Source organism: Solanum dulcamara, chromosome 3 (genome assembly GCF_947179165.1).
Source record: "Solanum dulcamara chromosome 3, daSolDulc1.2, whole genome shotgun sequence".
Taxonomy (NCBI): domain Eukaryota; kingdom Viridiplantae; phylum Streptophyta; class Magnoliopsida; order Solanales; family Solanaceae; genus Solanum; species Solanum dulcamara.
Window position 1 is genome coordinate 11,578,648 of NC_077239.1, and position 72,089 is coordinate 11,650,736.

A 72,089-nucleotide genomic window follows, 5' to 3' on the forward strand; every position below is an offset into this window, starting at 1 on the left:
GTTGAGTCTTGTGTGCTAAAAATTCTAAAATCAGTTCCTATCATATAAAAGAATATTGATTACTTCTCTTTGTATTGTGTCGTTGTGACTTCATTGCTAGAGTTAGTTTTGAAGTGGTTAGAAAGGTCTACATTAACCTAAGGGTGGTTGTGTAGTGGGCAATAACCTTATTGCTTGTCATTGCTAGAGTTGGCCTTGATCGGAATGTTCAAAGTCTACGTCAACTAAGAGTTAGTTAGGGTAGTGGGTAATAGAAATATTGATGTCACAACCTAGTCCCGTGGGCCGCGACTGGTGCCCTATTAGGACACCCAAATGAGCTTACATACCAAATTGTCATATTACAAAATAATTCCAATTTAATTTTTGTTTCAATCAGAATAGCAGGCTATCCTTAATTTCAGTAGCTGCGCGTGCAGAAAATAACATATCAAACCAAAAAGGGGCGACGGAGGGCGCGTCACCGAATACGTGCATATATACAAACATATGGGCCGTTTTGGCCATTATAACAATAGGGACCGCATTAAGACACAAGTCATAAATGAAAGAACATACACGATCTATGACCCACACCTATGTCTACAGGTCTCTACAGAACATAACGGAAGTATATGACGGGATAGGACCCCACTGTACTCAAACGATCAAATATACAAGAGCATGTACACAGGAAAGCCATATACTAAAATGCAGGCTCCGAGTCAAAGGAGCTCTCTGTGGTAGTAGAAGGTGTGTAGCCTACGCTGATGGATCCTGAACGTCTGTACCTGCGGGTATAAATGCAGCCCCCAAAGAAAGGAGGTCAGTACAAACTTTGTACTGAGTATGTAAAGCACAACATAAAGCGTATAGATCGTAACTGAAAGGAAAGGTACAAGGAGCACATACCAAACCAAGACATCAAAATCTGTATTGAAAATATATGTACATAATGCAAATAAAAATCATGCATAAGGCTCGAGAACGTGGTCACCACCCTGACGCTGGTACCATAACACATCATACTCCAAAAGGTTTCAAATCTTCGTACAAACCCCGAACACATCATATCATCACAGCATGTCATATCATCAGAACATATCATATGACATATCACATCATAACACCGTAAATGGTACTCGGCCCTATGGCGAGGTCTCGGGACCTATAATACATCATACTGCCAAATACATTATAAAGCGCATGATCACAAAAGCGGCCCGGGTTCCGGCGAACGAAGTCATAGTGGTATGCACGAGCAGAGTAGTGAAAAACTAATGCAACACATATATATCAAGTATTTCTGAAATTATATTTGCAGTCCCAAAATGGGTATTAGAACATAAGGGAACGATTATGACCTTATTCTTTAGTAGGGAAAATCATAGGCAAAAGTTATCCCTTTATATTATACCAGAATAAACTAAGTAGAACAAACTAGGCGAGTTTCGGAGTTAGTGGGCCCACCTTCGGCCAAGCCGAGGTGGCGTACGTAAATTTCAAATATTTGGCTCTACGGATTCATCTATCAAGGTTGTAGGATGATCCAATCTCATAAGTAGAAGTTACGGATATTTGCACATCTCTTTTCAATATACATGAGTTTTAAATTCAATTTTACTGAATGGATTTGTAGGAAATTTAAATTCGAATTTCCATGGACAGAATTTTCCCCGAGGCCCAAATTACAACTTACTACACTTAGGATATGCCAAAAGAAGGAAAGAAAGAACTTTACATACCTTATCCTCTTCTTACGCTCACTCCAACTCAAATTCCGTTTCCTCCAAACTCTACAAATGGTCACAATTGTCAATTGTAAGTTATAAGCCTTTAAGAGTTCAATTTTAATCCTCACTTGTCTACAAAAATTTGGGCAGCACCTCCTCTATAAATTCAACATCCCCGAGAATCTAACTCGGCCAACATATCAACAACAACAACCACAACAATACCGACAACATCAACAATCACTACAAGATACATTGTAACATTAATAGTCTTTCTTCTTCTTCTTCTTTCTTCTTTCTCTTCTTTCTTTTTTTGTTACATAAAGCAATAATTTCTACTCCAACTTCACACCTTGCCATTAATATCAACATTTCATATTCACTCACTAACTAATTGAAACCATTTAGACATAGCTCAAAAGAAATTAACATTATTCCATACAATATACCAAAATTCCACCAAAACCATAATCCATCCAAAACTCCTACGAACACAAGAAAACTACCAAATCGCATTGCCTTCTTCCAAATTCGTTAAAAATGACAATAATTTCCATAATAGAATTCCACTTCCATAATTACATATAAACTATACTAAAATCACATAATTCCCTATAACAACTTATAACCAATTTTTGAGATTGTCTCGAATCATAAAATTATTAATTACATCGTAACCGCCATAACGATCCCACTAACAAGCTAAATAAAGTTCAATTCCTCTTCTCCCAACTATCACACCACACGACCACACACACCCACTTGCACACCACATGGTCACACACACATACATCACAATTACATAATTTTTACTTAATTCTACTAGCTACAACACACCCACTTCTTCCATAACATGAGAAGGTAGAATTCTTACCTTATTCTTCAAATTTTGACTTGCCACAAATGTAGTTTTCTTGCTTAATTAATTATGCCTCATTGAAGAGGGCCTCAAACTTGACAAGAATTCAAGAAGACAAGATTTTTGGATCGAAGTTGAAGAACTTGGAATTTTTTCCTCTTTTTTTTCTAGCTTCGGTCTCTTCTTCTCTTGGAAGATGACTTAGCTCTTTTTCTCTCTTTTGATGACTTTGATTTTTCTTGAATGTTCTAGGAGATAGAAGATATAAGATATATATATTGGACCCTCCTAATTAGTTTTCACATGGACTAATTTTTCCATGGGCTTGGGCTAACCATGGCCTTTGGGCCTCAACTTTCCTTACCATTATTATTATCTTCATTTGAGCCCAACAAAACCATGAGTCTTATTAGTAATTCACAAACCTAGTTTCCAAAATTCTCAATTTTGCCCTCGGCCTTCCTCCGTATTTCCACACCAATTTTTACATGAACATCACACCGATACTAAATAAAATAAATCACAATCCTCATTCCTTGCAAGCCAAAATATTTTTTTTCTCTTTCCGAATGTGCAAAAGTGCGGGGGTATAGCAATTGATTAGGCTCAAAGTCTTGTGATAGAGTTGTTGCAAACTAATGATTGGAGAGGGTTAGTATCTAGTTACAATAGGTTGTAATAGATAACTTTGTTCTTGCACCTTAGTGAAAGTTGGTTGCTAAATCCTGTTAGTCAGGTCGTGATTTTTTTGCCCTTGAGCAAGGAGCCTTTCCACGTAAAATCTTGTCTTGTTCATTACTTGTATTAGCTGTTAGTTTTTTGATTATTCTGTTTAGGGATCTGGTCCTTATGTGACAGTGGACGCACCCATTCCAACAATTGTAAAAGTTGTTGGATGACGCTTAAAAAAATAAAATTAACCTAACATTATTGAAATCGAAGAGACATTGAGGCGATTGAGACAGTTTTGAAAAAGTTTAATTTTTGTCATACATCATAGAGTAAGAAAAATTATATGGTATAATTTTCAAAAATAATCAATTAAATTTTTTGATTATTTTATCCTCATTTATTTCTTAAGATATAGAGTGTTCGGTGGGTAAAAAAATATTTTTTTTGGAGAAATAAGCGATTTTTACTTGTTTTTTCATGTTCTCAGTATCCAAGTAATAAATATGGACTGTTTTGTTTGTTATACTAATAAATAAGATCCATTGCATACTTTCAAAATATAATTTGTTTGTTTACGATAATACCTTCTACCTTATTTAGCTTTTTGTATATAATTTTTTTGATAAATCTTTAATTATTTATTCTTAAAATTATTTAATATTATCCTTCACATTAAAAAAAAAAAAAAAAAAGAAAGTACAAAATTATGGGTGGAGGGCATAGAGTGCATCTTTTAAAATGTTTTAATCCAGCGAAAACGTTGGAAACAACAAATAATGCCTTACTTTGCCAGGCTGCTCCCTCTACTAAATATTTCAATTTACATTTAAGCCTTCCCAATCCCATAATATAAATCAAATAAAATTAAGGAAAAGATCAGTAGATAATCTTTTCTTCCCTTCATATGCATTGGAATACAAAACTTGCGACCATTTATATACATATTTCCTAAATCGACCAAAAAATAATAATATAAATATCGATAAGTTAATAATATTTTTTTTGGGTTAATATAGTTTTGTTTACATACATACCAAACAATTTTTCATAGAAAACATTTTTTGTCATACCAAACACTCCTCAAAAAGCTCTTCAAAATGATTTTGAATATAGAAGAATCAAATTCAAGAACTTATTGCACTTTTACTTAAATATTAGTGTCATTCTTAGGAATTGAAAGTTATCTTCACTTCAATATTAGTGTCTTCATTTTTCTTGGTAAAAATGGTGAATTATCATGAATAAAATCGATTTAGTTCACTTTACTTTGTAAGCACCTTCAATTTTTATGTGGTAAAAAGAACACGTGTATTTATATATAATATGTAATAGTATTAATTTATTTTTAAAGTATTTATTAAATAAGTTATCTTTTTATAATATACATTAATATGAAGAATCTAATATAAAGGAGGACAAACTTGTCAAAATATAATTAATTTATATTTATTTTAAAAATAATTAAAAAAATCAAAATTAAAAAAATAAACATAATATCGTAAATCATAAAAAAAATGAATGTTATAAAACAAAATCTAAACAGAGATCTATTAAATTATCCCAATTTTAAAATATTATAACGCATATTATCTCTTCTTTTTAAGTTTTTACTCCCAAAAAGTAGTTAATGCTGAATAAAATAAAGGCTGCAAGAATGATAATGTTTAAAGGGTACAAAAGGTAAATTAGTAATTTCATATCCCCTCAGCTCAAAGGTAACAAACCGCTACCGGAGCAAATCCGCCCGTCCTCTTTTTCCCTTATTTTCGAAAACCCAGATCTGAAAAAGGGTCTTCTGTTCAACAAATTTCAAACCCAAACCCTAAATTTTTCTCAGTCACACGTTACTCCGATTCGAATCAACCTTCAAAATTGATCCGAATCGAGAAATCCTCACACAACAATGGGGGATTTCAATCTCGCCTTGGTTATCGTAGCCATAGTTGTCTGTATTCTCGTTTTCTTATTCAATGTCTATCTTCTCATCAATTATCAACATCCTGATGATGCTAATCAAGCCTATTTCCCCAAATTCGTCGTTGTTTTTGGTCTCTCAATCGCCGCCATTTCTATTCTCATGTTACCGGCTGATGTTGCTAACCGGCAGGCTTGTCAACACGCGATTTATAATGGAGCGTGTAATCTCACTCTCCCTATGAAACAACTATGGCTTGCTATCTACATTGTTGATGCTGTTCTCGTTTTCTTCGTCATTCCTTTTGCTATGTTCTACTACGAAGGCGATCAGGATAAGTACGTATATTATTCTCGGGGATCAATATTGGATATGATGGGTATGGAATTGCTATTCTGATATTTTCTATTCTGTAGGACAATGGGCAAAAGGATTAAAAGTGCATTATGTTGGGTGGTGGTCACGGCAATCGTCTGTGCTTTGTTGCTTGGAATTTTATATGGTAAGTTTCGAGTAACTTTGTGTTGATCAGACTTGTTGACATGTATAATATGCTGTGCATTTCAAGCTTTTTGATGCTAATGTGATGTAGGGTGAGCTTGGGGTCTAGTTAATTTTGATTGGAAAATGTCATAATTTGGGTATGGAGTTGGGGATTTTAGATGTCAATCAAATGATTAATCAACTATGCTGTAAAGCAAAATTAGTTGGGTTGACTCGATGAATTATATGTAGCCATTAAATGCAAGAGTTAAGGAGTGTCTTTTGTCTACTGCCAGCCTACATTCTCTTTCTTTATTGAGGGTTGAACTGACTATTGCATTGTGAAGCTCTTGTAGGCAGTGTTAAAACCCGAGTCTTGGCTATGGAGTAAAATTGGTATAAAGGTTACATACTTATTACTTTAGTTGTCTAATGGTTCAAATTACTAGCTTATTGAGGGAAGTGGTTGTGTTTCTTATTTGGACTTCACTATCATGTGTCTACCTTTGGAAGTTATTACAGCTTCTTTAGTTATTAGTTTTTTCTCATGGATTTCGTCCCCTATAGATGATAGGACAAATACAAAAAGAAGAATATCTGGATGCTGTTTATAGGAATTATATGCCAAGAGTTAGGAGTTGTATTTTGCCATTCTAGTTTTCTTTTTAGAAGTTAAATACTCCTATATTCAATTGTACAAACACATCAAGATGGTGTCAAGAATGTCTCATCTGGTTTTGTGGCTCAATCACAAGCGTCCCACAGATTTTCCCATCTTTGCCACTCTAGTTGTTGTAGTGCTTCTTGGGTCTAGTTTTGATTCAATGCGGGAGTGTGATTTTTGGGCCAGATTGCCTTATGCATTTTTTACATATGGATACTGAAGAACCAAAAGAGGGGGAGGTGATCATGTCCTCCGCATGTTATCAAGATTTTACTGCCACTGCAAGCAGCTGGATTTTAGTTATGAATTTTTGGGACCCCAAAGCTGCTGCTAATCTGGCACCTTGCTCTTTGCTTAATTATGTAGTGGGGAACATACTTTTACGTATATAGTTACATTCATCCCTTTCTTTAGGGTTTATATAGTTTTCTATTGCAATTTGTTACCTTCATTGCTTCTAACTTTGTGGATCTCCTTGCACATTTTACCACTATTTTTTTCATGATAAGTATACTAAGGTGTCTAGTTATATTTACAACAACAACAAACCCAGTGAAATCCCACAAAGTGGGATCCGAGGAGGGTATAGTGTATGCAAATTTTATCACTACCTCTCCGAGGAAGAGAGGCTGTTTCCAAAAAGACTGTTGACTCAAGCAAAGCAAAGCAGTAATTAAAAGGAAAACATGATAACTAATAACAAAGTAGTACAGAGCATATGTGCTAGGAACCGTAACATCAACAACACAGTGCAGTCATCTAAACACAGTAAACCACATATGATAAACACAATAAACACATTAAACCACATATGATAGTCAGAAACCCAAAACCAAAGACTATCACAGTAGAGTAAATGCTCTCAAACACATTCTCCAAAAACACTCTCTCTCCTACTTCCTAGGGGGTCTTTCTTTTTGGTAGGTTTCTGTCGGAGTTTTCAACCTTCTTTTCTCATCTAACCTGAGTTATCACCTTACGTGATAGCTAGTTCTTTACCTCTTCTTTAGTCCAGTAACTTCATCCAAAAATGGGAGAAAAAAGGATCTATTTCAATGCAGGATTCAAGTCGTTTGATATTACAAGGTGGAATTCTGAGAATGCAGAGTGGTATGAATGGGTAGAAAGAAGCCGTAAGATGATGAGTATATCCTCCATGAGCCACAAAATTATGGAGTGGATCTGTACCATTCTAAGAGAAGCTTCCCACGACCATAAGAAGATGATCAGAAGGTGGAAAAATGCAGAGAAAGGGGCTGACCATTTTTGCACAAGAAAGTACAATGAACATGACAGATTTATAAGCATTGTAACTGTTAATAATGGGGGGAGATTTGTCCTAGTCATCCCAGAGCTAGCCATTAATGGTGGATGGCTAGACATTGCATTTAAGATTGACAATTTCATCAAATCCCTAAAAGGGTGGAGGTTGTAGGCCCACCGAGAGTTACTGATGCAAACTACCCATAAGCGAGAGTCGTACGTGATAGTAAATGGCAGTCCAAAAATCTATGAGATGCAGACATCAAAAACAAGGAGGGATACATTGAAGTTGAAACTCCGAAAGATAGCCAGGATACTGGGCTATTGAAGAGGTGTCTGGTAGTAGGGCAACTGGAAGGAAGGAGTAAAGAAAAACCATCCTTGACAGAGATAAGAAGATGGTCGACTATGCTCTAGAAGAAGGCTTTCGGGGTGAACATTTATGAAATGTATGGTGATAAGTTCCTCTTTGAATTCCCCAACAAGCACATGGATGAGGAAACCTTACAAGGGTAGTGGAGTTGGAAGAATCAAACTTTCAGCCTGGAGTGGTGGAACCCAACGGTAGGGTGTGTACCTAATAGTACAATGTCCATCGGAACTTGGATCAAAATTGTCGGAATTCCTCTGCAATTATGGTCACAAAAAGTCTTCCAAAAAATCGAAAACCTATGTGGGGGATGGGTGGCCACAGAAGACGAAACAAAGCTTAAGAACCACATGAAATGGGCTAGAATCTTGGTTTTCAACGACGGGAGGAATATAAGAAAAGAAGTGGTCATATCTAGAAATGGTGTTAAGTACTATTTTCCGATCTGGTCGGAAAGTGAAATCAGATTCGAAATATCATCGGAAATGGACAAAAGAGTTGCGGGAGAAGAAAGGACAGGCAAGGACCAAGTTAATCCTATTATCTAGAGGATAACAAATTGTTCCTATTGTTATGAAGTACAACAATCCCACTTTTCTAGGGATCTGCTAGCAATAGAATTTGAGGAAGGGGTCAATTCAAAAGCTGTCACAGTTTTTTAAAAAGGAGCACATGAGAAGCATGTGACCAGTTCAAATGAAATTGAAAAATTGGGCCAACTTCTGAAGCCCAATAAAGAGCCCACACTTTCAAGAAGATGTGGTCCAGATTTTTCAAGCCAAGTCATTTTTAATGACTTAGACAACAACAATGCTTTGGAACAGAATAGTGGACATCTCTATGGAAAGTCCAGAAGTTTCAATATCTCCTCGAAACAGTGCCAGCAGCCATACAGATTAGAAATCGATTGATAGTTGAGGAGGTGTGTCGAGAGAAGTAACATTAGAAGTTGAGCAACGATTAATAGAAACAACTGGCAGGGAGTTGGGGTAGAAGGTGACCGACAATATTGAAAATAGATCAATTAAGGCGGGGGAAAGACTCATTTACTACAATAGGGGATTGGGAGATTGAGGAGGCAGAACCATTGCAAGTCCAGCAACAACAATCGATAATATGCAAGGAAAGGGAAACATCATTATGGGTGAAGCAGAATATGATCAAACTGGGCAAAGTGCTGAGAGTAGATATTCAGGGACATGAAGAAGAAGCTCTGGAACTACTTCTACAGGTGGATAGTTCTAGGCAAGCAAAAAGAATGGAGAATGAGAATTTCTGTAAGAAAACAAGATTTAGAGGCTCTCAAGAGTTGAAGAGTCTTGTATCTTTTGATGTCAAATTCAAAAACAATGGGAATAAGAGCAAGGGGAGAAGTGAAACAAGCAGTAATTGATGAAGTTCAAACTTATCTCATGGAATGTTAAGGTGTTAAGGTTTTCTTACAGTAATTGAGAATTTCTGTAAGAAAACAAGATTTAGAGGCTCTCAAGAGTTGAAGAGTCTTGTATCTTTTGATGTCAAATTCAAAAACAATGGGAATAAGAGCAAGGGGAGAAGTGAAACAAGCAGTAATTGATGAAGTTCAAACTTATCTCATGGAATGTTAAGGTGTTAAACAATAGGGATAAAAGGAGATTGGTTAAAAGTATAGTAATAGCATGGAATGCAGATATTATTTCTCTACAAGAAACTAAATTGGAGGGGAATTTATCTGATGAAGTGAAACAAATTTGGGGAGGAAGATGGGTTAGATTTGCTTGCTTAGAAGCTAGTGGCACCAGAGGGAATATACTATTATAATGGGACAATAGGGCATGGAAGGGAGAAATCCTGGAAATCGGCTCTTACTCGTTAACTTGCAAATTTGAGGAACAATTGCAAGACTTCTCTTGTCATATCCTGGGGTATATGCTCCCAATTGTTACATAGAAAGAAGATTAATATGGGACGAGGATTGGGGCAGTAAGGGGTCTGATGGAAGGTCCTTGGGTAGTATATGGGGATTTTAATATGGCCAGATTCATCTCGAAAAAGAGAAATTGTCAAAGAAGATCAAGAGGTATAAGAGAATTCTCTGATGTCATTGAAGACTTGAAGTTGATTGATATACAACTTGAAGACTGCAATTATACTTGGTTCAAAGGGGATAACCAGGAGATAGCCTCCAGGATTGACAAGATCCTGTTTTCAGAAGAATGGCATGACAACTTCAACAATTTAAAACAAATGCCATTGCAGAGGCTAGGATCTGACCACTCACCTATTGTCTTACAAGGGGGAGTGTGGAACAAGAACAAAAACTACTTCACATTTGAAAATTGGTGGCTTGGTAGAAAAGGATTCAATGACAGAATTGAGAAGTGGTGGGGTTCTTTCAACTTCACTGGAAAGCCGGATTTCATCCTTGCATCCAAACATAAAGCTCTAAAAAATAAGCTTAAGGAATGGAGCAAGATTGAGCAAGGAAACCTGGGAACAAGAAGAAGGAATTTACTCAATAAACTAGTAGAGTTTGACAGAATAATGGAAGAAAGAAGGCTGACAGAAGAGGAGACAGAAAGGAGGGCAACAAATCTGCTGGAGTACAAAAAATTGATTAAAAATGAGGAAATATCTTAGAGGCAGAAGTCAGGTCACTGTGGCTAAAGGAGGGTGATAGAAATTCCAAGTTTTTTCACAAAATGGCAAGTGCACACAAAAATTATTACAATATTGACCAACTCATGATTCAGGGGGAATTATCTCAAGATCCAGGAAGAATTGAAGGGGAAATCTGGAATATTACAAAAAGTTATATTCTGAAACCACAAGCTGGAGACCGGCTTATTTGATTCCTAATTGTCCCAGACTAACAGATGAGGAAAAAGAGATGCTACAAGGGAGTTTTGAGGAGAGTGAAGTTTTGAGATGTCTAAAACTCTACGCAACAGACAAAGCACTTGGCCCAGATGGCTTCACAATGGGTTTCTTTTTAAAATGTTGGGAGATACTAAAGCAAGACATCATGCTGGCCTTTCATAATTTCCATGAACATGAAATGTTTGAAAGAAGTCTTAATACCACTTTCATAACTCTCATTCCAAAGAAAAAAGGAGCCAAAGAGTTGAAGGATTTTAGACCGATCAGTCTAATAGGCAGTATATACAAGTTATTTGCCAAAGTACTGACAGAAAGGTTGAAAGTTGTGATAGCCAAGTTGATTGATCCACAACAAATAGCCTTCATCAGAGGTAGACAAATCATGGATGCAGTGGTAATAGCTAATGAAGCTGTTGACTCCAAACTTAAGCAAAAGAAATCTGGAATCTTGTGTAAGCTAGACATGGAGAAGGCATATGACCATGTTAACTGGGAGTACTTATTGGATTCAATGAGAAGAATGGGTTTTGGTGAAAAGTGGATACAGTGGGCCAAATATTGCATCTCAACTGTGAGATTTTCAGTGCTTATCAATGGCTCACTGGTAGGATTTTTCAGTGCACAAAGGGGTTTAAGACAAGGAGATCTTTTGTCACCCTTTCTCTTCTTAATAGCTATGGAGGGTCTTAATAACATGATCAAAACAACAAACATGAATGGGTGGCTCAGAGGATTTGATGTGGCCAGAATTGGAGAAAGGAACCTGGAGATACCTCACTTGCAATATGCTAATGACACTCTCATACTATGTGATGCTGAAGAGGATCAACTCAGGACCCTCAGGGTGATTTTGGTACTTTTTGAAGGGATTTTTGGGTTGCACATTAATTGGAGGAAAAGTTACCCATACCCTATTAATGAGGTGCAAAACATGGAGATTTTGAATGCAATCCTAGGTGGGGAATTGGGGAATCTACCCGCCATCTACCTAGGGATGCCACTGGGAGCAGAATCATAATCAACTGAAATATGGAATAGTGTAATTGAAAGGTGTGAAAAGAAATTGACAAGATGGAAGACTCAGTATCTCTCTAGGAGAGGCAGACTCTCTCATAAACTCAGTCCTTGATTCACTCCCAACCTATATGATGTCTGTTTTCCCCATTCCAACAGGGGTTATAAGAGATTGGACAAGGTGAGGAGGAAGTTTCTCTGACAAGGAAACAATGAAAGGAAGGGTTATAATCTGTTCAAATGGGAATAAGTGATAACTGGGAGAAGACAAGGGGGATTAGGAATCAATAACTTGAAATTCCAAAGCAAGGCCCTTAGAATGAAGTGGTTATGGAAGTATGGCAATGAGAACCATACTCTATGGAGGAGTGTTATTAATGCCAAGTATGATGAGGAAGACCACTGGATGACCAAAGAAATAATGACACCCTACGGAGTTATTTTATGGAGGTCTATTAGAACACTATGGAGTGAATTCAAAACCAACATTAAGATTAAAGTAGTAAACAGGGCTAAGACTGATTTTTGGAAGATGAATGGCATGAGGCAGGAAGACTGGAAAATTTGTTCCCAGATATTTATGCATTAGTTTCTCATCAACAAAAGACTATTGTAGAATTCTGGACACCCCATGGTTAGAGCTTCAACTTTAGAAGGCATTTAAATGATTGGGAGATCCAAAGAGTTGCAGATTTCTTCAGTACCATCGAACAGTTCAACGTACTAGAGGTAGGTCGAGATACCTTATGGTGGAAAGGTAATAAGAAGGGCAGTTCAAAGTAAGTAATGCTTACAGGTGGATGAATCAAACACCTCAGTGCATAAACAACTGGCCATGGAGAGGCATTTGGAAAAACAAAATTCCACACAAAGTGGCCTGCTTTATATGGTTGCTAGCCAAGGAAGCAGCTCTCACCCAAGATAATCTGATGAGGAGAGGGATACCACTTTGGCCTAGGTGTTTTTTTGGGGGGGAAAATGGCGAGACAATTAACCATCTATTTCTTCATTGCAAAGTCACTGGACAGCTATGGAGGATTTTCTTAAATCTCAAAGGCATCTCATGGACTATGCCTAGAAAGATTTATGAAGCAATCCAGAACTGGGAGAAAGCTGGTGTGCAGGCAAAAAATAGAGATAGATGGAGAATTGTCTCTGCTTGTATCTGGTGGACAATTTGGAAGGAAAGAAATGCTAGATGTTTTTGTAGCATAGAGAATAGTATGCAAAAGATTAAGCTAAATTGCCTTTTGTTACTATGTTTTTGGTGTAATCAAATATATTCAAATGACACTATCTCCATAATTGATGTTCTAGATTCAATTTAGGTAGGAGTTAGCAGGATTTTGAAGTAAATTTTGTAAATATGATTTTCAGTACATAGGGATGTACTGTTCGTGAGAAATATACGAAGTTACCAGTTTCAAAAAAAAAACAACCAAAACCAAAGACTACAAGAATATGCTAATACTATGACCGACAAGAAGCTCCACTCAGCCCAAGACTGGAATATGCTAGTAATAAGAACACGTCTAAACATGTCTAGTTTTATTTAATTGCTTAAATTCTGGTTATTTGCTTTGGTTTTGTTGTTCATCACACTTCTTTTCTGATGTTTATCTACCCCTCTTTTGAGTATTTCAGGGCTCGCTGGAAAGGCAGACTTCACTGTAAGACACCTTTCATCAGCCACCACTCCCTTTACGAATTCATTTGATTTTAACAATGGTCAACAATGTATTGGAAATGGAAGTGGTGCCCGTCAGGTTGGTGCAAATTTAAATGTTTCTGTTTCTTAGTTAGTTGAGCTTATGTAAGCATCGATGACTAGTTTAATGTCTGATTCCAGAGCTGCCATTCTTATCCTTGCTTTCAATTGTTACCAGTGTTCTGCATATTCTGCTAGTGCTTCCTCTGAGACAACCTGGACTATGCATGCTACTTTTCCTGAATATGTCGTTGCTCTGGCTACTATTGTTGGATCTGTGCTTTTCACGGTATGGCAATGCTTGATCTTAGACTTTTGAATATTGTTATTGTTTTGATGAAGAGACTGAATGTGCAGTTCTTCAGTCATTTCTGTCTTGGTAGAATGCCTATTAATATGGAGAACTTCTTTGATATCACTTTGCTGGTTTTTGAGTGTAGAACATAGAATCGATTGAGTAATTTTGCTGTCGTTTGAAATTGAATATAAATAAAATTTGTGTAAGGGTGGCCACTTGACTATGAATGTTTGGTTGTGTCTTCTGATTATAGTTGAGGGGGTTAGGGTGATTGGTTCTTGTGAGGTTGAGGAGCAGCATTAGAGGACAAAGAAGAGAACCCGTCACCTTAATATGCATGTTTGGTACTGACTTTTTTGCTTCACATTATATCTCCAGATTTTTGGTGGGGTTGGCATTGCCTGTCTCCCTTTGGGACTTATATTTTCGTTCATCAGGCGTCCAAAGGCTGTTATTACACGGTCACAGTATATCAAGGTATTTTCTTCTGTTAGAAGCTCTTTGCATATTTTCCTGTTGGATGTTTAAAATAAAATAAAGGTATACACGCTTGTGTCATGGTGCTTCATTTTAATTCTGTAGGAAGCTACTGAGCTAGGTAAAAAAGCAAAAGAATTGAAGAAAGCAACTGATGCACTTCATCAAGAAGAAAGAAGCGGTAGTAAGGGAAGAAAATGGCGGAAGAATGTGAAGGCAGTCGAAAAGGTTTATCTTGTTTTCATCATGGTTTTTCTGAATGTTCTTTTCATTTAGCATTATGTGGCACTTAAAAATGGAGTGCTTTAGAGCACTTGAGGGGGTGGCGTAGTAGTCAACGAAATGGGAAGAAAACCATAAGGTCTTAGGTCCAAATTCTAGGCAAAAAGTAGGTGATTGCTTCTCATATGCCTAAGCGTTGGTGGATAGAATTTCCAAGGTTGTTGGGAGGTAAAAGGTACCTGGTGGAATAGTCAAGAATCAAGATGCATGCAAGTTGGCCTAAACATCTTCACTATAGCAGAAGGAACGTTTTAGACAATAAACGAAAATATATAAGCAAATTGCATTGTCATGTTAACTTATGCATTTCATTAAACAATTATTATTGTAGAATATCTAAAAGTAAAATTATATTTGTCTTTGCACCCAAGATTGTGGCCTAGTGGTCAATGAAATCAGTTACAATCATGAGGTCTCAGGTTCAAATTCCAGTGGAGGCGTAAACACTAGGCGATTTCTTTTATCTGTCTAAGTCATGATGGATAGAGGTACCTGCTACCCTGTGGAATTAGTCGAGGTGCCTGCAAGTTGGCCCCGACCACCATGGTCGTGACAAAAAGATACTTGTGTCTGTTTTAGTAAATGAAACATGCTATAACTGTCTTAAAATTAGTTAACTTGGAGAATTCTTTATTTTCTTTTCGTCTTCGGTTTCTATTTCATGTACAAAGAACTCCAACTCCTCTTAGATATGTGAACATTGTTCACTATTAGATGTAGAAAGACTTTGTTTTACCTTAAAAACAATATTAAATGATGGAAGACAAATCAAGTCTTCAATTGGTAACATTGAAGGAATTTACTGTGGATGGAGAAAAATGGGGGATAGATTTGGGAAGTTACCGCAAAGGACATTTTGTACTCCCGATATGAAATGTATGATGAGCTTATATACGAGCGTGAAATCATCTCTTTTTTTAGTTAGACTTTGAACATAAATTCCTAGATATTAGAAATTAAACTTTTTATATTAGAAGCTACAAAAAGCATTTAAGTTACAAACTTCCAAACTTAAAGTTCTATATTAAATGTTTGAATAATTTCTAATTGAAGATCAAGTTGTGTGACTCTGCAAATAGTATCTGTTATGTCGAGTAGGAAAAAGGGGGAGTTATAATCATTGTTCAAGTTGCCAATATACATTTTATGAAATTCTGAAAATATAAATAAATAAAAATAGAACTTTTTATAAGTTGAGCTCGACTCTTGCCCTGCAAAGGCTGAATAAACCATGCTATTCTATTTTAAAATGATTTATTGATGTTCATAATCTGTGTGTGCTGGTGACAGTCCTCTTGATATGCATGATCCATTTGTCCTTGAAATTCTATATTGAAGTTATTTATGATTTTATTTCAGACCTCATGCCAATTTTTATCTCATTTATCTTAGGATGTTGGATGAAGATACTGTTTTCTTGTCAGATTAATATATCAAGAAATGAATAAACTGAAAAATACTGGTTTCTTTTTATGTTAACGTGATAAATAATTTTTTGTTTTACCTTGCAGGAGGTGCTTCTTCTTGAAGATGATGTCAAGGCTCTAGAGGAAATGTATCCTCAAGGTGAAAAGGTAAAGATATGTGCTTTATACTTGGTCGGCTAAGATTCTTATTTTTCACTCCTTCCCAAAGTAACTTTGTTGAGCAAACTAGTTTGATAGCCCCTTTTTTGCAGGCTGAGACTGCATGGGCAATGACGGTTCTAGGCTACTTGGCAAAACTCATCCTAGGCATTTTAGGGTATATGGGAATGTGATAGAATTTTAATTTCCACCAGTTCTTTTGACATAAATTTGACACAAGTAGTGAATCTGTGTTTTTTGGTTCATGTAAACAGGCTGATTGTCTCTGTAGCTTGGGTTGCCCATATCGTGATATATCTTCTGATTGATCCTCCACTTTCTTCTTTCCTTAATGAGGTTTTCATCAAACTAGATGATATTTGGGGTACCTTCAACCTCTCTCCTTTGCCTTATTAACTAGCTGTGTATGGTGACTGATACATGAAATGTGATGATATTTTTTTTCTGTTATTCTCCAGGTCTTTTGGGCACTGCAGCGTTTGCCTTTTTTTGCTTCTACCTTTTGCTTGCGGTGATTGCCGGAGCAATGATGCTTGGCTTGAAATTAGTTTTTGTTACAATTCATCCAATGAAGTAAATGTCTTCTGCTGTTTGAAATAACACTTTATTGAGTCTGTTTGCCACCTGCATTGCTCCTCTGTCTTCCCTGTCTCACTGTTGTGCTGGACCACTATTTACAGGTGGGGAGCTACGCTCATGAACTCTTTTCTTTTCAATGTGGGCCTTATTCTTCTGTGCTCTATCAGGTAGGATTGACGCTGTTCAATTTTTCTTATGTGTTTGTTCCATTTTCAGTGGTCAAACAGTTGATCTTAATGATGAATATCTGAAGGACAAATGCTTAGACCACTGGTATGTGGGACATTTTGGGTTATGTCCATGCAAATAGTAAAGCATTTAATGTACCAGCTAGGATTTAATTTATTGGGGAATTGTGTGGTGATGTTTCGCTGAAGTGATGCATGAAGCAACATGCTAACCCAGGTCCTCCAAGTTATGGCTAGATCTTACAAAAGAAGCAGCCTGCATCTTATATGGTCTTGATCTCACCGGGGAATTATAGTTGTAGCCTTGATCCAACTTGGGGTTATGGTGGTTCTAGACCATTTACTAGTTACACCATATGTCGGCAACTACGGAACGGAAAGCAAGAACTCCTCTGATAGGAGGATATCCTGAAATTTCTGTTATGAATTTTTTATGAGACACTTGTTAAAAGGATGGACCTTATTTCTAAATAAAAAACAGATAGCTTCATCTACCTTGTTGGATAATGGTTTCATCTGTTAAATACTTTGCTGAGTTGATAGGTGGTATATAGAAGACATGAAATCTGAGGATGCTAAATATATGTTCATTTAGTATTCTGGTTTTTTTGAAAGGGTATTAGCCAATCTGCAGTTTTCGATTGATAATCACCTTTCTCCTGCCTCCACTTGGTGTGAAAGTTTGATAGTATGATCCTTTTGTTTTCTGTGTTTGCAGTGTCATTCAGTTCTGCGCCACAGCCTTTGCATACTATGCTCAAGCCACTGCAGCTCAAGAAATATTTGGTCACAATCTACAATCTCTTCGTGGAATTAAGTATCTATACAAGTAAGGTGCTGTTGTTTCTAGATTTTCCCCTAGAACTGGTTTTCTGGCTGCATCATGTTGTTATGAATGGGAAAATATGTCTATGCAGGTACAACGTGTTTCAAATTGGATTCATTGTTTTAGCTGGTCTGACATTTGTTTACTATGTTGCCTTTGTAAGTCTCTCCGTTACAGTCTGACATCTCAAATCTTTGCTCTTAAGATGGAGGAGAAATTAACCAATTTTCAACTTTGCAGGGGTGGAGAAGGAAAAAGCCGAGTGGGAGGTTCCAGCTCTCCAGTTAAAGGTTTTGATTGGATAGCAGTGCACGCATCTGACTGTATTTGAGATCTCTCTGGTCTATCACTAATGTTGAGGCTTTGAACTCTGGTGTATGTTGCCTAGTTTTGTTTAATATTATTCTTGGAGGAGGCAAACACCATTAAATTTGATTTCTGCAGTGGACGTTGGCTGTTGGTGACTCTGTTCTGCTGCTGCTGCCACTGTTCTTGCCGCTGTTGCTTTAGTTTCTTCCTTTTTAATTCCACCTTCTGTATGTATCATTTGTTTGGTAGTGTTATCATTTGTTTGGGCATGTCGTCATCTAAGTGCTTTGTCTATTGGTTTGAGATTTGTCCTTGATGTATCATATAGTCATTATATACAAAAATTCTTGGATGCTTGTATATCTACTCTCAACTCTTTTATATTACTTTTGGATCCTAAGAGATTCTTGTTGGCTTCTTCATTTTTCAGTGGAGTTCGTTCAGATTATTTGATGCAGCTGGTTGGAGTTATATTTGGACGTAGTTTACGATTGTCAGCATTTTTACAGTTGAGTGCATCTTTTGTTAATTAGATAGGGTGATTGTTGTGACACAAAGATCCGTTTGGTCATGTAAGATGAAATAATGATATGAAAGTTTGGTCATGTGAGATGAAATAAAGAGATAGAAGTTTTGTTTGAACATGCGATTTAGATTTTTAAGTTGTATTTTTTGCTCATAAACATAAAATATTCATAAGTTGTGAAATCTATTAAAATTGTCTAATTCTTTATACAATTCATAGCAAAAGTACAATTGATGGAATTTTAGTTCAATAAAAAAGTAAAATTGAACATGAGTTGTAATGTACTATTACTCTTCACATTGAGTATGCATTTCTCGATCAGATGACTTGAGAAGACGAACCAACATTGTTACTTTGCGTCGTTTGTTGATCAATATCATTGTAATTATATCATCATGTTCATAAATAAATTTGATTGGTGATAATAAATAAAGTAGGCATTGGTTTGAAGTAATAAATTTGGTTGGTGAGAGTAATAGTTATATTTGATATAAATGGTTTTAAGGTTGGTAAGAGTAATAATATCAACTACTAAATTTTTGTTACATATGAAATAAATGATTAGTTAATATAAAATGGTGATTTTTTCTTTTTACAAAAAATAAATTTGTCAGTCAATTTTTGTATTTTAAAAATGTAAAATCATGATATGAAATTCTCAAATCAAAGCCTTTTGAAGTTTGAGATTTCATCTTGTGATTTAAAATCATGAGATGAAATCACATGTCCAAATGCTGATTTCATCTCATGATTTTAAATCACAAGGTGAAATCACATGTTCAAACGCAGGGCATGTTTGGCCATGTGAGATGAAATCATGATAGAAAATCATGTGTGACGAAGTTGAAGTTTTGTTTGGACATGCAATTTGAATTTTTATGTTGTATTTTTTTTTTCATAATCATAAAAATCCAGTTGTGAAAACTATCAAAATTGCTCCAACTATTTATACAATCTTACTTAATAAGCAAAAGTTCGTAACAAAAGTATATTACACTATCACAAAGTTATTTTAAAAAATACAATATTTATTGATCGAACTTTAGTTCAATAAAAGAACAAAATTGAACATATTTTTGTATCTGATATAAATGGATTAAAGGTAATAATAAATTTGGTTGGCGAAAGTGATAGTTATATCCGATATAAATGGTTTAAAGGTTTGTAAGAGTAATAATATCGACTAATTTTGTTTACATATGAAATGAATGGTTAGTAGATATAAGATGATTTTTTTTTTACAAAATATAAATTTGTGGGTCATTTTTTATATTTGAAAAATATGAAATTCCCAAATCAAGCATTTCTGAGAACTTAGAATTATGAAATGAAATCACATGTCCAAACTCATGACCCATTTAACCATGTAAGATGAAATCATGATTTGAAATCATACTCATTGTATGCACTTGTATGTCTGTGTATCATGTATTTATGTATAATTTAATATGCAGAAAATACAGTAAATATATACAAACATTCACAAGACAGTAGACATACATCAGATATACATTCATTTCACCTTTAAAGCACCGTCACATCATATAGCAAAACCCACGGATCTTTTATTTCTTGAAAAGCATTATTATGTTTAGTAATTCGTTTAAAATATCTTTAAACTTATAATTAAGGATCCCTTCTCATCATATAGCATAAGGATTTTTTATCTTAATAATGACATGTCTTTGAATCTTGTAAATAGAGTACTTATTTTCCAACATGACTCGAATCATGTTCAACCATTGAAATGGCCAAATCCATCGGTGGCCTCCTAAAGTTGGCACCAACTTTCACTTAGATACCTAAACCAGGAGATGTTCATTTTAGACACCTCAAGTAAGGGTCGAATGTGTCATTTTGACACTTTTTTGACAATCACCAAAATATATTACGTGTGTGTAATGCACTCGCCTGACGTGTCAAAAACAACAAATTAAATAAAGACACGTGGCATATATATATCAAAAATAATTATCAAATAATAACTTTTATGACCAATAATTTGATGACACGTGGCATTTTAAAAATCCAAATAATAATTTTAAAAAAAATAAAAATTAACAATTATTAACCCCCACCCACCCCCGCCGTCATCTTCTTCAACCCCACCCACCCCAACCCCAACCCCTCACCCACCCCGCCGTCATCTTCTCCAACCCCACCCACCCCCTTCAGTGTTAACAATTGGAGTAACCTAAGAACCTTCATTTCTTAAATGCCATAGTATTAAAGTAAATACATCGCCATGGTAATCAAAAATCAAAAAATATATCTTCAAAGTCCCATATAAGAATCTTTCAATTATAAGAATATTAACCGTCAGAAACAACCTATCTTCTCCAAACAAATATGCCGGAGAAGTCGTCGGAATCGCAGAGAAGTCGCCGGAAAAGAAGAACAAGAATAAGAAACTAGAAATATAGAGTTGAAACGGATCTGCGAGGAGATCCGATCAGGCGGCAACAATCGCAGAGAAGTCGTCGGAAAATCAGAGTAAAGGATGATATTGTTTACACCTTGGCTTGAATTTACCATTACAACTATAATAAAGTTGCAGTCAAAGCTAAATGAAGAAGAAGAACAAAAAAAATAATTAAAAAAAACAGTTTTTACGCGCCTCAGGTAAGTGACAAACACGCGAGGTGCCAGCTATGTAAAAAATGTCAAAATGACACATCAGACCCTTACATTAGGTGTCTAAAATGAACATCTCCTACTTTAGGTGTCTAAGTGAAAATTGATGCCAACTTTAAGGGGCACCGATGGGTTAGCCCCCATTGAAATTAACCTCACTTGTCATTTCTTTAAAATACTCAAATATGCAATAGAAGGATTTAGAAAGTGGTCTAGACATCGCAGGAAAAAAAAAGATATTTTTCCATGTCATATTTTTTCCTTTTGACGATCAGATAATTAATTAGGTGGTCTAAATCCTCCTATACTCGTGAAGGAAAAGGCTTAATTTTTTCCTAAAAACTATGTCATTCATGTGGAATATCTCCATATGCCTAACACCGAGCATAGGAGATTACAAGTCTGAATAAAGGAGGAGAATTCTTGTTTAAAATTGTGACGCTATAAATAAATAGTGACAGGTAAAAACCATAAGTACTAAATTCATATATACCCAACATTTTCATCACAAAACATAAATATATATTTTTTAAAATAATAGATTATGAACCTATAATTTCAAAAAAAGTATAATGTGTTCAGTGATAAAGCAAGGACCATTTCATAGGGAAGACTTGCATTTTCTTGGAAGAAAAATTCACATACTTAGAGATGGTAGGAAAACACACACTGATTCATGAAGACAAGTTCAAATGAAAAATCAGAGTTGAACTAGTGCCATCGAGTCTGCCATTCAAAATCCATTTGTGAAACTTTTATAGCCGTCTCACCCTTGGGATCAACAAAGATATAAGGAGAGATATCGGGGAATTCAGTAGGCAATGATCTCCAATGAAGGTTAGGTTCCCAGTCTGCCTCTTTGACAACTTTCAAGATTTCCTTAATCACAATTTCGCTGCCTTCACATGATAAATGTATTCCATCCCTTCTGAAAACAAATCAAGAAAGTTGACATGAAGATGGTGATTGCCAACAGGATGTGGTAAAGATGATCCAACATTAGAAGTTACCAGAAAGAAAAAAGCACATAAACATGATGATCGCTAACAGAATAAGCGCCAAAGAAGGTTTAATATAAAAACAGCCAGGATACAAGATATCATTCAGCTAGATCTATGATCAGAACCACTGACAAAACTTAATATGTATCGTGTATTTGACAATGTGGTAAGTTCTACGTAGTGGTGGTTAGATGCTCAGATGGATGTGTGGACACATTAGGAGATATATGATTAGGAACAAAGTTATATGGAGAAAGGTGGGAGGGGCCTCCATGGCCAACAAGATGAGTGAAGCTTTGAAGAGGAGGAGGATGCCCCAGTTGGTATGAGAGGTTGGATGTAGTAGGAGTTAGGAGAGGTAGAGGTAGGCAAAAAAATAACTGTGCAGGTGATTAGGCAGAACTTGGTACAACTTCAGCTTACTGAGGATAAGACCCTAGATAGGAAGATATGAAGATTGAGAATTAGGATAGAAGGTTAGTAGGTAGCCGAGTGTTGTCGTGCTATATGTGGGAGAGGTAGGGGGCTAGTCTCCTCCTTTCTTCTTACTATTCGTAGTAATATTTAGTAATTGTGTAGTTTCTTATTCTTCTATCTGTGTTACTATTTGTTGCTTCATTTGCTTTGTATTTTTCTATTTGGTTGTTATATTTTTCTTGCAAGCCTGCTCGATGACCTTTTTGAGTCGAGGGTCTATCGGAAACAACCTCTCTACCTCACAAAGGTAAGGGCAAGGTCTGGGTGTGTAGTTGTGCTCAACAATGTTAATTGATCAGGTCATGCATATTGGTGCAGCTTTCGATCATGCAGGTGATCTATGATGTGACGAGCAAAAGGAGAGAAAACCTAAGCTACTCTATAGATGCTTTGATTTCTAACTCGTGGAAAACGAGCTCCTACGGACAAATATCCATCACCATTGCCATGAGGCAGTCATAACAACCAAGTAAGTCCATTCCTTTTCACATGTGTACTTCCTTACATAGTTCAAGTAAATTTGATGTCACTTATGTCCATATCTAAGCAAATAAAACATATCACTTATGACAGAAAGACTAGTAGGATCTCCTTGCATTTCAAGTTTTGCAGAAGATTTGACAGAAATACAGTCGTTACTGAGAAGGTATGGTAGCATTTTGGTTTATTACAACAGGTACTAGCCAAAAGGAAAGATCTACCACAAATTTGAACCTGAATCAGTTCACTCTTTAAAGTAAGAGATCTCAAGAGGGGTAGTTCCATATTTAATTGATTGACACATATGTGAAGCTGGATTTCATATCGCCAAAGCCACAATTTTTACATGTTCAACATGACAAAACACAAAAAATGATCTCGTATAAAGAAAACTTACGTAAAGCAAGCAGTCAACCAATCATCCCTCTGCTGAAGTGCTTTCCAAAGATCTATAACCTTCACACCTAACTCTTGGCACAACTGTACACAAGCTTCTGAATATTTCCGACAGGATTCATTTGATCGACCAAGACTATTACTGGTTATGTGCAGTAATGAGAAACATGTGTCACTAATTCAGCATTAAGAACTTCAAGAAATCTTGAAAAAATGTTTAACATTGATTACCCAAATACTTCAATGATTTGTGCCTCATTCACAGCAGGAGCAGTGAGAAAGATTATCCGAGTCTTCTGAGAGAGGCTCTGGTAGTGCAGCAGATATATGTTAGTAATCCACACCAAATTCAGTATTGTTAAAAAAAAGGGTTGATGCTGAAGTGCTACCTAGATTTTTATCAGAATATCTGTGTACATTCGCTTTATTTTAATATTTTGGTAAAACTTCATACTAAAAAAGCAAGTGGATCAAATTTACTGTTTGTACCACCATCAATTTGACCTCTATGATGATTGAGAATTGAGTTATTATAGGATGAATGAAAGTGCCACCAAAATAAAAGGTTGAAACACATATTGTCAAATTTAAAACAAAAACGGATTACAGTTGCCCGTACAGGCTGTTGTGAGGAAAAACAAGAAAATATTCTTATTCTTTAATGTATCCTAACCACATTGGAATATATTGATGGCGTGCAACTCAATTTTAGAAATGTTACCTTCAGATGAATTGCAATCTTCCTCATGTTTTCTACATATTCAGGAAGAGGAACATGGGCAGTAAGGCCACTTGGGTGAGGCTCAAATGAATCATTCCCTCCAAAATAAACTATGACCAGAGAAGGCTGTACAGCTGCATCCTAAGTTTAACAACACATGAGCCAACAATATTAAATATGATCGGACAGAGGAACTTTATGGGCTTAAAATTCCGCAGAAGAACATTATGTTAGATGATTTTCAATAATTTCCATGGAGTTTCCTAGCAAATGTTATATTCTCTTGGAACACAGATAAAGTTATTCGAAATATGGAACTAGGAAAAGGACAGTACACTTTGATCATCAACCATTACCTTGGGGAAAACTTCATCCAAGACTTGAAGAGCGCACCTTGAATTCCAACCTGCATATCCACGCAGCAATATATCTGCCTATTCCATTAGTACGGATGATTAAATAAGCACCAGATTTTTGTATATGCAAGTGACTGAAAATTATGATAAACTCCAGAGTACACACAAAATACAATAAGAGGCATTCAGCTAGCCTTAGAAGTATTATGTTCTTTATCAAGTTTTCGTATCAAAACATGTATCTACACCACTTATTCAAAAAAGTTCAAATTCAAACCAAACGATTATCATTTTAACCCACGAAAGGAAGAGGCACCACTAGCTTGAAAAGCTTTCAATAGTTAATCACATCTGGAAGAATAAAGAAACAACATAATGCACGAAGAAAGAATCAATTACAGCAAAAAAGAAAGAAAGAAAAAAGCGGTGAACTTAAGTCCAACTCAATTAAAGCCATCCTATAATTCTTTAACATAACATCATTTAGCACTTAAAAACTGAAGCTAGACCAATTATTAATGATTCACGACGTAAAAGAAGAATCTCTTAGCTGTTGGAAAACTTGACACAAAAGGAGAGTTTTCAATCAAGTAAACTTTCCTTATCATGTTCTAAGGAATTGTTAACTAAATATAGTTGAAAGAAACATGCAATTTATGCCAACAACAACAATTATCTCACATACTACGTGCTGGTCAATCTCAGCCTCTCTTTCTTACTGTTGAAATCATACACGATCGGCATTGATTTAGATTGATAAGGTTTAATTTTGATTGATAAAATTATGCTTAGATTAGGATATGTGCATTCTCAACCAAGAATGAGGTAATAATCAAATAAGACAACAGGTAGAAGTTCCCTGTTCGAGTCTCACCAACATCTATCGACAGAATATTTCTGTATGCTTTCCCTTAAGGGGTGTTGAAAACTTAAAATGAATATATAAAAGTGTTCCATCTCTAACACCTTATACTTTTAGATGATGCAGTTTACACAATTCAAAATTTACTTTGCACTCAATCCTTTCCTCCTCTTGGCTCTTTTACCATAGGAAAGAGACACTGATAATCTAACGGCCTATTAGTTCTTGTTATGGAGTCAAAAGGTTTTTAAAAGTCTATCATCTCTACTGCTTGTGAATGTCAACAATTTAGCAGATGTATTACATACTGTTTTGATCTTTACACACATCTTTTGTCCAAATTTCCTGATTCTTGAGAAAACAAAAGAAAGAAGTTATTGCAGCCTTAGCATTGACATCATCTTGTGGTATCCTAAGCTTTTTCATAGCACTAAAAAAGAATTAACTTGCTCTAAAATTCATGTTCACTCATCCATTAGTGCTTAACATTTTTTTGTAGTAGACAAGAAAATTTAGAGCCCCTTTGATTGTTTGAGTTGAGTACCACAACCATGTACTTTGGTTTGGCTGCTTGAGTGAGGAGAATTGATCTCCTCGTTAAATTCAATGAAACTTACACTCCATTTGGTTGCAATTTAACATATTCTTATAAATAATACTTGTGTAACTTATGCATTATTTTATGCAGGGTAGAATATGGAGAATAAGAATACGTGTATTAAGCAATGCAGAGATTCCATCCCACAAAAGTAGAAGTAAAGTCTGTGTACACCCACCCTCCCCAGAGCTCACTTGTGGGAATACACGGGCTATGTTATTATTGTTGTTGAGCAATGCTGCGATTAAACTATTTAAAGATAAAAATACCCTATTCTAAGACCAATTGAGTGCGCTACTGACTCATTTATTTCAGAAGGATATAAAAAGTTGCAAAATCAAGTGGTACCCATTACTTCACAATTCACTGCATCAATAACAAAAATTCATGAAATAACACACACGTAACCTACCAGAAAAATCCACTAAAATAATACATTAAAAGTACCCTGCAAGCATAAAGGTCAGAGAGTGTTGCACCCCATCCTTGATGACTATAGCTGAACTGTACTATGGATGACCCAAAAAGCACGAATTGTGGACGAATTGGTCCTACCATTTGCTTGTTATCGATGAGACTCAACAGAAGAAAATGTATATCAAAACTCCACAAAAGATAACTTTGAACAATTGTCTACTTGGTGGGACCAATTTATATCCCAAGGGTGTGTTTGGTATCAAAGGAAAAAAAAATTCAATGGATTTTTATTTGTTTGTTTGTTTGATAGACAATAATTATACAATTATCAAATTTAGTCTTTTAACTATTCAAAAAACTTATCAGATTTAATTTCTTAACTATATATTTACCGATTTTGATTCTTTTAAGTATTTAAAAACTTATCATGTTTGATCTCTATCTATTTTCTGTATAAATAACTTAAGTTTATATTAATGAAATTTATGCCTCAGTAAAATTAAAATCGTAACCCATTTTTTCAGTTGTTTCTTTCTCTTCCACTACTTTTTCTTCAAATTACTCTTACGATAAAAAAAATCTTAACCTCAACGATTCAAAACAAATTTTTTACAAGGAAAAAAATATAAGTCATAACTTTATTCAAGAGATGATAAAATGAAGCATATCATTGCTACTAATGACTTGAAGATGCTAAAATTTATTATGAAAAGAAAAATATTATTATCCGTTATGTGTCGGAAAAGATTTATTTATATTTAATAGAAATAATTTTTTTACAACGAGAATAAAATTAAAAGTTCTTTTCTCACATGTTTTTATTCCAAATCTTGTACTCTAACGACTTTATTGAAGTGAATTTGTTTAATTTTTCAAAAGTTGAAATTTATAAAATGGTAGATTTTCAACTTTTTTTTAATTTTGTTTTAATTTTGGAATAGGTCGATTTTATTATTCTGTTTGTTTAATTTTACCCAGAAAAATTTGAGTAATAAGATCTAATTTTTTAATTTTCTTTTGTATGAAGAATAAAATTAAATAAATTTATGCCGATTGTGAACCGTCAACTGCTAAAGAAGGAAACATAGCATATTCAAGTCATTAGCAATAATAATATGATTCATTTTATCCCCCATTGAATAAAATTAGGACTTAATTATATCTTTTTTATTCATTAATTTTATTTTGAATTTTTGAGGTTATTGTTCTTTTTATAAGAGTAATTTGAAGAAAAAGAAGTTGTGAAAGAGAAACAACTGAAAAATGGATTACAAATTTAATTTTAGGAAGACATAAGTTTCGTTAATATAAACATAAGTTATTTGTATAAAAAAATGGACAAAGACCAAACCTGGTAAGTTTCGGAATACTTAAAGGACTAAAACCAGTAAGTGTATGGTTAAGGGATTAAAACCGGTAAGTTATAGTTAAGGGACCAAATCTGACAAGTTTTTGAATAGTTAAAAGACAAATTCTGTAAATGCATAGTTAAGGGACTATTTATGATATTTTCTCTTTATTTGATACATCAAACATAAAATATTATTTTAAAAATATTTATATGTAATCTAAGTAAATAATATAGTAGGGATGAAAGTGAGTTGTGTTAGAGAATGGAGAAAATTGAAATACTACTTATATCGACATATGAGAGATAGTTCAATTGCATGAGATACCTATTTCTATCATTTTGGATCGGGGTATATAGTTCACATCTCATTTTTAGATTTTTATGAAAAAAGAGTAAGGTACATGTATTGCACTTAGCATAAAATTTCACCCACAAATTAATGATCAATTCGAGAGGACTATTTAGGTCCTTGAGGATATGGTGAGGGTTTGTGTGATTGATTTTGATGGACATTGAGACCAATTCTTACCTTTGGAGGATTTTCTGTATAATAACAATTATCATTCTAACATTCAAATGATAGTGTTTGGGGTATTGTATGATAAGAGATGTCACTCACTAGTTGGCTAGTTTGATGCATTCGCGTTTAGGCTATGGGGTACAAACTTATTGAGGAATTCTTTGGACAAGGTCAAACTGATTCAAGAGATAGTTCTCACAACTCAAAATAGGCAAAAGAGTTATGCAGAGTGAAAGACTTGTAATATGGCGTATGTTTGAGGAGCAAGTTTGTGGAAGGTGTCACCCATAAAGGGTATGATTAGGTTCGAAAAGAAGGGTAAGATGTGTTGAGGGTATATTGGCTCGTTTGTGATTTTACAGGGCATTGAGGAGGTGGCTAATGAATTAGCATTGTCATCTAGCTTATATGGTGTTCATCCAATTTTTCATATCTTGATACTGAGAAAATACCATAAAGGTGGGTCTCCTATGTTACGTGATTGGATTAGATTTGAACTCATTTTATGTTTGTGATTAGACTTGGACTGTAACACTCCAAAAATTTGAATTAGACTTGAACTCATTTTATGGTTGTGATTAAACCTAGATTATTGAAATTTATGAGTTTGGGATGAATTACCTATCCTACTAATGGTGTTCATGTCTAGTTCAGGTATTTTAAATCGTTCGTCAAACCGAGCTTTATACAAAATGTTATGTACATTTTGCTAAGGCGTGCATAGAAGTTTTTAAGTATTTGATGCGATAGACCATGTGACACACGCTCTACCACACCAAATTTTGGTTCATTGGATAGTGTGTCACACGTTCCATAACATCAAATTTGGTGCATTTGATGGCGTGGTGAACAATGGACACATCATTGAATTTAGGTGCAATGGAGAGTGTGGCGCATTGCATGTAAAGACAACATTGAGCATCGTGAAACATGTTTAGGACGTTTTAGGATAATTTGAGGTATGTCTCTTTGAACATACTTTTAATTACAAGGTTTCGAATAGGTCTTTTGCGCATGTGGAACAAACTCAAAGCGAGCCTTCATATTTGGATTTCGTATTATTATATGTGTACATGAACGTATTTTACCTTATGAACATAATTGTTGAACTTGACTTCTAAAGTGATGGTTTTTGAAGTGTTGTTATTTGTCACGATCCAACTATGAGATCGTACAGACACCCACTCTATTCTATTAAGATAGGCAAGTCTTTACCACCCATTTTTATTTTATAGAAAATCGTGAAGCAAAATATATCTGAGTCAACAAAGTAAAACAAAATCAAGAAAAATACATTCATCTTTATATAATCATTTAACAATTTCCAAGAATCTAGACTAAATATGTACAAAAGCTTCTAACAGAGTACAAAGAGAAAGTAAAATAAAATACATAAAAAGGTAGACACAACTTTCACTCGAGGATAGAGTAGGTAGAAATTGATAATGAATAATCATCATTCCCACGCTTTAAACAACTTGAAGTAGACGTACATCAACAAAAGGTGCATTAAGAGTAGTATCATACACCATACATACTGAGTAGACATCATAGACCAACTTGAATTAGATCTACGTAAAAATAACATAATCAACATGAACAACAACATAAATATATCACATTTAACTTCTCATAAATGACCACACTACCCTCTTACCTTATTCCTTCACAGGATATTAGAATTTCATTATTAATTTCTTAGCTCAATCACTATCCTAGTCATTAACATAATTCTCACGAGTATGATACTATACAAATCATCAACACCTATACAATAATCAAATAACATTATTATTCTACACTATCTATTTCCCAAGTTAATACTAGTTTTAATTATCAGATTTAGCCATCTTGAATCCTTTCTAGTCATTAGTATACGTTCCCCACAATTATTACAATTCCTCAAAGTATGAGGACTCACCTATTGAGTGACAAAGCTAAGCAATCCAATCTAGCTACGAGCAAGAGGATGAGCATGATGATCATTGGACCCTACATTATGATACAATGTAGGCAAAAAGTACGCGTTAGTATATGAAATTTACTAAGTATGTGAGAAGCATGCAAGGACAATATTTTGGAAACATGAATAAAAACTTGAAAAAACTTGAAATTATATCGTAAAGTCAATGCATCATAAAACTTCATTAAGACTCGTAGATATAGCATATACATATGTGGGATATTAACCTTAACCGACATGTAAGACCATGTGAGCTATAACATGAAATCTGATGTAACTCCACACCAAGAAGAGAGGAGATACTTGCCAAGGTAGACTCCATATCATAAACATAACATGATATGGATCCACTAGCTAAGCCATAAAGACAACCTACAGTGGCACATAGTTTTAGAACTAAGGGTTGATACTAAAGTTCCCTCGTGGATCCCCACCACAAAGTTCGCTCAGTGCTAAGCTAATTCCAACCGAATACATAAAATACAATCATTAGGAAAGGTAAATCAACCAATATTTCTTTCTATGACTTTATCTTTTATCTTGGGTGAGCTAGGGCTTCTCTTACGCCTCCATCTAGACTAGTAGAGGTATGTTTAGACTATCATGACTATGTAGCTCCATTTATTCAGACACATATCTTTGAGTTTTCTCTTTATTTAAGATTCTATTTTGAGACTTATTTTCCGCATTATGACTTGATTAATATCTTTACTTATCTTAGTATGCGATGTATGCTAGGGCTTGGTTGGAGTTCTTTTGGATTCTAATCATCGTATCAGGTCTAGGGCCTAGCTTGGGTCGTTGTCACGAACAAAAAAATGAGGTCATAATGGCACACATCCCGAACCCAATCCCCATTTGTAATCCTAAAAAGTAAAACTCATACGAGACTCTGAAAGGGAAGTCAAGCCATAATTAATGAAATAAAAAGAACGATAAAAAATTATCTCAAAACTTGGTGTCATAAATATAAAGAGAATCTAATATAGTAGTTGAATCTGAAAATATACATAAGTCTCTTGAAAAGGACTAAAGACTAAAAAATAACGATATACTAGTGACCATCCAAAATCCTGAGATCTCACCACTAATCTGGAGCTATAAGACCGCTAGAGAATCAGCTGCCGCGTGGAATGCGCTGACTAGAATCTGCATCAAAAAGGGATACAGAAGTAGGGGTGAGTATAATACATACGTACTCAGTAGGTTTAGCCGGCTGAGTATAAGTAATTAATCAAATCTATGAAATAAAATAAGGAACGCTTCCACCTGCATATAGAAAAATCTCACTCCGGCTATGGTGCCGTCAATTTATATTGAACGGATCGATTAATGTAAACACATAGGTATAATTTGTATCACAGTTAATCAACTAAGTCAAGTATCACAGATGTCAATCCAGTGCAATGTAATATGATGATATAATAAAATGGTGGTACAGTGGAATCAAGACTGTCGTACAATCTGTCGTATACACCAGTCGAGCTAAGGCTTCCAAATAAGGACCCATAGGGGACTCGCAGTCCAAATACTAAATCATGATCTCAAAAATCTCATCAACTTGCCACCTAACTCGTGGTCAAGATTTAAAAGGTGCCACATTATCTTTTTCAAAAAGACTGTCACAGTTCTCAACTTCCCAATAATAATGCTGTAAATAAATGAGAATGTATGCATCATAACACGTATGGCATGAAAGTAATATACTACTACACAAGTGAAATAGGTTCAAGTTCTCTAAACTCAACCTACACATGATACTTACCCTCAATAGACAACAATAGGAAGGAATCTTACTATAACACATGTTTACCCTCAATTTAACCCCTCAGGCGGGCATTTCAAGTCAATTAGTCCCCTCACACCTCTATCACAGGTACATCATGAATTACACATGCTAAGAGCACATAAGATAGAAAATAAGGCCCCCGCACGGGTTACACAACACAGATAAGCTCCCACACGGGCATCATAATTAATTTCACAGTCTTAGTCTACACTATACCCTCATCCTATAGTCTATAACATAAGATTGACTAATTACCCCATCCCAGTTTCAAGAAGGATAATTAAACCTACCTTAATTATCGAAACTACACTCAAATATTTCACTGGATGAACAACCCTTAAATTTAATATCCGAATTGACAACCCACTTCAAGAATAAAACATACATGTCATAAGGAGTCCAATGACACTCATATTGATAGGTTTCAGAATTGGGAGTATAATAGTCCAAAAATTGATTAGTTTTTGAAAAGAGTAAATCTGGAAATTGACTGTAGAATCAGGTTCTGTGTGTAAAATGGAGCTCATGGCTGAAAAACCCAAAAATGTTGACCAAAATTTGAATTCAAAATCACCACTTCGGGTTTAGGAAATCACTTAACCAACGTTGTTCCTCAAAATCACTTAACTAACGTTGTTTCTCAAAATCACTTAACCAACATTGTTCCTCAAAAATCTCTCTCAAAAATTGCCCCACCAAGCTTAAGAACTTCAAAAATAGTGAAAATGGGGTTTCCCCTGACATTTTACTATTCAAGACAAAATTGTGCAATGCGATCGCGAGCCACTAACTCTGGCAATCGCGAAGCACTGGGAAGTTATGTAGCGCGATCGCAGACCCTCTCTAGCAATTGCAAAGAAAAAAGAACCAACACATCGCTATTGCGTGACCTCGGTCGCGATCGCGAAGAACATTATAGGCTGCACCAGAACTAAGAAACAACAGATGAGACCCAGTTTAAAATTACTCTGATTGGACCCTCGGGATTCATTCGGAATCTCGTACACACAACCTATATATGCACTCCTACTAAAATCAATGTTCCGGACTCAATGAAATTATCAAAATTTAAATTTGAGGTCTCTTTGACCCGAAACTCGATAAGTCACAACTAAATTAACTTGAACCTCAAAAATACCAAAATGTCCTTGGAACTTTCGAAAATATAATGAAGCCTCTACTAGGCCTAAAATCATCCAGTGAAACCCACAGAATTATCAAAAATCCAATCCGAGCCTTCGAACTCGAATCGTTGACCAAGGTTAAACTTGACTCATTTAAAACCAAACTTTCTAACTTAAGACCTTAAATCCACGTGTCAACCCCAAATCTAATTCCGATAATTCTCCTAGACCAATTTCCACATTTTGGAGCTGATGAAACTAATGAAATCCCATTCCGAGACCCATAGCTCGAGTTGATATTAAAAACCACTTTTGAGCAATTTAAACCTCTAAAACTTAAAAACTCACTCAAATTACAACGTTTTACAAATTTACTAAAACCAATCAATTAACACCCGGGGATACTAACGAGAGGGTAAAATGGTAATTTCTTGAGAATTTTCAAAAATGACCCTCAAGGTCATTACATCATCCACCACTAAAAATAATATTCATCCTCGAACATAAGATAAAGGAAATACCTAGAGTCTCAAATAGCTGAGGGTACCGAGTCCGCATGTCAGACTCTATCTCCCAAGTTGCCTCCTAAACAGGTTGATGTCGCCACTGCATCTTAATTGAAGCAATTTCTTTGCTTCTGAGCCTACGAAGCTGCCTGTCTAGAATAGCGATCGGCTCCTCCTCATAATTCAAATTCAGACCCAACTCCACTGAATCATAAGAAATCACATAGGACTCATCCGGGATATACTTGCGAAGCATGGAGACATGAAACACCGGATGGAAAGCTAATAATCTAGGGGGCAAGGACAACTTATAAGCCGCCTCACCTACTTTTCTTAGAATCTTAAACGGGCCAACAAAGCTTGGGCTAAGCCTTTCCTTCTTTTCGTATCTCATTACACCCTTTATGGGCGATATCTTAAGCTACACACGGTCATCCACCATGAACTCTAAGGAACGAACCCTCTTGTCAACATAGCTCTTTTGACAACCTTGTGCTGTCAATAGTCGACTATGAATCAAGTTTACTTACTCCATAGCATCCCTGAGTAAATCAGTATCCAATGCATCCACCGTAACTGAATCAAACCACCTAATGGATGATCGACACCTACGACTATACAGTGCCTCAAATGGGGCCATTTGAATGCTGAAGTGATAATTATTATTATAGGCAAACTCCGCTAAGGGAAAGTGTTTGTTCCATCGGGCACCAAAATCAATCATATAAGCCCTAATCATACCCCCCAACACCTAAATAGTTCGCTCGGACTAGCCATCAATCTGGGGATGAAATGCTAAACTCATGTCTATCCGCGTACCCAAACCACGTTGTAATGCCTCCCAAAATTAAGAGGTCAACACCGAACCTCGATTTGACATAATAGAGATAGGCATCCCGTGCAACCTAAAAATCTCACGAATGTAGATTCTAGCTAACTGCTCTATATTGTAGCTAGTCTTCACAAAAAAAATGAGCTGATTTGGTCAATCAATCCACAATCACCCAAACAGAGTTGTACTTACCTAACGCCATGGGTAATTCCATCACAAAATCCATGGTGATGCGCTCCCACTTTCACTCGGGAATAAATATTCTTTGCATGGGACCACCTGGTTTTTGATGCTCATACTTCACTTGTAGGCAATTTAGACACTTAGCCACAAAATCAACAATGTCTCTCTTCAAACTACACCACCAAAATAGTGTTGTTTTAAGTCATGAAACATCTCGGCTGCTCTCGGGTGAATGAAATACTTAGAACAATGAGCTTTCTCCAATATCATATATGCCCAATCACCAACTTTGGGCACATAAGTGCGACCATTAATCCTTAAAACTCCCTCCGAATCAAGAGAGGCTGACTTAGCTTCACCTCTCAACACCTTGTCTCGAATGACCCTCAACTTGTCATCATCAAACTGATATGCTGAATATAATCTATCAAAGTAGATCTAGCCTCTACAAAGGCCAAAATGCCATAATCTGTAGAAATATCAAGTTGGACCAACTGCCTAGCCAATGACCGAACCTACAAAGACAAAGGCCTCTTAACCACCTTAAGGAAGGCCAAACTACCTATACTAGATTCTTTGTGACTTAGGGCATCCGCTACCACATTAGCTTTGCCTGGATGATAAAGAATGGTAATGTCATAGTCTTTCAATAACTCTAACCACCTACGCTGCCTCACGTTTAGGTTTGACTGAGAAAATATATACTTAAGGCTATGGTGATATGTAAAGACCTCACAATGCACACCATAGAGATAATGCCTCTACAACTTCAGAATAAACACCACCGCCGCCAACTCCAAGTCGTGGGTAGGATAGTTCTTCTCACGTATCTTCAAATGTCAAAAAGCATAAGTTATAACTCTACCCTCTTACATCAATATACCACCTATATCGACTCTCAAGGCATCATAAAATACAATAAAGGCCACACCCTCCTCGGGTATGGCTAGAATATGTGCTGACGTCAATAACTCCTTGAGATTTTGAAAGCTTGCCTCACACTCATCAGTCTACTAAAATTCCACGATCTTTTGAGTTAGCCTAGTCAAGGGGGCTGCAATAGAAGATAAATCCTAAACAAACTGATGATAATAACATGCCAACCCAATAAAGCTCTAAATCTTAGTAACAGAAGTAGGCCTAACCCAATCACGAATCGCTACAACCTTGGACGAATCGACCATTATACCATCCTTTGCCACTAGATGACCCAAGAATGCCGCGGACTCAAGCCAAAATTCGCACTTGGAGAATTTTGCATACAACTTCTCCTCTCTCAATCTCTAAAGTACGGTCTTCAAGTGACTAACATGATCAGCCTTATTCTTGGAATAAACCAAGATATCATCAATAAACACAATCAAAAAAGAGTCTAAATAAGGCCGAAATACTCAGTTTATCAACTCCATAAAAGCAGCCAGGGCATTTGTCAATCCAAAGGACATAACCACAAACTCAGAATGCCCATAATGAGTCCTGAATGCAGTTTTTGGGATATAAAAATCCCAAACTTTCAACTGATAGTAACTCGACCTCAAATCAATCTTGGAGAATACCGATGTACCCTGAAGCTGATCAAATAAATTATCAATATGAGGAAAATGATACTTGTTCTTGATGGTGACCTTGTTCAACTGTCAGTAGTCAATACACATCCTCATAGTACCATCCTTCTTTTCTACAAATAAGACTGGTGCACCCCACGATGATATACTAGGCTGAGTAAATCCCTTCTTCAATAAATCTTCTAATTGTTCCTTCAACTCTTTTAGTTTTGCTGGAGCCATTCGATAAGGAGAAATAGAGATGGGTTGGTGCCCAGCTCCAAATCAATCGCAAAATTGATATCACGGTCAGGAGGACCACTCGATAAGTCTATAGGAAATACATCCATAAAATCTCTCACCACCTTCGTGGTCACTAAAGGAGAGGACTCTTTAGTGAGATCACATACATGAGCCAAATAAGACACGCAACCCTTATCCAACAAATAGCAAGAATGAATATATGAGATCTCCTATTTAAGATACGAACTCGGATACCCTTCCATATAAAACTAGGAAAACCAAGATAGGCTAAGGTCATGATTTTTGCATAACAATCTAATATAGCATGATAGGGAAATAATCAGTCCATACCTAATATCACATTAAAATTAACCATGTCTAATAAAATCAAGTCTGCATGGGTCTTTGTACCCAAAAATATCACTAAGCACCCCCGATATACCCGATCTACTACTAAAGACTCACCTACTAGAGTACAAACAGTAATAGGCACAATAAGAAGCTCACACACATAATCACTACCCACATCAAAATAGGTCTACTAATACCTACATCAAAATAGGTCTATTGATAGAGAGCCCTAATCCAATCAGTCAAACTTATCTTGACGCTAATCACGGAGGCTATATGGCATGAACCTCTCGATAAACACCTCTGTAAACTGCTCCCAACTCATCATAGGGGAACCATTAGGCCTACGAGCAAGAACCAATCTCCACCACTCTTTGGCCATTATTATAAATCGGTAAGAGGTATAAGCTACTCCATGTGCCTCTATAATACCTAGGTTGAATACACTCAGTCAAGACGTCATAGGACCTCTCTCCGACCATACCATCAAATCTGGGAGGTGTCAATCGAACAAACCTCTCAAAGCTCTTCTGCTCATCTACTGACATAGCAGCACTGAAAAAGAACCCAAAGTCTGAAATCCAACATTAGGCCCTTGAGTTGGTGGTTTAGTACCAACTGCGATAGGAGATCCCAAATTACCTGGAAAAATACCAAGGGTAGGAGCACCATCCAATCTAGTCAACAGTCTAACCAGTAACTCCTAAAGCATCAGAGAACTATCAGGAACCGCAAGAGGCTAGGCTGGCCTCTACTCCTCGGTTTGCTGCTCATAATCATCCTCATGCTCATACACGTGATCAGGTGATGGATCTTTAGTTCGTCAATGAGAAGGTTCTACTCCCCTTGCTCGACCTCATCTTTTGACTCCACCGCATCCTCTGCCTCGCCCATGAACTGGGGCTCAGGTAGCAGGTACAGCCTCACCCTTGGTGACTCTGGCTCTAGTCCTCACCATCTACGCAGAAGGAATAGATTAGAAGTATGTAATAATTGACATGAATAACTCACACGAAGGAATCAAAAAAATGAACTTCTCCTAATAAGTATCTTATAGCTGCTCGAAGATAAGTACGGACGTCTACATATTGATCTGAAGACTCTACTACTTAGCTTATGAGTCCGGTAACCTAACTCTCTAATTCCAATTTGTCACTACCCAAAAATTGAGGTCATGATGGCACATATCGAGGTTGGGTTCAGAATGTGTGCCATCACGACCTTAATTTTTAGGTCATGACAGTAATTTTTTCTTCATGTGTTTCACTCCTAATGATCTATTGATTGTACTTTGGAATTAACAATTTTTTCAATTAATCAAGAAAGGCCCATTTATTCATAAAAACAAAGAGAATATATACAAATGATCGGGCCCAAAAGTTACCCGATCCAGCAACAAAAGCATAAGAAAAGGTTAGAAAATAATAAAATTAAAAGCAAATTAGGAAAGTGAGAAGATCGACAGTCAGAAACTTTTAGCTTCTTCCTTACACGCTCCTCACATATCTCAATCTTTATACACTTCCAATGTTGTGAATTCAAGATACAACCAATGTGAGATTTTTAATTCCTCCTCCAGCTTTGAAAGATTTTTAATGCTTAGTCCTTTTATGGATTTAAGGTGGTGACACAATGATGGAATAACCCTCGTCTTCACTCATCTGAACCAATTGAAGGTCTAAGCTTAGTTCTTCAACTAGATACTCTTCCTTTTTTGTCTGCTGGGACCAATTATCAAGGGTATTGCGAATCCCTTAGTTAGATCTACTACTGATAAGTGTAGATCTTGATGAGAAAATATAACCCGTCATGTGAAACAAGTTCTACTATTGCTCTAAAGCTTACCACTAGCCTTTAAGATGTGCAGATCAACTATCCACGGATACTATAACCAAAGTTAAGGCTCTATGTCTCTTCTCTATTTCATTGCATTTTTATCTTCCCTACAAAGTCTCAATGGATTGAATCTCATCGGTATTAATACCACTATATAAGCCTTCGTTTGGATGATTATACCATAATGAACTCAAAGAGTATTTATGTTGCATCTTTTTGTAGGTTTCTGCAGATCCACCTTGCTAATGGTGATTTCCAACTGAAGCTAAATTTTTGATTTGGTATTAATGGACACCCCAACTTCTCACCAAAAGTAAGTACACAAATCTATTGAATTTACTTTAAATTTTATCTTATCAATATAAAAATTTTACCTTAGCATAAAGAATTTGCATGTAACCAGTAAAGGATCATGGACTATGATAAACACACTGTTATTTGCTTTATTTTTCTTTAGATGCCTCCTTATGGATGGTGTACTATATTTGTCTAGATTGAGTATCTTTTTTCCTGCACTAGGAATTTTCTCAAGTGATTAATTTGAAAATCACCCGCAAAAGAGAAAACTTAGATTTGTAAAAAACAATCAGCAAGAGTATTTCTTTGCCTATGGGAATGCTTTATTCTTGCTAATATATCTCTTCTAAATCTCCCGATGAAGCTAACTTCCATCGCCACACTACATGGCACTTTCCACTCTTCCTCGAGAATATGTGCCATTGCTAAAGAGCCAGTCTCAATAATAATATTAGCAATTTCATGCTCAATACAGTATTTAAGACTCTCTCTTATAGCTTTAGATTCAACTACCATGTTGGTTGTATCTTGAATTCTGAAAACTTTAGCAACCATCAAATTACCACGAAGATCCCTGATACAAAATATTGTTGAATTAGGACAAGAATTTTCTTTAGATGCTCCATCAGTGTTCCACTTCAATAACAGTTTTTTAATTATTTTGGAGTTTGTGATTTTTTAGCGCCATAATACATAAAAGTGTCGTTCAACTTTGAATGAGCACAAATGAGCATTTAAACTTGTATAAAGTCAAACAAATAGACATATGCGTCCTATGTGGCAACGTACATGACAATTCACATCCTATGTGACATTCATCGTGTATTATGCCATGTAGGATGCATGTTTCTACTTGTTTAATTTTATACAAGTTTATGTGTCTACCTGTGCACACCCAAAGTTGGAGAACATAAATGTCAACTAAAGTCAAGTTAAAGGGCATATTTATGTATTATCACTTTTTTATTTGTGATGATATTTGTTAAGATATTTCTACTTAAAATTAACAAATCAATGTTACCTTCTTTGTAAATTCATGTTTGAAAATAATTGGCTAAGTGCATGATTGAATATTTGATGAGTACTAAATTAAAATTTTTGTTGACAATCAACTTAGTTACTTTTCCACACCGATCAATGCTCTTAAGATGTTACAATTCATGCAAACAAAATCAATTTACTTAAACATCTCAAAAAAATTTAAAAAATTATGTGAGTGGATTATGCGATGTGAGTCAGCGTGGATGTAAGCAGAGAGGGGTAGATTAAAAACATCAAATAACACTACATGGGGGGGGGGGTGGATAAGTTTTAGGCTTTGTGAATTTGAGCGGGTTCTCCCCGTAACTACATTGCCCATACCTTTTGTCATTTCTACAAGATAACTTCCTTTATTGATGTTGTTTTCTAGTTAAAATATGTTCTACTCTAAGATTGTCATTTATTATTAACATAATTATTATGATAAAGCTAAATTTAAAAATTGTTATTTTATGTGAAGACATGACAATTACTTACTTGAATTGAATTTAAAAATGCTTATGTTATTTTGTTTAGTATACATAATAATTGAGAATCATGCTGACAGATTTTGACTTACATTAAATATTTTAAGAATTATTCATGGAATATTATGTAATTTGAAAGCTTATGATGGCTAATTAACCGATATAATAGTACATATAATACACTATGTCAATTAAAGAGACGTACGATTACCATGATTCATATTAATTGATTTATAGAATAACAACAAATGATATTGAATTTAGCACATGAGGAGAACATGTTTGAGAAATTGTTGGTCCTCTCTATCAGTTTTGCTTTCTTATTGTACTTTGCGAAATTCATATCCATGTTCAAAATTGGTCTCTTTTTTTAGTTTTAAAAAAAGAACTAATTTTGAATGTAGGAATGAAGGAAGAAATATAAAATTTTGCTAAGTTCAATAAGATTGCAAAACTGATAGATGGGATCCGCTTTACCATTTGGCAATGATTTAGAGGCTCTCATAAAATTACTATTGGCTAAACCACGACAATACCGTGAATAAAATATAAATTAACTGACACCAAATAATAATTAAAAATAAAAGTGACACGAAAAATAAGCTGACACAAATAATGATGAAAAAAACTGACACAAATTGAACAAAGCAAAGCATCATCATAATTACTGACCCAGATATTGTTTTGTGTCAGTTAATAATGATTGTTCTTTTTTGTTGTCATGACTTAAACCCACAATATTTTTGTGATCTAATACTGCAATAGTTTTTTCTAATTCCATGTTTGGTACTTCATTAATTAAGATACATGCTTTGTAGATTTCTATTTGAGAAAAAATTTCTCTATCAAGGATATTTTTTTATATCTAAGACTCGAATTCGAGGTCTATGATTAAGAAGAAAATAACCCCATCTAGTACACCACATTCTTTGATAGTAACATTGCAATGACTATTGCTTCTTTGTTGCATTAATCGATTTAATCTTAACAGTTTAAAGTTGAGATTAAATTTAGATTTTTTTTATATGTATATGAAAAATACTAGCTTTTGTACATAATTAATCTAAGTATTTACTGTTTTGGGGTATGAATATTCAAAAATATATTTTTTATGAAAAATATTTTCCTTCGCACCAAACACACTCTAAAATGACAAAATATAAAATTCTAAATTTCCATCGATTTTTTGAATTCTTAAACTTTTTTTACTATTTTAGTGTTAGTCACAAATTCACCATAATCTTGTGGATTAGGAAACGGGAGTCCGCTTTGACATTTGACAATGATTTAGAGGCTCTCATAAAAATGTTTTCAGCTAAATCATGACAATATCGTGAACAAAACAGAAATTAACTGACACAATTAATAATTAGAAACAAAAGTGACACGAAAAATAAGCTGACACAAATAATAATGAAAAAAACTGATATAAATAAAACAAATCATCATCATATTTACTGATGGAAATACCGTTTTGTGTCAGTTAATAATGATGAAAATGTTTTATTCTTTTTTTCTGTTGTGGCTTGAATCCACAATATTTTTGTGATCTAATATTGCAATAGTTTTTTTTAATTTTTTTTTCCATGTTTGGTACTTCATTAATTAAGATTCGTGCTTTGTAGATTCCTATTTGGGAAACATGTTCTCTATCAAAGAATATTTTTATATCTATGGCTCGAATTCAAGATTTATGATTAAGAAGAAAACGACAAAACAACATCATTTAGTACACCACACTCTTTGATTATAACACTGCAATGATTGTCGTTTCTTTGTTGCATTAATCAATTTAATCTTAACAGTTGAAAGTTAAAATTAAATTTCGATTTGTTTTATATATATGTGAAAAATACTAGTTGTTGCACTTAATTAATTTATTGTAAATATCGAGAAAGATAAGTATTTACTGTTTTGGGGTATAAATATTTAAAAATATATTTTTTATGAAAAATATTTTCCTTCGTATCAAACACACTCTAAAATAACAAAATATATAATTCTAAATTTCCATCGATTTTTTGAATTCTAAAACTTTTTTTACTATTTTAGTGTTAGTCACAAATTCACCATAATCTTGTGGATTAGAAAACGGGAGTGGTATTTCATAATTAACTAAGCAAAAACAAAACAAGTATAGTATTTTAAGATTCCATTCAAGCAAGTAACTTGTGATGTCTTCACACAAAACAATATTAAAATTTAGCTTTATTTTAATAATAATTAGTTTAAATAGAAAATGATAATTTTATATTAAGAGATATTTTTACTAGAAAACAACATCAGTAAAGGGAGTTATCACTCACGTGAAATGACATACGGTGTGATTTCTAAGCAAATTAATATATATTATTTAATTTTGAATGGTACTAAATGTATTTTTTTTTAATTATTATTATTATTGAATAGAACTTAGGCTTAAAAGATTGCCTTAATTATTTAAAGAATAAAAAAAAACCTTTGTAATGTCATTTCATCAACCCTTATTGTACTTCGAATAGATATAAAGTGTGCACATGTATTTTAGAAAGGTAGATATTTATTCATACTTAGTGTATACGTTGAATTAATTAATTAGCCTTAACAGTCGAAAATAAAACTTAAAATATATATCCGTTGATCATATTAAACAATAAATGTGTATGTAAAATACTAGTTTAATTTGCACTTAATTAATTTGGTGTAATTATCGAGAGGAATATAAGTATTGTATTTACCATTCTAAGTATTAGGATTTTCTACTTTAAGCTTTGTTTGTTTAACCACCCATTTTGTCATATTATTTGAGTGTTACATAGTTTTATATATTAGCCATTTCTTCTCCTCTTTTTCACACCTATTTTTTTTTTTTTTTTTGCAAGGAGATTTGTTTATTTATATAAAGCAGCTTATTGGAGTTTGTGTTGTCTTTCAGTTTGTGTTAACTCAGGTAGATATGTTGCAAATGTATAATATGTATTTGATGCTGGAGATGCTAAAAGATGAATAAATTCTTATGTTATCATCCAATTAAATAGTAAAATACAAACATGTTTAGTTCTCTCTTGATAACACCAAAACTTCATCAACTTCACCAAATTTTATTAATAGAAGACTTTGTTTCTTCTATTAAATTTATTGGTGTTGATGAACAATTTTGTTGTAACTTCTCTTCGTAGTTAGTTCTTCCATTATATTTTATTTTTAGTTTCTTTTTTGTTTTCTCTTCAGGAGGAGTATTGGAGATTGATATCACATCAAACTTTGTGCCACCATGTAAGATTTACTTTAATCTAATTTATTTGTTTCACTATTTTTGTTGTTATTTTTTGATATTTTAGGTGAACATAATCCTAGTGTTAGTTTTTCTTTTTAAATCCCCCCCCTCCCTTAATTATGTCATATATGGCTTATTTTTCTAGAAATCATACGCTATGATTGTGGGTCAGGATAATAAATGGAAAGAATCTCACATCGTAGAAAGGATTTTAGATTTCCTTAATATGATTTGAACAATCCTATCTCTTTGAGTTGGAATTGAGTTAGAACCAAAGTCCATTTAATATAATTCAACTAATTTTTATTGTTGTTACTTTTTAGGGTCCATTTAGACATGCGATATGAAATCAGATTGATATGAAGTTGAAGTTTTGCAATTTGGATTTTTTAAATTATATTATTTTCATAAACAAGAAAACCCCAATATTTTTTATAACTATCAAAATTGTTATCAATTCTTATACAATCTTAGTAAATGAGCAAATTACAGTTCAAAAATAAGATATCAAAATATCTTAAGATGCCACATTGATAAATCACTTATCTCCATATTTTTTTAATAAATAAATATTTATAATTACAAATTTTTAAATACACAAAATTTTATAAAGATACACTAGTCAAAAGTAGTAGTAATTATTTATTTCTTAATATAACTATTTTACATGGTACAATCTCTTTACACCGAGCTTGAATTATTTTTGCATAATTTAAAATAATGAATCTTTTTTTTTTACAAAGTATAAACTTATAAGTCAAATTTTACATTAAAAAAATTAAAATCATGATTTGACATACAAAATTATTCTTTTTGAAAAACTTGAGATTTAAAATTATAATGTCAAATCACATATCCAAACAGTGATTTAAAACCATAACTTTATATCGCATCACTTCCAAATGCAAGCTTAATGTTTTTTGCACGAGATATATATTTTCCTCAAGTACTATGATTATCCCAATTAATGTTTGATTATGATATAAAATTCAATTACTTTAGCTAATTTAATTTGCTCTCTAACTATTATATACTAAAATAAAACTTATTTTTCTTTTCAAATTTATTACTCTATATTTTTAGATCCTAATATTTTGCTCTATGTTGTATGACTTTAGGTCTCAAAATAATGATATTTCCGGGAATCAGAATGAGGAGGCTTTCCAAGCTCCTATTTATCATGATTCTGTGCAGCTCAGGTACTCTTTTTGAATTTAATGGATTTATTACTGTTGTTAATTCCCAACCTTAAATTTTTTTACTTAATAAGATATGTATTTACAATTAAAAAAAAAAATACCCCAGTAAGAACATCTTGAAACTGACATCTTATATAGTGTAGAAGGTGAAATAAAAAATCTCACAATTATGATATAATTAATTCAAAATTGCCAATTTCAAAAATTTAAAATTCAAACAAACATAGATAAAATAATTTTATATTTTATTTCAAAATTATTATCTTTTAATTCATAAATAAAAAATAAACCCTGTTTAGGTTCAACAATAATTTATATCATGCTTTGTTGAAATTGAGGAAATTTAATTTCGGTATGACATTCAGCATTAAGTTACACAATATTTATTTGTTAATTTCTATTTTCTGGATAAATAACACTTGTATAAGTTATCAAGAATCTATGTATGATTTTATGTACAGTAAAATATAGAGTAAAAATAAGAATATTAGCAATACATGGATTAAAAGTTTCAAAATAGTTATCTTGTTTCACTTTTTAAATATCATTGACCAATATTTTAAGATATACTCTATCACCATATTAATATGAGATGAGTTGTAAATTATAGCACTTGTTTTATAGTTTATGGGTGATTACATTGTATTTTAAAAAATTTAAAATTAATTTAATCTAATTTAATTTTTAGAAATTAATAAAATTTGCACTCGAAATGTGAAAATAACAACTGAAAGAAATGAAGTGGGTAATAATCTACACTCAACTTCTATGAATAATTAATGCATATTTTCTCGTATTTTTATTTAATTTTATTTATCTTCATATTTTTTAAAAATATTCATTTTTTTGCCAGGCCTATGTTTATTCCTGTTCATGAACCCTCCCTTAATATGGGGCAAAACTTACCTCCACAGGTATTTTCTTTAGAAATCTTATCATTCTTCTGTTTAAAATTGTCTAAATAAGTAGTCTTGAGAAGAGACAATTAAGAAGGAATAAAAGGGTTTTTAATTTATTGATTTTACATCTAAGTGACTATGAAGAAGTTATAATTACATATATTTATTTCCCTTTAATTAGTAATGCTAATTCAATATTTAAATTATATATATTTGTTGTTTTCATTAGCAGGGATACAATGTGGACTATGATATGACTATCATTCCTTCCGTCAGAGCTCCTGGTTCTAGAGTACGATGATCAAATATATTTTTTCTTCGTTTCTCTTTTTTTATTATGTTAATTTATGTGACACTATTTTATTATTAGTTCATCCAGAAAAATAACGTATTAATTAACTTTAATTTTTTTATTTTATCCTTAATTAGTATCTTGTATAATCACATAAATATTACTGCATATTTAAGGATATAAGTTCAAAAATTATTACTAACAAATTAATATATTTAAAATCATAAATGCAGGCAAGCTACCCGCGAGGAAGAATGCCAAGATTATTTCCTGCAGGATCTTCACATTCAGGAGTATATACCGAATCCCTAATTTACATTAGTAGTTTACAAAATTAATTTATGCAAATAATTATCTTAATATAAGATTTTAGTTTGCGTAATTGTTCCAAAATACATAGTAACATATCTTTATTATTTTATATTATTTCATGAAATGAATGTAGGTAGAAGCCATTGCCAATGGATATATGGAGAACCATCAATATCCAAATCCTCCATAGAGTACTGACCCAGCGAGAGATCCACAGATAACATAATCATATATATTTCTGTTCCATTTTATATGTATATTTTTTTATTATTCCGTTGGATATGCGGGTGCTTGAATTATAATTTATTCTTAATGCATTAAATAACAAAATTTAACAGAATGGTCCAATACTGATGCAGATCAATTTATAACAATCCATATGATCCAAGATATGCTCAGAATGGTCTACCGGTCGATCCTTTCTTACGCCTTATAAAGTTGAATCCGAATTTCAGTAAGCAATATTAAATTATATTTCACTTTCACACACACACATATTCCTTTTTTTGATTGATTTTTTTGTTCTGTTTATTTTTCAGACAATACTGGAGGCAGAGGCCCAAATTGAGTTGGCAAGAGAAATTTAAGAATTTCTTTTGAATGTAAAATAAATGTCGCCTTGTGATGCGTTATGTTTTATTTTGTGTTTTGTTAATGCAAGTAAGAAGATTTGGGTAGACATAGTTTAATTAATATTGTCTTTTGGGATAGTTTCTTCTCTTGTAACTTATGGATCTTTTAGATTTCAATCTAATATGTAACGATCCTGACTCGCCATCAGTGATACGCACACTAGTCCTATGGTGGGAGAACCATTTACCAAGCCCAAACTAACCCAACAACGCAATTTTCATAAACAAGTCATACAATTTTGAAGAGTAAAATAGTTTAAATAGGTAAAAGCTTGAGTTCCTTAAACTCAAGTAGTTATCAATTTTTTTGGGAAAATAAACCCCCTCCCCCTAAAATCTGAAGTTCATTGAACCAAAACTCTAACAAAGTCTAGAATAGTGGAGATGCAACCCCAAACCAGAAAACAAAAAACTAATAGCTAAAGAGTCTAAGATGATTTGAGTCCGAAAAGAAAGAACTAAGAACCAAGAGGAATCCACGACAGCCTGAAAGGTTTGGTTTACCCTTGAATTCGAACGATCAAGTATCTCTCAACTGAGGTCTCTCAACAACCGCCTAAATATGCCTTGTACTCAACAAAGAAAGAGCAAGTAAAGTATCAATACACAATCATAATGTACTGGTAGGATCACACGACCTTTTTCAGTAAATGATATATGAACAAGAAACCACAACTTAGTTAAGCAAATAATACACAATCACATCACAGTTATAAAAATACTGGACTCCCGGTCCTTATATTTGAATCATTATACACAATGAGCATAATCAATCAGAATACTACAACTAAATGTTGTCCTCTCATGGAACCCATACCTAATTTGTTAGTGTACTGGCATGATACCCATTCCCAGAGTTAGTATACCGGTGTGGTACTCATTCTAAATGTACCAGAATTGTACCCAATCCAAATGTACTGGCATGGTACCCATTTCAAATGTATCGGCGTGGTATCCGATTCAATAGGAAATCGCATATCACAATCACAACCATAATGAATAGGAATCACACTTGTTGTAATGACCTTGAGGGTCATTTTCAAAACTTTATGTGAAATTATCATTTTACCCCTATCATTTGTGCCCCCGAGTGTTATTCATTTAGTTTGTGTGGTTGAATGTGTTAAAGGCTTAATAGTTGGTGAAGTGGGCAAATTCTTGAGTTTTATAGAGTTAAGATGTTAAAAGGTGATTTTCGATACCAAACTGAGCTACGGGTCTCAAAACGGGATTCTGTCAGTTTTATTAGCCTTGAAATGTGAAAATTGGTCTAGGAGAGTCAAGGGAAATAGATTTGGGGTTGATATATGAATTTGAGGTCTTAAGTTGAAAGGTGAGGTTTTAAATGAGCTAAGTTTGGTCAATAAATCAAGTTTGGAGACTCGTATTAGATTTCTAATGATTCTAATAGTTTCAGGGAGTGATTCTAATGCTAGAAATGAGTTTGTTGTAATTTTTAGAGATTCCGAGGGTATTTTGGGTATTTCAAATCCGAAACTAGTTTAGTTGCGATTTATCGGGTTTTGGCTCAAGGAGACCTCGAATTCGAATTCTTATAGTTCCATTGAGTCCAAAATATCGAATTTAGTAGAAGTGTATATAAGGTTTGGGGGATTCCGAACGAATCCTGAGGTTCTGATCGGAGAATGTGAGCTTGGGATTTTGCTGGTTTATGGTGCAAACATTTTTGTTCATCGAGATCATGACCTTAGGCCATGCAATCATGATGAGCCAGGTAAATAGTCTTTGCGATTGCGAGGGGTGGTTTGGGATCATGATGGGTTATTCCATCTCGTGTCTTTCTCTATTGCGAGAGTTAGTGGCTCACGATCGCGATGCATAATTCTTGCCTGAACAATGTTCAACTTCGGGAGAAATTCCATTTTCACCATATTTGAGTTCTTGAGCTTCTTGGGGTGATTTTCAAAAGAGATTTTTGAGTAAAATCTTTGGGTAAGTGATTTGTTTTAACCTAAACCTTACTTTTTGATTAATTATTTGATGATTTTAACTCCTAAACTTTAGTTTCAAACTCCAAAACTTCTTATTTCTTCCCTAATCCGAATTTAAGGAAATTGGTGATTTCTAACGATTCAAAATTTGAACACCTTTTTTGAATAGTAAAAAAATAAAAATAATAACACTGCGGTTTGTCCATCGTTCTTCTAAGCTTGGATTTGGAAATTACGACAGATTCTTGGATTTTAAGAAAAGTTTGCAACTTTTTGCGGTAGAAGCTTTTGAAGTTTGGATTTCGTTTTCTCAAGTCAGATTCTTTGGATTTTAAGAAAATTTTAAAACTTTTTACTGTGGAAGCTTTCGAAATTTGGATTTTAAAGTTCATATTCTTGTCTTACCTTCGCTGTCATCATCTGTCCCCTCCGTCTTCTCCATCATTTCATCTCCATTGCTGAACCTGACCCGCATTTAGCCCAAATTTTGTATCTACTTCTAGTAAATTTAAGGACGCAATCTCTCTTCATCTCTATCTGCGGAGAATTCCATCTTTTCCGGTGAAATCGAGTTTGCCTTGAAGGTGTTTGACGAAATTTATCAATGAAATATTGCTTCATTAAACAGTATTTTTCGGCGGCAACCAGGTTTATTTCAACTGGAGTTGGTACCTCCGGTTCCCATATCTTTCTAAATCTATTATTTGCTCAAACAATTATAGTTATATTTTGTTGACTTTAAACCTTGAATATTTTATTAGTTCATATGTGTTTTCGTGGCTTTGGATAGTGATGGTAGACTAGAGTCATGTTCTCGCTCAAGAACGGGGATGGGGATGAGGGTAGGGAGGGGTAAGTGGGTTAAAAAAATGTCTAGACTGAGAGTAGGTTCTTAGAACATTGGGACGTTGACGGGAAAATCCATAGAGCTAGTTAAGATTCTAAAGAAGAGGAAGATTAATATAGCTTGTGTACAAGAGACCAAATGGGTAGGTTCTAAAGTTAAGGAGGTAGACGGGTATAAGCTTTGGTTCTCTGGTAGATTGAAGTATAGGAATAGGGTAGGCATTTTAGTAGACAGTAATTTAAGGGATCAAGTGGTGGAGGTTAGGAGAGTCACTGATAGGATGATATCGATAAAGGTGGTTGTTAAAGGGATCACGTTGAACATTATTAGTGCTTATGCGTCGCAAGCGGGCTTAGGAGAGGAGGATAAGAGGCGCTTTTTGGAGGATTTGGACGAGTTAGTGGGAGACATACCGCCTACTAAGAAACTTTTCATGGGGGGTATTTCAATAGGCACATCGTGTCTATTTTGGGAGGGTATGATGATGTACATGGAGGCTTGGCTTTGGGGACAGAAATGGAGGAGGAGTTTCACTTTTGAATTTCACAAGAGCTTTTCGATTGGTGATAGCCAATTTGAGTTTCCCAAAGAAGGAGGACCACTTGATAACCTTCCGGAGTGCGGTGGTTAAGATTCAGATAAACGTTTTACTCATTAGGAAGGAATATAAAGGTCTGTACAAGACTGTAAGGTCATTCCGATTGATAACCTTACGAACCGATATAAGCTCTTGGTGATGGATTTAGGGATCAAGATGATGAGGAAGAAGAGGGTCGGGGATGACCGACCTAGGATCAGATGGAGGAATTTGACCATGGCTAGTGCCCTGGAGATGGGAGAGAAATTGAAGGATATGAGGGCCTGGGATAGTAGTGGGGATGTGAACACTATGTGGGATAGGACAACTAGTTGTATTAGGGTTGTAACAATGGAAGTTTTAGGAGTCTCGATAGGTCATCGTGGATGGCACCGAGGGGACTGGTGGTGGAATGGAGAAGTGCAAGGAAAGGTGAAAGCAAAGAAAATAGCGTATACGAAGCTGATAGAAAGAAAGGATGAGGTGGAGAAGTGGAAAAATAGGGAACTTTATAAGATAGCGAGGAATGAGGCGAAGTCGGCAGTCTCAACGGAAAAAACAAAGCTTTTGAATGCCTTTATACTGAACTAGAAGAGAAAGGCGGGGATAGGAAATACTTCAAGCTATCCAAGGCATGGGAGAGAAGGGCACGCGATATGGATCAAGTGAAGTGTATTAAGGACGAGCATGGAAAAATATTGGTAGAGAAGACCCTCATTAAACAGAGATAGCAGTCGTACTTCCATAAAATCTTGAATGAAGAAGGGGACAGAGAGATTGTGTTGGGAGATTTGGAACATACAGGGAGGCTTCATGATTTTGGGTGTTGTAGGAGGATTGCGGTCGAAAAGATTAAGGGTGCTGTGCGTAGGATGCACTTGGGGAGAGCGACCAGACCTGACAAGATTCTTGGAGAATTTTTGAAGAGCGCGAGCTCGATAGGTTTGGAGTGACTAACTAGGTTATTTAATATCATCTTTAAGATGGAAATAATGCCCACAGAATGGAGGTAGAGCGTAATGATCCATTTATACAAAAACAAGGGGGATATCTAGAGCTGCAACAACTATAGAGGTATCAAGCTTCTAAGCCATACTCTGAAAGTGTGGGAAAGAGTGGTAGAGATAAGGGTTAGAAGAGGTGTGTCTATTTCAGAGAACCAGTTCGGATTTATGCCGGGATGCTCATTTACAGAAGCCATGTATCTTATTAGGAGACTGGTGGAGCAGTATAAGAAGAGGAAGAGGGACTTGCATATGGTATTCATCGATCTAAAAAAGGCTTACGATAAAGTTCCACGAGAGATACTATGGAGATATTTGGAGGCTAAAGGTATACCTGTGGAGTACATTAGGGTGATCAAGGAAACGCATGAGGGAGCCAAAACTAGGGTAAGGACAGTAGGATGGGACTCAGAACACTTCCCAGTTGTGATGGAGTTGCATCAAGGATCAGCCCTTAGTCCATTTGTATTTGCCTTGGTGATGGATGGATTGACGCGACAAATTCAAGGTGAGGTGCCATGGTGTATGATTTTTATGGATGACATAGTACTAATCGATGAGACTTATAGCGGAGTTAACGCTAGGCTGGAGGATTGGAGACATACCTTAGAGTCTAAAGGGTTTAAGCCGAGTAGGACCAAGACAGAGTACTTAGAGTGCAAGTTCAGTGAGATACCTCAGGAGGTTGGCGCGGAAGTTAGGCTTGGTGACCAGGCCATCCAAAAGAAAAGTAGTTTCAAATACCTTGGGTCTATCATGAAATGCATCAGGGAGATTGACGAGGATGTCACGCATCATATTTGGGTAGGGTTGATGAAATAGAGGCTCGCTTCCGGTGTACTATGTGACAAGAAGGTGCCACCAAAACTTAAGGGTAAGTTTTAGAAAGTGGTGGTTAGACCGGCTATATTATATGGGGTGGAGTGTTGGCTAGTTAAGGTTTCTCACGTTCAAAAAATGAAAGTAACTGAGATGAGAATGTTGAGATGGATGTGTGGGTATACCAAGAGTGATAGGATTAGAAATGAGGCTATTCAGGATAAGGTAGGAGTGACCTCGATAAAAGACAAGATGCGGGAAATGCGACTGAGATAGTTTGGGCATGTGAAGAGGAGAGACACAGATGCCCCAGTGTGTAGGTGTAAGAGGTTGGCCATGGATAGTTTTAGAAGAGGTAGAGGTAGGCCAAATAAATATTGGGGAGAGGTGATTAGATAGGACATGGCGCAGTTACAGCTTAACGAGGACATGAGCTTAGATAGGAGCGTGTGGAGGACCCATATTAGGGTAGAAAGCTAGTGCATAGTCTCGTTATTCTTCCGTATTAGTAGACGCATTAGCGCACAATAATTTCTTGTGCTTTGACTTTTATTATTATCTCTCTATTACTTTCTATACTTTGATTACTCTATTTTATCTGTGTTGCTTTCGTTATTTGCGTTATTCGTTATTTGTTTTTCCATATCGCTTTAAAATTCTTAGCCTTATCTGACTTCTTTTTATGCTTCTTTTGAGCCGAGGGTCTCTCGGAAACAACCATCCTACCATGGTAGGAGTAAGGTCTGCGTACACTTTACCCTCCCCAGACCCTACGTTGTGGGATTTTACTGGGTTGTTGTTGTTGTTGTTGGTGGTGGTGGTGATTTCTAACTTGTTATGTACTCTATCTTTATGGGTTTTTCAACCATGGGTTCATTATTACTAGTAGAACGTATTTTTGCAATCAAATTTCTGATTTGACCCTTTTCAAAAATTTATCAATTTTTGGACTGTTTTACACGGTTTCGAAATGTATCGATATGAGCGTCATTAAACTCATGACGCATTTGTTTCATTCTTGATCGAAGGCTATCAATTCGAGCGTTAAACTCAAAGGTTGTTGTCACAACCCCGACCCGCCATAACTGGCACCCACAATAACCCTCTAGTGAGAGAACCATTTTTACAGCCTAACTTATCAAACTTAAGAGATAACAATTAAAGACTTGCGGAAGTAGGAATTGAGTTCCCATAAACTCAGCCAACAATTTTAATAACAATGAAATGCGGAAACATCCTAGGAACTGAAAGTCATCCGTACCAAAACTCTAACAGTCAATATAAAAAGGGAAACACTCCCAAAAACCAAGTCATTGTACTAAAACAGTGTCTGGAATCTTTGTCCTGGAAAAGGGACTAGAATATAGAAGAGTCCATGGCAGCTTGAAACAAATAACTCACCCTTGAACTCGAACAAACTCATTTTTCTAACTAAGGTCTCTCCACAGTCGACTGAATATATCCTGTCTCAATAAAAGATAGAGCAAGAGTAGTATCAGTACACAAAAATAATGATGACCTGATAGGATCACGCGATTAGCCAGAAAGCGGATCATAAACAAGTAAATTTCATACAATAGGCATATACATATACAGAATAAATCAACGAATCTCAAGTTTAACTATATTCAGCAATATCATACCTCAATATCTTCCACATGCTATAATTTCACACAAGGGTCCTCTCAAGGGACTTATAATTAATCAACTTTGTGTCGGAATGTGACACCCGATCTAAATATGTGACGGAATGTGACACACGATCCAATTATATGACGAAAAGTTACACCCGATCCAAATATGTGTCAGAATGTGACACGTGATCTAAGCATACCACAATCACGAATATATTCAGTATTTATAGTATTTATATCACCAAGAACAAGTTCATCACAAAAAAGGCCAGCAATTGATCATTTCACACATAATCTAGCATGTTTCCATATTCATATACACACATGTATATCATGAAGCAATTTAACAAGTATATGAAATACATATGAAAAACTAGACAATCACCTATCTCAAATTCAAGTTTCAACAACTTTACAATGCAAGAGCCTTCCCTTTCCTGGTTTGTTCTTCTCGTTCTTGGTCTAGAAAATAGTAAATACATATAAATAATCAACACAATGGCCTAACTATCATGAAATATGACACAATTTACACCCTAGGCCAAATCCATGATCCTAACCCCACCATAGGGCAATTTCCCACCATTAGTTTTCAGTTCAAACCCTCCCTCAATGATTACCAATCATAGTTCTAGGTTCTAGGAATCAAAAGATGAATTTAGAGAGTAAAATCCTTACCTTAAAAGTATAAATCAATGGGAGATTGATATAAATCTCCCTAGGTCGCCTCCTGAAGTTTTCAAAATAATTATTTTGCAGAAAAAGACCGTTCTGGGGATTTTCCCCGACTTAAGTCACTTTTGCCCCGCTCTAGCAGGGCCACTCTGGCAGGAGAAATCCCACTCTGGCAGATTTCACGGAAATAGAGAGCTCAGAATTTGATATCCTAGCCTCCATTTCACAACTTACCCTCTTCTCAAGATGTAATAAATATACCCTTCATGCTAAATTCAATTTATGGCATTTTACTTGTCTAAATACGATTCTGCGAAGCCGTAAATGCTCCATATCATCTTAGATATCATTATATCCAATAAAATTAGATATTTGATCTCCCATAATTCATATGATCACCCTGGACTTCACCTGACTCAGAATTCGTCCAAGTCTGGCCTATGCTAAATTTTCTCGAGGTTACTATCCAAAGTTTTCTGGCCCAAAATCCTACTCCATTGGCCTATTACTAACGATGGGGATAGGTTGTTATAGTAGATACCAATTTACCCATCACTCATACCCAAGTGACTAACTAGGGAAAATAGGCCTAAAGTAAAGATAAAGTAGTACATGTTTCATCGAACAGTTGAGGATACTTGTCTCACATGTATTTCTCCGTTTCCCAAGTAGATTCCTCCACCAAACGATGTTTCCATTTCACTTTAACCATATTGATCATCTTAGTCCTCAACTTTCGGACATCACGATCAGGAATTGCAACTAGCTCCTCCTCATACTGAAGTTCCTTTTCTAATAACACCGAGTCCCATTTAATAATGTAGTCCCTATCTCCATGGTACTTTTTCAGCATAGACACATGGAAAACTGGATGTACCCCAGACAATCTAGGTGGTAAGTCCAATTTATACGCCACTAGCCCTACACAATCAAGAATTTCGAAAGGGCTGATATAGCAGGGACTAATTTTTCCTTCTTTCCAAATCTCATCACCTCTTTAATAGGTGACACTTTTAGAAGTATTTGCTCACCAGCCTTGAATGTCATATCTCTTACTTTTTGCTCAGCATACTCTTTCTGACGATTCTAAGCCGCTAGAAACTTAGCTTGGATGCCTTTTACCTTATCCTGGGCATCCCTCACTAAGTCAACCCCTAATGGCTCTACTTCCCAACTTCAAACCATCCTATGGAAGACCTGCATCCCCTCCCATATAGGGCTTCGAATGGTGCCATATCAATACTAGAGTGGTAGCTATTATTGTAGGAGAACTCATACAAGGGCAAGAATTTGTCCCAATGTCCCCCAAAGTGTATAACACACACTCTCAATATATCTTTCAGCACCTAGATAGTCCTTTCCGACTATCCGTCTGTCTGTGGATAGAAATTCGTGTTGATAGTGAGTTGAGTTCCCAACTCTTCATGCAAATTCCCCTAAAATTTGGAAGTGAACGATGTACCACGATCTGAAATGATATAAAGGGTCACCCCGTGCAGCCTTACTATATCCTTCACATAAATCTTGGTCAGCTATTTTGCATTGTAGTCCACTCTAACTGGAATAAAGTGTGCTGACTTACTTAATCTTTCAACCACCACCCAAATGGAGTCATAGTTTCCTAAAGTCTTGGGAAGTCCCAATACGATGTCCTTGACTATTCTCTCCCACTTCCATTCTAGAATGGGCATTCTTTGAAGCAACCGTGCAAGTCTTTGGTGTTCATATTTCACCTGTTAGCAGTTCTGACACTTGGCTACATATTCAACTGTATTTTTTATACCAAACCACCATTATAACTATTTCAAGTCTTGATACATCTTAGTCACTCCTCGGTGGATAGAGTATCGTGAACCAAGAGATTCAGACAAGATCTTTTGAATTAGTCCATCTACCCGAGGAAACAAAATCCTTCCCTAAAGTGAAGCACCCCACCTTCATCAAGTATTGAGTCTTGAACTTTGCCCATTTGCACCTTTCCTCTAATTTCATTTAAGTTAATATCTTCAAATTGCTTGGTCTTGATCTCTTCTATAAAAATGGGTCTTAGATCAACTTCGGCTATTATTCCACTTTTCTTTTAAATACCTAGCCTCCAAGGCCTGAATTTCTCTAGCCAGGGTCGCTTAAGGGCTCCCAAATAGGCTAGACTACCCATGCTCACTGGTTTCCATCTTAATGTGTCTGCTACCACATAAGCTTTACCTAGATGGTACTAATGGTGACATCATATTCTTTATGAAAATCCATCTACCTTCGGTGTTTCAAATTCAAGTCCTTCTGGGTGAACACATATTGTAAGCTGCAGATATCAGTAAATACCTCACACTTGACGCTATACAGATAATGTCTCTAAATTTTCAGTGCAAACACTACCGCTGCCAACTCTAAGTCATGAATTGGGTAGTTCTTCTCATGCACCTTTAATTATCGCAAAGTATATGCTACGACATTCTTATCCTGCATCAACATAATACCCAAACTAGAATGTGAAGCATCACAATACATAATGAAGTCTTTACCTTTAACTGGAAGGGTCAAGATTGGTGCTATGGTCAGAAGAGTCTTGAGATTTTGGAAGCTCTCTTCAGACTTATCAGTCCACTCGAATGACACCTCCTTTTTAGTCAGCCTGGTCAAGTGAATAACAATAGAAGAAAAGTTTTTCATAAACTGGCAATAATAAATGGCCAGCCCCATAAAACTTCTAACCTCGGTCATGGAACTAGGCCTAGCTCATTTTTTAACTGCCTCAATCTTTTATGGGTCCACCATTACCCCTTCTTTGAAATAACATGGACTAAAAAGGCAACTGAAGGCAGTCAAAATTCATACTTAGACAATTTAGCATACAACATTTGTCTCTCCAAAACACCTAACACAATTCAAAGATGATCTGCATGTTTTTGTTCACTCTTTGAATACACCAATATATCATCTATAAACACTATCATGAAAGAATTTAGGAATGGGTTGAACTCCCCATTCATCAAACTCATAAAGGTTGTAGGTGCATTGGTCAATCCAAAGGAGATTAATAAAAATTCATACTGGCCATACCTGGTTCAAGCTATTTTAGGCATATCCTCAGGCCTAATTTTTAACTAATGATACCCAGACCTGAGATTAATCTTTGAGAAGACTGAAACACCCTACAACTGGTCAAAAAGGTCATCAATACAAGGTAAAGGGTATTTTTTTTGATGGTGACCTTATTCAATTATCGGTAGTCAATGCACATTCTTATACTACAATTCTTTTTCTTGACAAACAACACCGGAGCAACCCAAGAGGAAGCACTAGGATGAAAGAACCCCTTTGTCAAGAAGCTCCTGAATTTGAGCCTTAAGCTCTCTTAACTTTGTCGGAGCCATATGTAGGGAGGAATGGAAGTTGGGTGAGTACCCAACTCTCAGTCAATGAAAAAATCTATATCTCAGTCAGGAGACATACCAGGCAAGTCTGAAGGGAAAACTTTCAAAAATTCATATACTACCAGGATAAACTCAATAGTAGGTAACTCTATATCCATATTTTGAATGTGGGCCAAGTAATCCAAACAACCCTGCCCCACTATTTTTCTAGCCTGGAGAAAGAATATGACCTTAGCTGACTTAGGCTTGTACACCCCTTCCAAATCTAACCTTTCCCTCCCCCGGATCTCTAGAGCCACAGTTTTTGCATTGCAATTGAGCAAAACAAAGTAGGGGGACAACCAAGCCATGCCTAAGATCATATCAAAATCTATCTTATCTAGGATCACTAAGTCAACCCTAGTACGGTTTCCCATAAACACAACAGAACAAGCATGGTACACATATATGACTATGACTGACTCTCCAATAGGGGTAGAAACATGAATAGGGGCATCTAATATATCACAGTGCATCAAAACCCAAGACATATTTTACAAACACATAGGAATAAGTGGAGCCCAGATCAAATAAAATAGTAGCCATCTCATCACATATAAGAATAGTACCTATGATAACTGTATCGGATGCCTCTAACTCAGTCTTCCCAGAAATGTATAAAACTAAGCCCGGTCATCCTCACGGGCTACCTTCTTTTCCGGATGGGCTGCTTCTCAACCTGTACTACCATTACCTCGGCCCCCATGGCCTCTAAGATTTCCTCCTCGCCTACCCTATAGAAGTCCTATACCATTGCCCCCTTCAACTGCTAGAACCACTACTCTAGCCTACTGAGGTGCTGAAACTATCCTGCAGGGGTGAGAGTACTCCCTCCATATATGGCCCGACTCTCCACAATCAAAATAACCACGATCAAAGGATAAGTGACTACCTAGGAATAATGCTCTCTGACCCTTATGGAGCAGATACTGCAGTGGAGTCCCTTAAAAATTGCCAGTAGAAGTGGGTAGTACTGACTAAATTAGTCGGGCAGAAATCACCGGCCTACCTGACCCTTTGGAATAAGATCCCTAGAAGTTACTTGCACTCTTGGGAATGTCAGCCAAAGCTTTAGCTTGCCCATCTTTCCTTATACCTTCAACCTTCTTAACAAAGTATGTGACTTCATTGAAACTCCTACTAGACGAAGTCATATAGACAAAAAGTACCCGCAACTTGGGATTCAACCCCTTCAGAAACAACCTAATCCTTTCCTTTTTTATAGTGACCATCTGAGTAGTGTACCTGGATAATGCATGAAACTTGGCCTCATAAGTAGCCACTGATACCCCTCCCTGCTCAAGGGACATAAACTCTTCCTTTTTTTGTCTCTCAAAGTACAGGGAACATATTTTTCTAGGAAAAAGGCATAGAACTGAACCCAAGTGCGTGGGGGCAAGAAAAGCGAATGATACTCCACATAATCCCTCCACCACTGCTTGGCCTCACCCTATAGCTGAAAGTCACAAACTCTACTTCATGCTGATGCACTATACCTAGATTGTGCAACATCTTATAGCAATAAAGAATAAACTCGTAGGCATCTTTATTTTCAGTACCAAAGAAGACCGGGGGTTTGAGCTTGAGGAACTGGGTGAGCATGTCATTCTTAGTACCAGTTATCACATGACCCATTAGTGGTATGAAAAATGCATCAGCGCCTACCACCTCACCTGCATGCAGAGCTACAACAGCAATCAGATGAGCAACAAGAGCTGGTGCTGAAGGCATGGTGGGAATGGATCTTGTGCCAGCCAACCCAATCAAGAAAGACATGATCTGCTGGGCTAGTATGAGGTCCATAGGGGGAATACCAGCAACTCCGATCTGGATGTCTTCCTCCTGCTCAACATGCTCTTCCCCTTCTCTAACTCCTTCCTCTCCCTCTAACTCATTCTGGGAAGCAGAAGGGACCTTATCTACTAGCACCTCCTCAATAGGAACTTCTACTCTGGCAGGTGTATCTCTCTCTTTTCCCCTGCCTTGCCTCACTCTCATGCCTCTCTCACTACCTCGCCCTCGAACTACTAGCTCTTCTTCTGGAATAACTAGAGCTACGAGCCTCACACTATTATAGCGAGTGTTGACTATCTATAGATAAGAGAGTGAAAAAGATGGATACCAATTGGAATCAAGTTATAGCATGAAGGAAAGAATATAATGACATTTTTCCTAAAATCCTGTATCCTCTCGAAGAAAAGTAAAGATGTCTCTGTACCATTCCAAAAGACTCTACTAGACTCGTTTTGGTATGACAAGATCAAAGAACCTAGGCTCTGATACTAATTTTCTCATGACCCTAACCCGTTGTGACTAACACCCACAATAACCCTCTAGTGGGAGAACCATTTTTACAGCCCAACTTATCAAACATAAGAGATAACAATTAAAGACTTGCAAAAATAGGAATAAAACCACAAATAATACCAAGTTTCCATAAACTCAGCCAACAATTTTAGTAACAACGAAATGCGGAAACATCCTAGGAATTGAAAGTCGTTCGTACCAAAACTCTAACAGTCAATATAAGAAAGGAAACACTCACAAAAATTAATTCATAGAACTAAAACAGTGTCTGGAATCTTATTGCTAAAAAGGGACTAGAACATAGAAGAGTCCATGACAGCATGAAACAAACAACTCACCCTTGAACTCAAATAAGCTGACCCTTCTAACCGACGTCTCTTCGCAGCTAGGTGAATATGCTTTATACTTAATAAAAAGCAGAGTAAGAGTAGTATCAGTACACAAAAATAATAGTGTACTAGTAGGATCATGCGGTTAGCCAGTAATCATAGCATAGGCAAGTAAATTCCACATAATAGGCATATACATATACAGAATAAATAAGTTCAACTATATTCATCAATATCACAACTCAATATCTTCTACATGCTATAATTTCACACAAGGATCCTCTCAAGGGACCTACAAAGAATCAATTTTGTGTCGGAAAGTGACACCCAATCCAAAAATATGTCAGAACGTTACACCAATCCAAGCATACCACAATCACAAATACATTCAGTATTTACATTATTTATATCACCAAGAACAGGTTCATCACAAAAACATATAAGGAAGTGATCATTTTACATAATCTAGCATGTTTCCATATTCACATACATACATGCATATCATGAAGGAATTTAACAAGTATATGAAATACATACGGAAAACTAGACCATCACCTACCTCAAATTCAAGCTTCAACAACTTTACAATGTAAGAGCCTTCCCTTTCTTGGGTCGTTCTTATCATTCTCTGTCTAGAAAGACAGTAAATACATATAAAGGATCGACACAATGGACTAACTATCATGAAATATAACATAATTTACACCTAGGACAAATCCATGATCCTAATCCCACCCTAGGGTATTTCCGATCATTAGTTTCAGTCCAAACCCTTCCCCAATGATTACCAGTCATAGTTCTAGATTCTAGGAATGAAAAGATGAATTTAGAGAGTAAAATCCTTACCTTAAGCATGGAAATCTGTGAGAAATTGATAGAAATCACCCTAGGTCACCTCTTGAAGGTTTTGAATAGTTTTTTGTAGAAAAAGACCATTCTGGGGTTTTTCCCCAACTTTAGTCACATTTTCCCCGCTTTGGCAGGAGAAATCCCACTCTGGCTGGTTGCACGAAAACATAGAGCTCGGAGTTTAAGCTCCAATCCCCCATTTCATAACATACCCTCTTTCCAAGACGTACTAGAATATACCCTTCACACTAAATTTAATTTCGGGAGTTTTACTCCTTCGAATATAATTTCGCGAAGTCGTAAATGCTTTATATCATCTTGGCTATCATCCTATCCAATCAAATTAGAGATTTGACCTCACGTCATTCATATGATCACCCTAGACTTCACCTGACTCAGAATGCATCCAAGTCTGGCCTAGGCTAAGTAGACCTAGCCTCCATAAAGGCTAAAATACCATGATCTGTAGAAATATCAAGTTTGACCAACTACCTAGCCAATGACCGAACCTCCAAAGCCAAAGGCCTTTCAACCACCTTAAGGAAAGCCAAACTACCCATATTATATTCTTTGCAACTTAGGGCATGCGCTACCACATTAGCTTTGCATGGATGGTAACAATAGTGATGTTATAATATTTCAATAACTCCAACCACCTACGCTGCCTCATGTTTAGGTTCGGCTGAGAAAATATATACTTAAGGCTATGGTGATAGGTAAAGACCTCACAATGCACACCATAGAGATAGTTCCTCTACAACTGCAGAACAAACACCACCGCCGCCAACTCCAAGTCGTGGGTAGGATAGTTTTTCTCATGTATCTTCAATTATTGAAAATCATAAGCTATAACTCTACCCTCTCACATCATACACTACCTATACCGACTCTCAAGGCATCACAAAATACAATAAAGGCCACACCCTCCTCGGGTATGGCTAGAATATGTGTTGACGTCAATAACTCCTTAATCTTTTGAAAGCTTGCCTCACACTCATCAGTCCACTGAAATGTCATGATCTTTTGAGTTAGCCTAGTCAAGGGGGCTGTAATAGAAGATAAACCCTGAGAAAATTGATGATAATAACATGCTAACCCAATAAAGATCCAAAACTTGGTAACCGAAGTAGGCCTAACCCAATCACGAACCACTGCAACCTTGGCTGGATCGACCATTATACCATTCTTGGTCACTAGATGATCCAAGAATGCCACAGACTTGAGCCAAAACTTGCACTTAGAGAATTTTGCATACAACTTCTCCTCTCTCAATCTTTAAAGTACGGTCCTCAAGTGACTAATATGATCAGCCTCATTCTTGGAATAAACCAAGATATCATCAATATACACAATCACAAAAGTCCAAATAAGACTGAAATACTTGGTTCATCAACTCCATAAAAGCAGTCGGGGCATTTGTCAATCCAAAGGGCATAACCACAAACTCAGAATGCCCATAACGAGTCCTGAATGCAGTCTTTGGGATATAAAAAACCCTAAACTTTTAACTAATGGTAACTCGACCTCAAATCAATCTTAGAGAATACCGATGCACCCTAAAGCTAATCAAATAAATCATCAATGCGAGGAAGAGGATACTTGTTCTTGATGGTGACCTTGTTCAACTATCAGTAGTCAATACACATCCTCATAGTACCATCTTTCTTTTTCATAAATAAGACAGGTGCACCCCACATGATATGCTAGGCCAAATAAATCCCTTCTTTAATAAATCTTCTAATTGTTCCTTTAACTCCTTCAGTTCTGCTGGAGCCATCCGATAAGGAGAAATGGAGATGGGTTGGTTCCCATCTCCATATCAATCACAAAATTGATATCATAGTCAGGAGGACCACCTGATAAGTCTGTAGAAAATACATCCATAAAATCTCTCACCACATTCGTGTTCACTAAAAGAGAGGACTCTTTAGTGAGATCATGTACATGAGACAAATAAGACAAGTAACCCTTATACAACAAATGACAAATGCAAATATATGATATCACCCCTTTAGGATATGAACTCATATTACCCTTCCACACAAAGCTAGGCAAACTGGGATAGGCTAAGGTCATGATTTTTACATAACAATCTAATATAGTATGATAGGGAGATAACCAGTCCATACCAAATATCATATCAAAATCAAGCATGTATAATAAAGTCAAGTCTGCACGGGTCTCTATCCCCGAAAATATCACCAAGCACTCCCGATATACCCGATCCACTACTAAAGACTCACCTACTAGAGTATAAACACTAATAGGCACAATAAGAGGCTCACACACATAATCACTACCCACAACAAAATAGGTCTACGCATAAGAATATGTAGATCCTAGATGAAATAATAGTGAAGCAGGATAATGGAAAACCAAAACAATACCTGTCATGACTGTATCAGAGGCCTCCGCCTCAAATCTACTTAGTATAACATAGCATAGCTGACGATAACCTTTAGCTTGCTGAACACCACAAGCGCCACCTTTGGTACCCTATGATACATATTGAATAGCTAGAGCAGGAGTAGAATGAACAATCGGTGTCATGAGCTATCTTCTAAAAGAAGCACATCTGGAGCAATCTTGGGCCTTATTCCTAAACTCATCACACACCTAAGAACCTCGAGGACCTAAATGCCATGGAGGATAACTAAAAGTGTCAATACGTCCACCGAAGCTTGAAGAACCACTATAACCGATAAAACCCTATCTAGATCCACCTGTACCATCTGTGACTTGAATAGCTTCCTGAACTGGTCTGCCTTGGTAAACATGGGTGCCTGAACTCGAATACTCTCTACGTATAGAGAAATAACCGCTGAATTGACCATGCCAATGGAACCTCTTGGCCCTACCCTGTCTAGTATGTCTGATAGTCTCTATCATCTTGGTGTGGTCAATAATACTCTGGAATATACCACCAAATAACCCAAGAAAGGTTGTAACCTCCTGAAGATAACTGGTGAATCCCTTCACTAACTTGTGAATCCACTCAAACTTAGTGGGAATACTCAACATAGCATAATGATATAACTCAGAGAAGCGAGCCTCATACCTAGATACTGATAGAGAGCCCTGATCCAATCTGTCAAACTTATCTTGAAGCTAATCACGGAGGCAATAAGGCATGAACCTCTAGAGAAACACCTCTGTAAACTGCTCCCAACTCATCATAGGGGAACCATTAGTCCTACGATCAAAAACTAATCTCCACCACTCCTTGGCCATTATTATAAATCGGTAAGAGATATAAGCTACTCCATGTGCCTTTATAATACCTATGTTGAATGCACTCAGTCAGGAAGTCATAGGCCCTCTCTCCTACAGCACCATAAAATTTAGAAGGTGTCAATCAAACAAACCTCTCAAAGCTCTTCTTCTCAGCTACTGACATAGCAATACTAGCAGAAACTAGTGGAGCTACAAATATCAGAGGTGCGATAGAAGGTACTGAAGAGGAACCTAGAGTCTGAAATCCAACATTAGGCCACTGAGTTGGTGGTTTAGTAGCAACTGCGATAGGAGATCTTGGAGTACCTAGAAAAACATTAGGGGTAGGAGAACCATCCAATCTAGTCAACAGTCTAACCAGTAACTCCTGAAGCATCGAAGAACTATCAGGAACCGCAGGAGGCTAGGTTGGCCTCTGCTCCTCGGTCTGCTTCTCATAATCATCCATGCTCATACACAGGATCAGGTGATGGCTCTTTAATGAGAAGGTGCTGCTTCCCTCACTCAACCTCATCTCGTGACTCCACCGTATCCTCTGTCTCACCTAGGAACTGGGGCTCAGATAACAGGTGCAGCCTCACTCTCGGTGGTTCTTGCTCTAGTCCTCACCATCTACACAGAAGGAATAAATTAGAAGTATGCAACACTTGACATGAATTAGTCACATGAAGGAATCAAAAGAAGGAACTTCTCCTAATAAATATCTTATAGCTTCTCGAAGATAAGTATGGACGTCCACATATCGATCCGAAGATTCTACTACACACTCTGCTCTTTAACATATAAGACCGGTATCCTAACGCTCTAATTCTAATTTGTCACTATCCAAAAATTGAGGTCATGATGGCACATATCAGGATTGAGTTCGGAATATGTGCCATCATGACCTCGATTTTTAGATCGTGACAGTAATTTTTTCTTCATATGTTTCAGGCCTAATGAGCTATTGATTGTAATTTGTAATTAACAGTTTTTTCAATTAATCGAGAAAGGTCCATTTATTCATAAAAATAAAAAGAACATATACAAATGATCGAGCCCAAAAGTTATCCGATCCAGTAATAAAAGCATAAGCAAAGGTTAGAAAATATTTGATGAAAATAATAAAATTAAAGCAAATTAGGAAAGCGAGAAGATCGACAGCTAGAAGCTTTTAGCTTCTTCCTTACACGCTCCTCACATATCTCATTTTTATACACTTCCAATGTTGTGAATTCAAGATACAACCAATGTGAGATATTTAATTCCTGCTCCTCCAACTTTGAAAGATTTTTAATTCTTAGTCCTTTAATGGATTTAAGCTGGTGACACAATGATGGAATAACCCTCGTCTTCACTCCTCTAAACCAATTGAAGGTCTAAGCTTAGTTCTTCAACTAGCCACTCTTCCTTTTTCGTCTGTTGGGATCAATTATCAAGGATTTTGCGAATCCCTTAGTTAGATTTGCTAATGATAAGTATAGATCTTGATGAGAAAATATAACCCGTCATGTAAAATAAGTTCTATTATTGCTCTGAAGCTTACCACTAGCCTTTAAGATGTTCAGATCAACTATCCACGGATATTATAACCAAAGCTAAGGCTCTATGTCTCTTCTCTATTTCATTGCAATTTTATCTTCCCTACAAAGTCTCAATAGATTGAACCTCATTGGTATTAATACTACTATTTAAGCCTTCATTTGGATGATTCTACCATAATGAACTCCGAGAGTATTTATGTTGCATCCTTTTGTAGGTTTCTGCAGATCTACCTTGCTAATTGGAGCCTAAATGTTTTTCTCAACTTTGTATATAAACTCTAAATGATGAAATCTTATGGTATTTTACATGATGATTCAAAATGCATATATTATGGTATACTTGAAGCTTATTATGTTTAAATGGATATGTTGACTCTTAATTTCAAGTGATGAGTTTTAGGGATTTTCATACTACGATTCCAAATGTATAGATTCTTGAATATTTGAAGTTTATTACATATATTGACTTATGTTGATTCATATTTACATGAAATGGATAGGTTATCAAGGTACTTATATGAAGGTTTGAAAGTAGTTTGAAAGTGCACATGGTGGGTTATTTTAAGATGTTTGATTTGATGCATTCATATCACTCTCATGCATACAAGTATTCTTTTAAATGTATTTGAAAGTTATATGAAATGAACCCACCTAGTCTTCTTATGTTGAAATGAAGTTGGATTGAAAGTTTGACTCTAAATGAAAGTTTATGAAGCAAATGCCTATATTTAAGGGAGTCTTGTGAAATGATTGAATGATTGATTGATAAAAGGGCTTCTTAGCCAAATTAAGGTTTCAATGTGAAAGGACAATTCTCACATTGAATCAAATGAAATGTCTTTATAAAATGCTTGATTGATAAAAGGGCTTCTTAGCCAAATTAAGGTTTCAATATGAAAGGACAATTCTCACATTGAATCAAATGAAATGTTTAAGCTTATAATATGGCATGTTTGACCTCCCTATAAGCCGTCAATGCTTTTGAACATTTTCCCAAAATGGAAGGTCCGATTAGCATGGTACCCGGAATGCCATCACTGATTGTAGACCTAATTTTCTTGTAAACCAAGGTTCATTAGTAGAACGGTAAATAGGGCATGGTAGTCATGATGATATTATAAACCAAAGGTTTTAATGAGCTATTCCACCAATGATGATTTGATATCTAAAGTCATACAATGCTTATGTTATTATGATATATAAATATTATTCCGTGGGATTTGACCTAGCACCGAATGTAGCATGTAGATGGGGACTCGACCTAAGGGGTCCTTAAGTAAAGTCTCATGTTGCATTAACTATGTGCCACCATAGGAGCCCTTGTCGGCTAGGCCTTTGTAGCCACCAAATGTTAAATAATTAAATGTAATCTGAATGGAGTTCTACTTGGCAAGTAGTCTCCCCGTGCCAACGTAGGAGCTTATGTTGGATTCCATGTAATAGCTCGCATGGTCTTAAATGTCGGTTATGGTCACTTCCCTATAAAAATGAATATTTTAAGGTTTCCTATGATGATGTCTAATGCATGCATTCACTTATGCATATTGATTTCTCATGTCTCTCTTATGTTCTTCATTTCATAGCATACTCACATACTTAGTACATTCAAAGTACTAACGCATACTTTTGCCTACATAATATCACCATGTAGGAACCGACGTCGCTCCTTGATCTCCTCCACATGGCTAACTCATATTAGTTTGAAGATTTGCTTGTGGTGAGTTCCCATGTTTCAGGAACAACATCCTTTTTATTCTAAGCTTTTGTTATGTAGAATAGTAAGACTTTTATTAAAGCTTTTCGTGGCACTTATATTGAGGATGAGCTAGAGACATGTCTTAGCCCCCGCCAAGTTTATTAGTAGAGGTATGTTTGGACATAAATGGATGAAATGTTTTTATTTTCGCTTATTATTATTTACCATTACTAATGAAATACTTAATAAATGCTAAGAGGCTTGGGTGAGGTACCTTCGGGTATCTCATTCGCCGTGTCACGTCTAGGCCCTAGGCTTGGGTCATGACAAACTTGGTATCAGAGCACGAGGTTTTGAAATGGTCCTCAGAGTCCAACATACTGCGTTAAATAGGGTCTTGTTCATGGTTGTGAAGCGCGCCACAATTATGAATAGAAGACTATGAGGCGTTTAGGAAAGTTTCCCTTCCTTCATGATTCATGTCGTGCCTTAGAGTTGTCCTAAGACTTCCCTTATCTAACGAATTATTTCGTGTTCTCTAGATAATACCTCGTAGAATATTACCTTCACCGAGAATAATGGATGCTATCAAGGACCAAGTTACTCCGGCTTCGAAGGCTCTAGTTCAAGGAGGGACTGATGCTAATGAGGGACAAATCCCTAACGACCCTCTAGCCGAACAAGTGACTAATGCAGAATTTTGTGATGTCATCCTATTATTGGCACGGGCTGTGACGGCTCAATTAAATCAACAAGAGGTGATTTCTGTGAACACGGGTAGGAAGGAAAGGAAGTGGGTGAGTAAGATGAATGCTATAAGGGAGAAATCTAGGGGCTTCAATGGTGCGCGGACCAATAGTTGTTCATCTCTTTCTAATGCCCCGGTGTCTAGGCCTAATAAGGAGAAACGTCCATTTCCTCTTTGCGATAGGTGTGGTAGGACCCACCAAGGACAATGCATGGCCGGTAAGGAGGGTTGCTACAAGTGTGGTGGTATGGGTCATAAGATGAGGGACTGTCAGGTGGCGTTTAGTAAAGGGAGGGTGTCTAAGAGGGCTAAATGCAAGGGTGGAACTTCTCAATCCAAGCTCGATGGTAGTTTTAGTACATCTACTATTTCCAAGTGTTCCAAGTGTGGGAAAAACCATAGGAGAGAGTGCTTAGTGGGGTCAGGTGCTTACTATAAGTGTGGAAAGCCAGGTCATTATGCAAGGGAGTGTAGGAGTGGTACCAGACCTCAGGCTCTGGCCCAGACTATAGGTCATCCAGATCAAAGTGCTATTACATCGGAGGGCGGTCAGCACCAAGAAAGATTGTATGCCTTTCAGATTCATCAGGAGTTGGAGGATTCTCCGGATGTTGGGACTGGTAAGTTAAAGATTTTTTTTTAAGTGCATGCATTGTTAGATCCGGTACCAATTTGTGGGTTGTTGCTTTATTTCTTGCTAAGAGGTCTGATGAATATATCGAATTATTATTGGAGCCCTATTTGGTGTCTACCCCCATTGGTGAGTCGGTTGTTGTAAAATAAAAATCTATAAGGGTTGTCCCGTGTTTATCTTGTGCAAGGTTGTTCCTAGTGATCTCCTTAAGCTTGACATGGTAGTTCTGATGTTATTCTCAAATTGAAGGGTTATGATTCAGTAGCAAAGGGGTAGGTTATTTCTTATCTTAAGGCTCGAAATTTGATCCTAAGGGTTGCATTTATCATATTATGTGGTTTAGGAATGTCAACTCCAAAAGTCATTCCCTTGAGTCGGCTCCCATAGCTAATGAGTTTTATGACATGAATGTGCATTGTCATCTAGGTAAGGCCAATGTGTGGCCGGTATGCTTAGTAGGGTTTTTATGGGGAGCGTGGCTCATGTTGATGAATGGAAGAGGGAGTTGTAAGGGATATCCATCGGTTGGCTAGATTGGGGTGAGGTTGAGTGGTTTTGATCATGGTGGTGCAAATTGGGTCCGAATCATCTTTAGTAGTAGATATTAAGTCAAAAAGGACCTTGATCCATCATTGGTAAGGTTGAAGAAATTAGTGGGAGATAAGAAAGTAGAAGTCTTTTCCTAAGGGGGAGATAGAGTACCTAGTTATCAAGGTTAGTTATGTGTTCTGAGGTTGATGATATTAGGTGAGTCATGGTTGATAGATAAGGAGTAGGTGTTTCGTATTGTGATGATTGAAGTATGCTTATTCCATTTAAGGCTATGGGCATAGAGAAAGAGATAGACGGGATCTTGTTGTGTGAAATAGATAGGTAAGAGTATATTGGTGCTCTCCTGGTAGGAATTTAATGAAAATGTGGATGTAGAGATGCTAAGGTAGGCATGAAAATTCTTAGGTGATTACAACTTCAAGGGAGCCATAAAGTGGTTAGAATGGTAGGTTTGAATGTGTGGTTGTAAATATGTGAGTGATTGTAGTAGGCTATTGATGACTTTTTGTTAAGGGTTTCAAGTGATTGTATTAGAGTGGTTATAGAACTAGGCTTAAATATAATGTTGATGGCATAAGGGTGAATGTATGATGTATTGAGTGTTTCATTATTAGGTCTCAAGGTTTGTGGAATATGGTAGTAAGGGGTAGTACTTCCGGGGTAGATTTTCCTATAGAGGTATAAGATCCTAAGGCTTTTTGGTAAGGTGGCCTATGAATGTGAATTGTCATTGGAGTTAGCCCCGGTTCATCCGATGTTTCATGTGGTTATGTTGAGAAAATGCGTGGGGAATCCTAGTTTCATCGTCCCATTGAAAGTAGTGAATGTTGAAGAAATCTTGACCTATGAAGAGGCTCCGATTGAAATTTTAGACCGATAAGTTAAGAGGTTGATGAAAAGGGAAGTTGTATCCGTCAAGGTACTTTGGAGAAATCAACATGTTAAAAGTGTTACATGAGAAGTGGAAATGGCTATGATGAAACGTTATCCTCATCTCTTTCATTCTACTCAAGCCTAAGGTAATAAGCCATTCATGTTCAAATGTTTAAGGCTCTTATGTTTCAATTTTTCCTAAATCCTCACGTGCATGCATATTCATGAAGTTGAATTTTAAAAGTTATGGTTTATGCTAAAGTTTAGATATTTCGTGTTTTATGCATTTCAAGTGTCATTGTATATATGTTGGGTTGCTAGTCCTCGTGCCATGTTCCCTTCTATGCTAATGATTCTCATTCAAGGACGAATGTTCCCAAGGAGGAGATAATGTAACACCCCAAAAAACAAATTCTACGCCAAGACCCATAGCATTTTTCATGTACGTATAGGATCGTACTCGACGACTTTAAAGGATATTCCTAAGTAATTCAAGGGTATTATATGTGATTTAGGGTCATAAGGGATCCCTACAACCAAGCCAAGTCCAAAGAATTCATTTCGGCTAAGTTTCCGAATGAGTTCGTATAAGGGTCAACTTCCAATGACCATATCTCTTTGAATATAAATAATTGGGTGGACCATTACATATCAAATTAAAGGTCTTTGAGTCTTCTTTCCAACGCTACCGAGTTTGCCTCATTCTGAGTTCGGAATCAAAAGTTATGACCCTTTTTCCACAGACTATCGCTGCAGTGGGGCTTGGCGCGACGCGCCACTATAGCGCCCGAAACTAGCCTCAGTAGTTTGGGTGCTGGTGCGGCGCGCCAGCTATCGCGCCAGCAGGGTTTTTGGCCCATTTTCCAGATTTTCTTTGAGGAAGGGCAAGTTGGACAATTCCCTAAACAATATATACGGACTTGGAACATTTTTGGGGTCAATTTCTGCACATTTTCACCTCCAAGGAACCCTAACTTTCACCCTCTTCTCTCTCAATTCATCTTCAACAGGATTTGCCCTCAAAAATCAAGGATTCAAGCCTCCATTTCTTTACAAATTTTTCATTCAAGAGTTGACTCCTCAAGGTATGTGGGTTTTCATCCATGGGTTCTTCCACCCATGGAGCCCAAATGTTTTTCTCAACTTTGTATATAAACTCTAAATGATGAAATCTTATGGTATTTTACATGATGATTCAAAATACATATATTATGGTATACTTGAATCTTATTATGTTTAAATGGATATGTTGAC

At 35.9% G+C, this 72,089-nt stretch overlaps 2 protein-coding genes and 1 long non-coding RNA gene across 3 annotated transcripts; 2 read left to right on the forward strand and 1 right to left on the reverse strand.

Annotated features, from left to right (window-relative positions):
* The first annotated feature begins 4,924 nt into the window (after nt 1–4,924).
* On the forward strand, nt 4,925–18,486 carry LOC129882405 (LIMR family protein At5g01460). Its single transcript, XM_055956681.1, has 14 exons — nt 4,925–5,496; nt 5,575–5,660; nt 13,456–13,577; nt 13,698–13,808; nt 14,196–14,294; nt 14,400–14,522; nt 16,088–16,150; nt 16,255–16,319; nt 16,417–16,526; nt 16,621–16,735; nt 16,843–16,908; nt 17,648–17,758; nt 17,847–17,913; nt 17,996–18,486. The coding sequence occupies exons 1-14, from the start codon at nt 5,147–5,149 to the stop codon at nt 18,041–18,043; spliced, it is 1,536 nt and encodes a 511-aa protein (XP_055812656.1). The 5' UTR covers nt 4,925–5,146; the 3' UTR covers nt 18,044–18,486.
* Nucleotides 18,487–21,747: 3,261 nt separating this feature from the next.
* Nucleotides 21,748–26,719, reverse strand: LOC129882406 (GDSL esterase/lipase CPRD49-like). Its single transcript, XM_055956682.1, has 6 exons — nt 26,563–26,719; nt 24,656–24,733; nt 24,300–24,440; nt 23,810–23,886; nt 23,580–23,720; nt 21,748–22,152 (listed from the first exon to the last, which is right to left on the reverse strand). Exons 1-6 carry the CDS (start codon nt 26,671–26,673, stop codon nt 21,936–21,938), a joined length of 765 nt encoding a protein of 254 aa, XP_055812657.1. The 5' UTR covers nt 26,674–26,719; the 3' UTR covers nt 21,748–21,935.
* Nucleotides 26,720–43,764: 17,045 nt separating this feature from the next.
* On the forward strand, nt 43,765–46,521 carry LOC129881548 (uncharacterized). Its single transcript, XR_008765608.1, has 4 exons — nt 43,765–43,834; nt 45,888–45,948; nt 46,166–46,225; nt 46,459–46,521. It is a non-coding gene; the product is annotated as an uncharacterized LOC129881548 (long non-coding RNA).
* The last annotated feature ends 25,568 nt before the right edge of the window (nt 46,522–72,089 follow it).

What these genes read in the sequence shown, in the direction of transcription:
- LOC129882406 (XM_055956682.1), bottom strand. Translation starts at nt 26,673, where the DNA reads ATGGTAGGACCAATTCGTCCACAATTCGTGCTTTTTGGGTCATCCATA. An exon ending in AGATTGCAATTCATCTGAAG is followed by an intron (nt 23,887 to 24,299) that starts GTAACATTTCTA and finishes CTGCACTACCAG; the next exon opens with AGCCTCTCTCAGAAGACTCG. An exon ending in CAAATCATTGAAGTATTTGG is followed by an intron (nt 23,721 to 23,809) that starts GTAATCAATGTT and finishes GCACATAACCAG; the next exon opens with TAATAGTCTTGGTCGATCAA.
- LOC129882405 (XM_055956681.1), top strand. Translation starts at nt 5,147, where the DNA reads ATGGGGGATTTCAATCTCGCCTTGGTTATCGTAGCCATAGTTGTCTGT. An exon ending in TTGGATCTGTGCTTTTCACG is followed by an intron (nt 13,809 to 14,195) that starts GTATGGCAATGC and finishes TTATATCTCCAG; the next exon opens with ATTTTTGGTGGGGTTGGCAT. An exon ending in CACGGTCACAGTATATCAAG is followed by an intron (nt 14,295 to 14,399) that starts GTATTTTCTTCT and finishes TTAATTCTGTAG; the next exon opens with GAAGCTACTGAGCTAGGTAA.